This window comes from Hyla sarda, chromosome 5 (genome assembly GCF_029499605.1).
Source record: "Hyla sarda isolate aHylSar1 chromosome 5, aHylSar1.hap1, whole genome shotgun sequence".
Lineage (NCBI taxonomy): Eukaryota > Metazoa > Chordata > Amphibia > Anura > Hylidae > Hyla > Hyla sarda.
The window spans coordinates 331343266-331415354 of NC_079193.1; the positions used below are offsets into that span (position 1 = coordinate 331343266).

Consider the following 72089-nt stretch of genomic DNA (forward strand, 5'->3'; position numbering starts at 1 on the left):
AGTGCCACGCGCTATTAGCCAACGGTCCCGGCCGTTGTTAGAGGCCAGGCCCGACCCGCTATGACGTGGGGCCACGCCGTGGCCCCGCGTTATAGAAAGCGAGTGGACTCAGGGCGTACAGGTACGCCCTGAGTCCTTAAGAGGTTTAATCATTGATGTCATTACAAAGTACAATTGGTGACACAAAAAACAAGCCTCTATATGGGTCTGTAAGGGCAAAATTCAGCGTTATGATTTTTAGAATTGGAGGAGGAAAAAACAAAAGTGCAAAAAAAGGAAATTGGCCTGGTCCTTAAAGGGGAAAACATTTTCTTTTAAATCAACTGGTGCCAGAAAGTTAAACAGATTTGTAAATTACTTCTATTTAAAAATCTTAATCCTTCCAGTTCTTATCAGCTGCTGTATAATACAGAGTAAGTTCTTTTCCTTTTGGATTTCCTTTGTCTGACCACAGTGCTCTCTGCTGACACTTCTGTCTATTTTAGGTACTGTCCAGAGTAGGAACAAATCCCCATAGAAACTGTCCAGAGCAAGAGAGTTTTGCTAACATGGACATAGGTGTCAGCAGAGAGCACTGTGGTCAGGCAGAAAGAACATTTAAAAAGAAATGAAAAACCTCTGGAGAATTCAGCAGCTAAGTACTGGAAGGATAATTTTTTTTTTTTTAATAGAAGTAAATTACAAATCTGTTTAACTTTCTTACACCAGTTGATTTTAAAAATTTTTTTTTACAGTGGAATACCCCTTTAAGGTCAAAATAGGCTTTGTCCTTTACAACTCTACAGAACAGGCGGGGATGCACGAACACTGCATCCCCTCCTCTCCCATAGATCTACATGGAGGAGGCGTGGATAGGGGACTAGTTTATTTTACTGCAGATTTAGGCTAAGTTTCTACTTTGTTTTTTTGTCCTGCGTTTTTTGGGTTGGAAAAAACGCATGAAAAAACGCCAGTGCAATGTCCTGCGTCTGGCGTTTTTTCTGCCGTTTTTTCATTTGTGTGGAAATTGCATTGTTGGCACCTTATGGCATTTTTTTTTTGGTACCCAAAATTTGTTGGGTACCAAAAAAAAAAAAAAAAAAGGATGCAGTAGTGATGGAAAAAATTTAACGAAATATACTTTTTTTTTTTTATAACTAAATTTTAATTAATGTTTAATAAAGTGTTTCACTTTTTTTTAGGTACTACTACTACTACTCCTAGCATGGAACAGACTGTTCCATGATGGGAGTAGTGGTACATGTAGTAATAGACATATCGCCCCGGGTCTCAGTCCTGACACCCAATGCGATTGTCCATTATATAGCAGAGATGCGGCTCTATTCAGCGCTCACATCTCTGCTCTGTACTCTGGACAGTGATGTGAATAGAACATCATTGATATTTTCTGCCCAGAGCTGTGATTGGCCGGATGGTTGCAGCCAATCACAGCTCTGAGGGAAATATCAATAAGTGAGTTGCCGGAGTACAGAGCAGAGATGCAATTGATGTATACAGCCGCTCTGCATCTCTGCAATAGATAGAACGATCACAGCGGATGTCAGTAGTGATACCCACTGTGATCGGTTCTTACCTGCAAGTACTACTACTTGCAACATGGAGCACACTCTGCTTCATGCTGGGAGCTGTAGTACCTGCATTAATAGACAGATCGCAGCGAGTGTAATTTCTGACACCCACTGCGATCTGTCTATTAATGCAGGTACTACAGCTCCCAGCATGGAGCAGAGTGTGCTCCATGTTGGGAGTAGTAGTACCTGCAGTTAAGGAAAGATCACAGCGGATGTCACTACTGACACCCGCTGTGATCCTCCAGTATAATGTATAGATGCGGCTGCTCTCCTATGGTCCACTGCACGGCCATATATATACACATTTTCATATATCCCACATAGAACTGTGATTGGCTGCAATCATCTGGCCAATCACAGCTCTCTGCGGGAAATATGAATAGGTGTATATATACGGCAGTGCAGGGGACCATAGAAGAGCAGCCGCATCTATACATCATACTGGAGGATCGCAACGGCGATCTGTCACTTAGTACAGGTACTACTACTCCCATAATGGAACAGTGTGGTCCATGCTGGGAGTATTAGTACTACCTAAAAAAAGTAAAAAAAATAAAGAAAAAAAAGTGAAACACACACACTACATTTTTAATATTGCCGGCTACATTTTTGGGTCCCCGCCCGCCCACATAAATTGATCCCTGTTTAAAAAGTAATAAAAATTTAGTTATAAAAAAGCAAAATTTCGTTAGATACAATTTTTTCCTTCACTAATCTTTAAAAAAAAAAAATAAAAAAATGTTAATGGTACCCTACGAAATTTTATTAAAAAAAGGTATCTCCATCACTTTTTTGGATCGCTAAAGTCCAAAAAAGAATAAAAAGCATCTGCAAAAACGCCAACGTTAAAACCCACATATTGTTTTTCTTGAAGTTTTTTCACTCACATAGACTTTAATGTGAGAAAAACGCCACGATTTTGACAAAAAAAACGCCAGTGACTCAACATGCAGCGATTACCAATGATTTCAAAAACGCTAAAAAAGTGAAAAAACGCTAAAAGGATTAAAAGAAACGCCAAATGAAAAACGCCAAGTGGAATAAGAATTTTGCGATTGCTCATTGATTTACAGCTAACATCTGGCCGCAGCGTTTTTTGGCTGAAAAAACGCCATGCGGCAGAATTGGCGTTTTTCTTGGCGTTTTTGCCACAAAAAAAAACCCAAGTGGAATTCCAGCCTTAAGGGGTTAATGACTTCTATTTCACATGAGTTTGATCTATTCTGAACAAGGCCACATCCCCAGTTATAAGAGGGAGTTATAGTGTTTTTCTTTTTTCTTCTTTCCCCCTCAAAGATTTCAGTTTGTTTGGGCATGCTGGGATTTGTAGTTTTGCAACACCTGGAGGCACCCTGGTTGGGAAACACTGGCCTATTCTGGTCTATGATTTATCTTTGTCTTATTCTTCATCATCACAAGAACTTGTCCTTCATCAGGGAGTGTAGAGTTTTTATATCCACTGTTGGCTTGTAGATCTTTACTTTGATACAACGTGGACATCTAGTGTTCAGAATGCAAACTACAGCACACAATTTGCCCAATTTCTTGTTTCATTTAATTGTTTTGAACTGTGGTTTTGTGGTGTTTTTATAAAAAAAATTTGTGTGATGTGACCAATAATCAGCAATTTTGGAGTTTTGATTTTTTACGTTACGCCTTTACCCATGCAGGGTCAGGAATACAATAATTCAAAAGTTCAGACAATTACGCACCAACTACTTTTATTTTTTAGTGTTTTATTTTAACAATGGGGTGATGAAAATTTTTTTTTAGGTGGAATTTTTTTAAAAACCTTTATATTTTTCCCCCACAATTTTTTGGCTCCCTCTAGGGGCCTATTATAAGCCTTCAGTAGATGGCTAAATTAGATCAGTGTAATACTATTGCATTACATTGATCTATGTTATTTGTGGTCGATTGCTAAAGCCTGCCTAAGGCAGAGTTATGGTCCGGGGCTTCCACAGTGACTCATCGGCACCCCACTAGACTCCAGGGACATCGGCACCCCACTAGACTCCAGGGATTACCGCCATTTAATGTCCATCATTACCGGCAGATGTCTGCAACTGATAGCAGTGGGCGTCTGCTGGTTATGATGCAGACCCGGCTTGTGGGCCTGCGCCATACTCTCCTCACCCGAACCATGACGTACCGGTACATGAAGGGTCGGGAAGGGGTTATATATAGGGAATGTTTCATTTAAAAAAATAAAAATGACAGTTGTTTACATTGTTTTTATGTTAACTATAATTTTAGAGGACTTGTTGGTGATCTTTTTTTTTTTTCAATTTTACTATCTATATTTTTAAATAATCACAGAATCGTGCAGTTTCCATTCTGGCCACTAGCTGAGACTTAGCCGAGACTTCCTGTTCTGCTCAGATCATTTCCCAGTAATGCCTTTCTCCTGAGGAGCACAGTGAAAGGTGTCACCAGTATATAGATAACACTGGATCCACCATCATTCACAGCAGAGATCAGCATCCTTTGTCCCTGTAGAATGACCTGTGAAATGTCACAGAGAATACTCAATAACATCTTTAGTAGATATAAATGGGACAGCTTCTGTCTATTGTAGTCTGTCCATGGGTCCTGCCGTAAAGCATATCACAAAATACTGTTAAAAACCGCTCAGGCAAGATGGCTGCCCCCATAATATTGCACAAAAAAATGAAGTCCCTTTAAAAAGTGTAAGCATCACTTCATGCCTTATAGTGGTGTAGGTGTACCTGTGACTTGAAAAAAAAAGAAAAAGTTTGGCATGTCCTAGAGCAGTGTTTCCCAACCAGGGTGTCTCCAGCTGTTGCAAAACTACAACTCCAACACGGCTGATGTAGGGCGCTCCTGCGGTGAGCTCCCGCTCCCTCCCGGCCTGTACCAGTCTCTCACCTGCTCCACGCCGCCTCCCGGGAGTTCCGCAGTCCCCAGTGCCCTTGTACCGCTCTGGGCATGGATCAGTACGTCCAGCGCGGCGGCCTGCTCATCTCTGCGCCACCCGCACCTCCTTCACAGGCGCCATGCGGCGCATCCAATATGGCCGCAGGGCACAGTTCGCATCCACCGGCTGCTGCGGGCGCATGACCTCAGCCACTGCCACCACTGCTGTCTCTGTCCCAGCAGACCGACATGGAGGTCACACAGCCTGCAGACACGCCACCTCAGTCTGCCAGCTCCTCACAGGGCACAGATAAGCCAATGGCCACAGCTTCCCAGGACCTGCTGCTTCCTGGGGCCTCCATACATGTGGACTACCAGCTTCTAGCTGCTGAGGTGGCACTCCGCATTACACCTACTGTCCAGCACATCTTGGAGGAGGTACTTAAAGCCTGCAGTTAGAGATAAAGGAGCACTCTGGCCACATTACTGAGGTAGAACAGAGAGTGTCGCACCTGGAGGCAACAGAATCTGAACCTGCTAGAGTTAATGATAAACTTGAAGATTTGGAAAATAGGTCCTGGCGCAACAATCTGCGCATAGTTTGTGCCAAAGAAACTCTCGCCTCTCCTGATTTGCAGCTTCTGTGAAAGGGATCTGCCTAAAGCCCTTGGTCACTCTCACCCCTGCCGGATGGAGCGGGCCCACAGGATTGGCCCAGCACCTGCTTCTACACAAAAAGCTCCTACAGCTCTTGCACACCGACCTCGCCAGGTCATTTTAAGGGCTCCTGGACTTTAATGATAAAGTGGAAATACTGCAAGTCTACAGATGCAACCATTAGGCTAAGTTTGTACTTAGAAAGAAAAATGGCAATTCTGCTGCATGGCGTTTTTTTTCGCCCAAAAAACGCTGCGGCCAGATGTTAGCTGTAAATCAATGAGAAATCGCAAAATTTTTATTCCACTTGGCGTTTTTCACTTTGGCGTTTTTGTTTTTTTTATCCTTTTGGTGTTTTTTCACTCTTTTTTGGCGTTTTTCAGCTCCTTGGCGGTTTTCCAAAATCGCAGCATGTTGAGCCACTGTCGATTTTTTGGTCAAAATTGTGGCGTTTTTTTCACATAAAAGTCTATGGGAGTGAAAAAACGCCAAGAAAAACTATATGTGGGTTTTAACTTTGGTGTTTTTGCAGGCGGTCCCTACGCCCCCTTAATTGCTCCAGTTTGGCCTACATATCTCCTGATAGTGGACGCTGAAGCTGGACTGGGTATGTCATATTTTCCCCCCATGGTTTAGCTCTGTCACTGTCCCGGGTGGGCCTGGCCGGGGAGGGGTTTAGGTGGGCCAGCACCTCCCTCTTGATTTTGCTTTATTAGGTTTCCCTATGTCATCTGAAAAAAGTAAGTCCTATACCCCTGACTGGAATTTTTTTTTTTTGTTTCTGTTTTTATTGTTCTGTTTTTTAGTTTTTTCAATATTATTTCCATCCATGTTGTCAGTACTGTATTTTTTAGGTGTGTTGTTCTCTGCTGATGTAATACCTGTTTCCTTCACTGGGTCCTAAGTGGGTTGGATGCGTCTCTCATTGCCGCTGTGTCCTCTTCCCAAACATTTTATGCCCCTTACCATATTTACCTTTGAGTAGTTTCCTCAGTTCTGACAGCCAATGGCTAAGATCATTTCCCGGAATGTAAAGGGCCTACTTTCCCCACAAAAGAGATGGCTCTTTATACGTTATCTTAAACAATTCACCCCCGATATAGTCCTGCTTCAGGAAACCCACTTGCCTGAGAAGGACTTTTTTTTTGGATGCAGCAGCAATGGGTGGGGTATGTCTATGGCTCGCCAGCCAGGGACGGCAAGGCTGAAGTTCTTGCGCTCATTAATAAATCATTTGCCTCTACATTCATCTCACACACTGCTCACACACGGATTTCACATCTTCAGCTGGAACATAATGGAGAGGCCCTGAGTCTCTATAATATCTATGTACCTATCGGGGAAAATGGGTTGTTTTTTAGGGATCTAACGGCTAGAATACTGTGTGACCTACAGATGGGTAAGCTGTTAGGGGGTGATTTTAATACTGTACTAGACCATTAGTAGACAGGAAAAGTCCTCTTCACACAGTCACTCCTATTAGAGCATGTGATTGTATACTCCCCCCCTTCCTAGAACAATTGGGCCTACAGGACGCATGGCAGTCCTCTCACCCAGATGATCGGGATTTCTCCAATGCCCATGGATCATGGTCTAGAATTGACTATTTTTTTTGTTAGTTTGGAGATAAGTAATCAAGTGCGCTTCGTGGACATTGGAGATCTGGTCCTCTCAGATCATGCCCCTTTGACCCTTCAGTTTTACCCATTCTAACCCAGGGGCCAGGACATACTCTGGCGTTTTCATTCTTTCTTGGTGAAAGAAGACGGCTTTGTGGACTTTCTCAGGGCCTGGTGGTTGGAATTTGCTGCCCATAACGAGCCTCATCGATCTAATCCAACTCTATACTGGGAAGGTGGTCCTCAGGGGCCATCTGATGGTCCATGTTGCTGCCCTCAAACGTATATCTCTGACTCAATATACGGCTGCCAGTACCCCTTTATGTGATGCATATGCCCTTTTCCTTGCCTCCCCCTCAGAGACACTTAGGGAGGAGTGGAAAACAGCTAGGGCTCAGTTTGAGCTCTGGTCTGATCGCAGGGAGCGCTTGCGCCGCTCTCAGTTTGAGGTTGACATTTTCCCTCATAGGAACAAGGCTGGTCGTCTCATGGCACACTTGGCAAAAAGAAAATGCCCCCCATCCCACATAGCAGCGTTGAAAGATCCCTCTGGTGCAGTCCAGACTAATCCCCATCTCATAAACAAACTCTTAGCAAATATTTACACTAACCTATATGACGATTCTGACCTATCTACCGCTGAGGCCTTCCTTCGGGGACTAGATCTCCCTCCCTGATAGATGCTCAGAGGGATGAATTTAATGCCCCAGTGACGGAGGAGGAAATTCAAGACTTAATTAAAAATCTTCACAATGGCAAAGCTCCTGGCCCCGGTGGCTATTTGGGTGAATTCTATAAATCTCTCCTGCCACAACTGTCCCCAATGCTAGAAGATGTATTTTCGCGAGTTCATGGTATCTGGCTCGGACACGAAAGAGGCCTCTCTGGCCTATATTAAAGTATTACCTATACCGGGCAAGGACTCTAAAGATCCAGGTTCATACCATCCTATTTCTTTAATTAATCAGGATGTTAAGATACTGTCTAAAATCCTAACCGACTGTTTGTCCCCGCTTCCTGCCGGATCTTATCGGGACCCACCAAGTGGGATTTATTAGAAACCGATCAGCTACCATGAACTGGAGAACTGTTTTGGCAGTATTGGACCGGCTGCAGCACCATCCCCGACCAGGCTGGCGTTGTCATCTCTTGATGCTGAAAAGGCCTTTGACCATGTCCGGTGAGATTGGCTGGGGATGGTGCTGGACCGAGTGGGCCTGCATGGCGCTTTCCGTACCTACATGGTGGGAATCTATAGAGCACCCGTGGCTAGAGTTAACACACCGAGCATCCTTTCGGCACCCTTTCCTCTGTACAAGGGGACGCGGCAAGGTTGCCCTCTATCACCCCTTCTCTTTGACCTCGCCCTCGAGCCCCTGGCTAGATCACTCCTGTCATCGAACATTTTCTTGGGCATTAAGGTAGGAGAGAGAGAGGTGATGTTTGCAGATGACATTTTGCTCTTCCTCGATAACCCATGTGCGTCGTTACAGGGTATCCTAGACCATTTGCAATATTTTGGGAAATTTTTCTGGATATAGGATTAATGTTGCCACATCAGAACTGCTTCCTTTAGGGCCCTCCCCGCCCCGCTGGCTTCCTGAAGTTAGTGGCCTGGGTGTAAGAATTGCTTCCTCCTCTGTTACTTATCTGGGAATAAAAGTTAGTAAAACTCCTGACACTATTTACACCCTCAAATACCCCCCCCCCCCCCCTCTATTATCTAAAATCCATGCTGAATTAACAAGATGGGGAGGCCTCCCACTCACCTTTATGGGCAGATGTCATCTGATCAATATGGTTAGCTTTGCTAGATTTCTCTATCCCCTACAGACCTTGCCCCTTTTGAAGCATGCGGATGTACGTAGTTTTCACCAACTTTATCTGGGTGGGTAAACGGCCTTGAATAGCGCTTCATAAGCTTATGCTTGGTAAACAGAATGACAGCCGTCACGCCCCCTCTCATCGACTTTCATTCAGGGGGCGGGGCGTGACATCATGATGGGGCGGGGCTATAACGTCACGAGCTCCGGGCGCCGGCTCTAAGCGTTTGGAACAAAATGTGAGAGGTTACAACTTATCTTGCCTGTTTAGATTTGTGGTGGACTGGATCCACGGGTCCTCCTTCCATGTAGTCTTGGATTTAGAAAAAGCGTTAGCTACCCCACGGGACCTGACTGCTTTGCTCCAGACGTCATTCTCTAAATTACCTACTTTGGTAAAGCGCTACATTTTCTTGACAAACATATTGGTGACATAGAAGGAGATCCGGAAACTATACCAGCTTCCCTTTCTGGAAGCCAAACACCTCCCTTTAACTAATCACCCAAAACTCCCAACACATATCCCTTCCCAGATAACGGCTTCATGGGCGGCTAAGGGTCTGTCCACAGTTCATAACCTTATTGATAGGACTACCAAACTTTGGCTCTCACCGATGTCTTTGCAGACTGACTATGCGCTGCCATCTTCACAAGTGTTCCCTTTAACTCAGCTGTATTCATTCCTCACTACGCGCTTGAAGAATTTAGATAAGGAATTGCAGGATCACGCCTTAGATTATCTACTAGGTACTACTCCCCATAAGCTTACCATCTCCACAATCTATTCTGCCCTCCGGAGAGTCCTCCTAAAAACGGACCCATCCAACCTTTTCTCCCCATGGTCAACCTGGATACCATGACATTTCCGACTGTGTGTTACAGGGATGGATGTGATCCGTAGATGTATAACTAACTAACGAACGCTGGCGGGAAACTTATTTCAAACTGGCTCACAGGGCTCTTTATGGCTTTAATATTTTACCGTCTCCCGATTTCCCTGATAGAATTACAGCATGCCCTAAATGCTGCACACCTCTGACCAACTTATGGCATGGGGTGTGGACCTGTCCTCATATTATGTCCTACTGGCAACTCATCCTGGCCTATATTAAAGATATGTGGGGTCTGATTTTGCCGTGTAATCCTAAAGCTCTCCTCTTCCACCAATTCCGACCACCAGATTCGGATCTTTCGCCTACCCCCAAGATACCTCAACTGGTTGATATTGTACTTTTAGTGGCCCTATGTTATATCTTTGCCTCTTGGCTGTCCCCTTCTGTCCCTACTCTGTCCATGGTGATTGCACAACTCAAAAAACTGTGTAGGATAGATAAGATTGACTTGGAGCGACACAAAAACACTCACACTGAGAAGTTTTTCGACAAATTGAAGATTTTTATTCTCTCACAATACACAGCTACTGAAATAGCAAACATCGTTAGACCATTTAGCTCCACTGAATGGTACTGTCTAGGATCTATAGGAAGCACATTAGGTGCCTTACAGCTTCCACCATAGTCCATATTGGATGACCCAGATTTTTTCATTTTCTGCCTTTTTCAATATTGTGGTGGATATCTGTATATTTCCTTTTTGTTCCTTCTTATATGTATGCATTCACCTGTACTTTACTGAACTGTTTACAGTTGTTATGTTTTTTTTTTCCTTTTGCGAAAACAAAAAATTTTTCCAATAAAATGTTTAAAAAACAAAACAAAACTACAACTCCCAGCATGCCCACGTTTTCAGCCGGATCCGTCTGGGGGAGGGGAAAGCCGTGTGCTCCCGTACCCCAGCCGGATCGACACTGAAATCCGTTGACTTTAATGAGCCGACCGGTGTCACCATTTGACTCCGGACGGCTCATTTCTGCCCCGTATCCGGTTTTGTGACCGACCTAAAACCGCAGTATACTACGGTTTTAGGTCAGGCCAGAAAACCAGATAGGGGTAAAAAATGAGCCGACCAGAGTCAAACGGTGACACCGGTCGGCTCATTAAAGTCAACGGATTTCAGTGTCGGTCCTGCTGGGGTACGGGAGCACGCGGCTTTCCCCTCCCCCAGACGGATCTGGCTGCCGTAGGCTGAAAACGTGGTGTGAAAGCACCGTTAGACACCTCAAAAGTGAGTGTGCTCATTTACAGGGTTAATCTATTACTAGAAAGACATAGCTGCTTTCTTCCAAAAGCAGGGCCAAAGTTGTCCCTACGATCCATTTAGTTTAGTGGAGCTCGGCTGCCATACCACACACAAATGTTTGAAAAATTATCCTCTATACAACGAAGGGGGGGGATAAGCGATTGCGGGGGTCCACCCTCTGGGACGTTTCATGATCTCCACAACAAGGCCTGAATCCTCCAGCAGAAAGCCCCACAGCAGTGGCCGCCTCAGTGCTGATTGGCACAGCGGGCCCTCACTGCCGAAATAAGTACTTCTCGGAAGGTGGGGCTGGGGCTTTCTGCTGAGAAAGTAAGTGCCACTTTCTGGAAATTATGCGAGGTCCCAGAGTGTGGACCCAACGATCAGACACTTATCCCCTCTCCTGTGTATAGAAAAGTATTTGTTACTGTAGAACTCCTATAAGGGGGCCAGCAGCTAAAATGAGTTTCCAGCAATAGAAAGACTGAGCTAATTTCTTTCAAAAACAGCACAACACCTGTCCTCAGGTTGTGTGTGGTATTACAACTTGGCTCCATTCACTTCAATGGAACTGAGCTGCAATACCACACACAACCTGAGGACAGGGATGGTGCTGTTTTTGGAAGAAATCCACTATGCCTTTCTATTCCTGTAAATAAATGAAATGGTGTCTGTATGTCACTGTGTAAAACCATGCTTAGATATTCTACAATGTACTAAATATGGCTCCAAATGTCGATATAGCTACCCATACACGTTTTTCTCATTACCTTTCTGTGTACAATGGTCCCCGGACATACAATGGCCTCAACATATGATCGTTTCAACATGCGATGGCCTATGCTTGTTTGCGTTGGGGCCATCGCAAAAACGGCTATCTGGCAGCGCTGACTGCTTCAGCTGCCACCGGATAGCCGTTTAATGTGCCCCATGTACCCCACTCAATGATACTTATATGTCCCTGCCGCTCCGGCCCCTCATTTCGCCGCTTCTTCTGCCGCTACCCTGCACCGTCGCTCTCACACAGAGAGTGATGGCGCAGGGCAGCAGCAACGTAGTGGTATGGCAGCAGAGGAGCGGCAAACTGACGGACCGGTCCGGCGGGGACACATGATGGTTACGATGGTTTCAACAAATGATGGTTTGTCTGGAACCAATTACCATCATATGTTGAGGGACCACCGTAGTATGCTTAGTAGAACACTGAAGAAACTCCAGAATGTCGCTGATCAGGTGAGACAAACACATTTGGATATATTGCGGTATATTGGTGCGGCCTATAGTGACATTTTTCTATTATTCTGTAGCACTGATGTAACTGGCAGCTCAGATCCTTTATAGGGAGAAAAAGGGGCCATTTACATTATAGCAGGTATATCAAGCACTAGCTTTTGCCCACGGCTTCTCTCGCGTTAAATTTGGGGTAACATAGATCTACTTTTTACGATCCTATAGTAATGAGGCCGCTCTGGGTAAAGTCGACGGGCATCCAAACAACCCGAATTCTTTCAACTTTGATTGCCGCGTCTAAAGTGGTATTCCAGGAAAAAACTTAGATATATATATATATATATATATATATATATATATATATATATCAACTGGCTCCAGAAAGTTAAACAGATTTGTAAATTACTTCTATTAAAATTTTTTTATCCTTTCAATAATTATCAGCTGCTGAAGTTGAGTTGTTGTTTTCTGTCTGGCAACATTGCTCTCTGCTGACATCTCTGCTTGTCTCGGGAACTGCCCAGAGTAGAAGAGGTTTGCTATGGGGATTTGCTTCTAAACTGGGCAGTTCCCGAGACAGGTGTCATCAGAGAGCACTTAGACAGAAAAGGACAACTCAACTTCAGCAGCTCATAAGTACTGAAAGGATTACGATTTTTTAATAGAAGTAATTTACAAATCTGTTTAACTTTCTGGAGCCAGTTGATATATAAAAAAAAGTATTTTCCTGGATAACCCCTTTAATGCCGGACATCTGCCGGAACGGCGATGTCTGGCATTAGCCACGGGTCCTGGCTGCTGATAGAAGCCGGGACCATGCGGGTATGATGCAGTTCCTGAGCTCGCTTCATAACCCTTCTGTGCCCAGTATATCCGGCGTTCTGCGGCAAGGGGTTAATTCATACAAACTTTGAACCCCCGTTTCACCCCTTCAGGGGTGGAATTTTAGAAAACGTTAAAACACGTGTTTCCTTATCTCTAATTGTTAGCCTGAAAACAAAGTTTCATGCTTCTAGCTTCAAAAATGACGAACTTCCATACAAACTTTCAACCCCTTTTTCACCTTTTTAAGGGTTGAATTTCGAAAACTCCTTTCTTATTCCTCGTCTACGTCTTAAAAACAACACATGTGCAAAAATTCAGCTTTCTAGGTCCAAGGGTTTAGGCTGGGCGTTGATGAGTCAGTGGGTCAGGCCTTCTCTTTATATATATATTTATGTATATTAGTTAGGAGTAGCCGTATTAGTCCTATGTCCTTAATACCGATGATTTTGCTATTTATGTATATATATATATATATATATATATATATATATATATATATATATATATAAATGCATCGCCTATCTGCAGGATAGGGGATACATTTTAGATCGCAGGGGGTCCGACCCCTGGGATCCCCATGATCTCCCGCACGGGCCCCCTGCTCTCCCCGGTAACGGAGCATCACGACACCCGCACAAAGTGACACCCCCCCTCCATTTATCTCTATGGCAGAGCAGTTCGGGCGCTTTGTGCGGGGGTCGTGACGCTCTGGTCCCGGAGAGAGCAGGGGGCCCGTTCGGGATATCATGGGGATCCCATCAGTCGGGCCCCCAGCGATCTAAAATTTAGCCCCTATCCCAGCAGTCGGAACCCCGCATTCTAAAACTTTTCCCCTAGGGAACAAGTTTTAATGCATGATACTTCTCCTTTAAAATTCATTAAAAAAAAACAGCTTTATCAATTTTATTAAACAAACAACAGAAAAAAATATTAACAAAATAAAGATATATTTAAGTTATATATATATATATATATATATATATATATATATATATATATATATACACACACACATACATATACACATATTAAAGGAGATCTCTGACTTCATAGGAGATGTAACCCCTGAAATGTGGCAGCCATTTTTCCTGCTCAGACCAGTTGTAATGCCCTGGTCTCACATGGGCATCGGTTGGCTGGCTCATGCCGCCATGAGCTTCACCCTGCTGACAGTTATCACAGTTATCAGTTAGTAGCGGCGGAGATCGAGAGCCCGGTCTACAGACATAGATATAAGGTGGATAGATATATATATATATATATATATATACAATATGGATTCCCTAAAAATATGTGTCCCTCTTGTCCAGTGTTTCCCAACCAGGGTGCCCCTGGCTGTTGCCTTTGGCTGTCTGGGCATGCTTGGAGTTGTAGTTTCTAAACAGCTGGAGGCACACTGGTTGGGAAACACTGCTCTAGTCTGAAGGTGGTTGGACTGGAATATACGTTAAGACATTATCATCAAGCTCTATGAAATGCAGTGGTCTCCAAACTGTGGAACTCCAGATGTTGCAAAACTACAACGCCCAGCATGCCCGGACAGCCGTTGGCTGTCCGGGCATGCTGGGCGTTGTAGTTTTGCAAAATTTTGAGGTCCACAATAAGGAACCAGTCTTAATGGGAGCCCCTACAAGTAGATATATCTGTAAATATTTGATCACAAGCCTCCCCCCCAATCTTCAAAGGGTCCCCCTATTTGCACTGACTTTAGTTGCAAACAGGAATGCTTTATTTTTTTTTATTTTTAGTTTTTATCGTCTATATGGGCTGAGGAGTAGTACTGCAGCTTTGTCCCTTTCAACTAAATAGGGCTGCGCTGTAATACCCCAAGCTGCCACCGGTCAGGATTGGCACTGTTTCCAGAAAAAAAAGCAGCTGTGTTTTTTTTTCTAATCTCATTTTTTACTTGCCACATTATGTCTGTTTTACAGCACTTTTGTGGAGATTTGGAAAAATTTCAGTGGGACTTCAATGGGTCGGCAGAAAATCCCCAATAGTGGCAGATTTGCCAAGGACCCATTAAAGTAGCAAAAATCCGCTGCAGATTTTTTTGGCTCAAATATATGGTGGAAAATCCGCAGAAAAACCACCTGTGTCAACAGGGTGTAAAAGGGGTTTTATGGGCAAAAATAATTGATGGCCTCCTCTTAGGATATTAATGGCTTCATAGGCATGATGCCAACACTTGGTACTCCTGCCGGTATGCCGATCTGCGGTGCTGCCACAGCTGGGGCCAGGAGCAGTTGGATCCATTCACTGCATAGTGGTCATGTCTGGTTACTGCAGCTCAGCTACCAATCAAGTGAACAGAAGCTGAGCTGCAGTAACCAGGCCCAGCCACTACAGTGGTCCCTCAAGTTACAATATTAATTGGTTCCAGGACGACCATTGTATGTTGAAACCATTGTATGTTGAGACCAGAACTCTATGGAAACCTGGTAATTGGTTCTGAAGCCCCAAAATATCATCCAAAAATAGGAAAAGGTGAGGATTAAAGAAAAATAAGTAGATAACTAATATAGATAAAGCAAATCCTTACATATAAAAGTAAGAAAGATCTGCTGGGAGCTGTAATCACTGTCTATGTCAGTGTTTTCCAACCAGGGTGCCTCCAGCTGTTGCAAAACTACAACTCCCAGCATGCCCGGACAGCCGTTGATAGTTTTGCAACAGCTGGAAGCTCCCAGGTTGGGAAACAATGGTTTATGTAGAGGACAGGAGCTTATAGGGTCCTATATGGTACACACAGTGTCCAAAATGGAGCCGCCCTTACTTGGTGTCCAAAGGAGCAGCTAACCCTGGCACAGGTAAGGAGTAGTACAGAACATATAGTTCCTCCTTGTACTGTAGGAGGTGCTACCAGACAGCCGGTCAGTGCATGCACTTCAGTAATACAGGGGTTTTACCAGTAAAATTCCCATTCTGATTGGTCAGTTCCTCCAGTTGTGACAGGTATCACAGATCTGGACTGTCTGTACATTGTATGTTGAGTCTGGTTTCAAGTTACAATGGTCCAGAAAAAGAAATTGTATGTTGAAACTATTGTATGTTGAGGCCATTGTAAGTTGAGGGATCACTGTATACAGTGAACAATTGCTGCTCCCAGCTCCAGCCATGGCAGCTCCGCAGAACAGCTAATGGGCAGGATCAAATAAGACCTGTTTGAAAAGTTAGAAAAATACATTTTCCTTTTAAGCTCAAGTCTCATAGAAGCTGTGATGAACTGCAGCATGCACACCTCCTGCCTCCCCCAATACTCCCTGCTCGGCTTCCAGCACTTAAAGGGGTACTCCGGTGCAAAACATCTTATCCCCTATCAAAAGGATAGGGGATAATATGTTAGATAGCGGGGTTCCCGCTGCTGGGGACTCCCACGATTTCCGGCCCGGCAGGAACAGCGTCTAGAACACAGGAGCGTGGAGCTCCCATGTTCGTGATGTCACGCCACGCCCCCTCCATTCATGTCTATGGGAGGGGGCGTGACGGCTTGTACATAGCTGTCACGCCTCCTCCCATAGACCTGAATAGAGGGGGCGCGGCGGCTGTAGTCACCAGTCTTCTGGCACGGAGTGGAGTTAGCTCCGTGCACGGATGACCGGGGTGCCACGCCGGCGATCACGGGGGTCCCCAGCGGTGTAATACCCGCGATTCAACATCTTATCCCCTATCCTTTTGATAGGGAATAAGATGTTTTGCGCCGCAGTACCCCTTTAAACCTGTATGTCAATAAATTAAGGCTGGGAGGGGTGGGGGAGGGAGGAGGCATGCATGCTGCAGCTTATCACAGCCTCTTTAAGACAGGAGCTCTGAGCATGATATAGAGCTGACATGTTTCCTTTAAACACTCTGGGGAGTGTTTAAAGGGGTACTCCAGCAAAAAAAATAAAAAAAAATTTCTATAGAAATGCCCAGGTTGTCTGCCTAAACGGCAATAAAATGAAACTATACTTACATCCCACACTCCCTAGCTGCCTCCCAGTCTCCGCCACGCTCCACTTCTTGGTGCGGCGGGACACTGCTGTAGCCTGTGATTGACCATGTGGCAATGTGATGTATTAACATACAGCGCCATTTAGTGGAGTGTGGCGGAGACTGGGAGCATCGATATTGTAGGCAGTTAGGGAACACGGGAGATAAGTATAGGTTTTATTTTTTTTATTTAAAGGGATACTCCAGAGGGAAAATTGAAATCACCTGGTCCCAGAAAGTTATACAGATTTGTAAATCTGAGGATAGGCCATTAGTCCTTTAGCCATGTAGTGTATCTGCCTTCAGTGGAATGTTCAGAGCATATAGTTGTGTAGTATACTTGTTGTAGTATTAATGTGTTTTCTATACTATATTCTTTATTTTAGAGAACCTTCCGGCAACATAAATAATGTCTGCTAGTGCTTTCAGCTGCAATGGAGCGTCTCTATATGTTGGGGACCTCCTGCCCGAGGTCACAGAGGCTATGCTGTATGAAAAGTTCAGTCCTATCGGTAGCATTCTGTCAATCAGGGTATGCAGGGACAAGATGACCCGCCAGTCTCTCGGCTATGCTTATGTCAACTTCCAGCAGATGGCGGATGGTAAGAACACTTCTATATTGCTGAAACAAGGCAACATGGGAATGTAAGCCCACCCACCAAGTGCCCAATAAAACTATAATAAATAAAACACAGACACCAAAATTGGAATAAAATGGCCACGGTCTTTATTAAAGGGGTACTCCGGCCCTAAGACATCTTATCCCCTATCCAAAGGATTAGACATCTTATCCCCTATCCAAAGGATTAGACATCTTATCCCCTATCCAAAGGATTAGACATCTTATCCACTATCTAAAGGATTAGACATCTTATCCCCTATCCAAAGGATTAGACATCTTATCCACTATCCAAAGGATTAGACATCTTATCCACTATCCAAAGGATTAGACATCTTATCCACTATCCAAAGGATTAGACATCTTATCCACTATCCAAAGGATTAGACATTTTATCCACTATCCAAAGGATTAGACATTTTATCCACTATCCAAAGGATTAGACATCTTATCCCCTATCCAAAGGATTAGACATCTTATCCCCTATCCAAAGGAGTAGACATCTTATCCCCTATCCAAAGGATTAGACATCTTATCCCCTATCCAAAGGATTAGACATCTTATCCACTATCTAAAGGATTAGACATCTTATCCCCTATCCAAAGGATTAGACATCTTATCCCCTATCCAAAGGATTAGACATCTTATCCACTATCCAAAGGATTAGACATCTTATCCCCTATCCAAAGGATTAGACATTTTATCCCCTATCCAAAGGATTAGACATTTTATCCACTATCCAAAGGATTAGACATCTTATCCACTATCCAAAAGATTAGACATCTTATTCACTATCCAAAGGATTAGACATCTTATCCACTATCCAAAGGATTAGACATCTTATCCCCAATCCAAAGGATCTTTTCAATGTAGTACCCCTTTAAGAAGGGATTGTCCTTGGATCCCTCCTTAGATAAGGACATTGGAGGGGATATATCAAAACCTGTGTAGAGAAAAAGGGGTGCAGTTGCCCATAGCAACCAATCAATCTGAAATATGAAAGAAGCAATCTAATTGGTTGCTATGGGCAACTATACCCCTCTTTCTCTACACAGGTTTTGATAAATCTCCCCCCTTCCCCCCATATCCATAAGATTCATATCTATATGGATATAAGAAGCTTCCGATCCATGGAAGCCATATATGCCCATTTACTTGAATGATTGTTCTTCTGTGCATTATTTATTTGCAGTAGTGCATGTAGGTGCATGTGTCTTGCTAAGTGTCTTTCCATATTACATTTCCCCTTCATGTTTGAGCGGGGGCGTACATAGGTTAACGAGGCCCCCACAGCAAAGATCAAAATGGGCCTCTTACTATAACAACTGCTTTGCTTCCCGAACAGTAAGGCTAGGTTCACACTAGGGAATTTCCGCTCAGACATTTCGGTTGGAAATTCTGGCGCAGCAGAATCCCAGTGCTGGCAATTGGATTTCACTGCACAGTGCACACTACGGATTTTCTGCAGCGGACATTCTGCTGCTAAAATTCCACCACTGAAAGAATGAACATGTTAATTCTTCTAACAAAATCCTCTCTGCAGACATTGCCAGCAATGTCCACGCGGTCCTAGCGCCGACTGATGTAATAGACACACTCAGAATTTTTCCGGCCGGAGATTCTCAGTGTTAACCCACCTAAGGCCTAGTGTTTATTTCCCATTGCTTGCCATGATTCTTAGATCAGTACCCCATCCCTTTATCCTCTGACATGGGTATTCAACTGTAGGACTTGATGGGGAAGAGAGCCGGTTACCATTGCTCCTTAGTGTAGACAGCTGCCTGTAGCAATAGCAGTAATCATTTTGTAACTAATAAATCTAGTATGATAATTAAAAATATTAAAAAGAAAAAGGCCAGCAATCTCCGCTGCGGCACCCTTGTCATTTGGTGCACGGAGCGAACTCCGCTACGTGCCCGATGACTGGCGAACACAACCGCCATGTCACCTCCATTTAGGTTTATGGGTGGAGGCGTGACAGCTATGTCCCTCCCCCCTAGACATGAATGGAGGGGGCGTGGCTTGACATCACAAACGAGGAAGCTCCGAGCTTTCGTGTTCCGGACACCGCCGCTGCAGGCCTGGACATCTTATCCCCTATCCTTTTGAGTACCCCTTTAAATCATTACTATCTGCCACACATCCCCCCCAGTGCGACGTTGCAGTGACGTCAGCTGAATAACATGTCTATAGATCGAGTACCCCTTTAAACGAATAGGAGCTGAGCTGCCGTAACTTAGCCTCTGATCAGCAGAGGTGCCATGTGTCGGACCTCCACCAATCCGATATTGAGGATAGGTTATCAATGAAAAAGTCACAGAAAACCTCTTTATGAAATCTATCAGTTCAGAATGTTACATTTGCTCAACGTACAATGTATCCTATCCAGGCATATTCCAAGGAGTTGACCCCTCCCACTATATCTAACTATCTCATATCTATTTATCAATCTATCTATTAATATATATATATATATATATATATATATATATATATATATATATATACACACAGTACAGACCAAAAGTTTGATAACACCTTCTCATTCTTTATTTTCATGACTATGAAAATTGTAGATTCACACGGAAGGCATCAAAACTATGAATTAACACATGTGGAATTATAGACATAACAAAAAAGTGTGAAACAACTGAAAATATGTCATATTCTAGTTTCTTCAAAGTAGCCACCTTTTGCTTTGATTACTGCTTTGCACACTCTTGGCATTCTCTTAATGAGCTTCAAGAGGTAGTCACCTGAAATGGTCTTCCAACAGTCTTGAAGGAGTTTCCAATGATGCTTAGCACTTGTTGGCCCTTTTGCCTTCATTGGGTTCAGGTCCGGTGACTGTGGGGGCCAGGTCATCTGAGGCAGCACCCCATCACTCTCCTTCTTGGTCAAATAGCCCTTACATAGCCTGGAGGTGTGTTTGGGGTCATTGTCCTGTTGAAAAATAAATGATGGTCCAACTAAACGCAAACCGGATGGAATAGCAGCCGCTGCAAGATGCTGTGGTAGTCATGCGGGTTCAGTATACCTTCAATTTTGAATAAATCCCCAACAGTGTCACCAGCAAAGCCCCCCCCCCCACACCATCAAGCCTCCTCCTCCATGGGAACCAGACATGTAGAGTCCATCCATTCACCTTTTCTGCGTCACACAAAGACACGGTGGTTGGAACCAAAGATCTCACATTTGGACTCATCAGACCAAAGCACAGATTTCCACTGGTCTAATGTCCATTCCCTGTGTTCTTCAGCCCAAACAAGTCTCTTCTGCTTGTTGCCTGTCCTTAGCAGTGGTTTCCTAGCAGATATTCTACCATGAAGGCCTCACACAGTCTCCTCTTAACAGTTGTTCCGGAGATGTGTCTGCTGCTAGAACTCTGTGCGGTATTGACCTGGTCTCTAATCTGAGCTGCTGTTAACCTGCGATTTCTGAGATTGCTGGTGACTCGGATCAATTTATCCTCCGCAGCAGAGGTGACTCTTGGTCTTCCTTTCCTGGGGCGGTCCGCATGTGAGCCAGTTTCTTTGTAGCTCTTGATGGTTTTTGTGACTGCACTTGGGGACACTTTCCACTTAGAATATGACAGATTTTCAGTTGTTTCACACTTTTTTGTTATATATATATATATATATATAATTCCACATGTGTTAATTCATAGTTTTGATGCCTTCAGTGTGAATCTACAATATTCATAGTAATGAAAATAAAGAAAACTCTGAATGAGAAGGTGTGTCCAAACTTTTGGTCTGTACTGTATGTATATATATATATATATATATAGGAGAGAGAGAGAGAGAGAGAGAGAGAGAGAGAGAGAGAGAGAGAGAGAGAGAGAGAGAGAGAGAGAGAGGGAGAGAGAGAGGGAGAGAGAGAGGGAGAGGGAGAGGGAGGGGGAGGGGGAGAGATGGAGAGATGGAGAGAGAGAGATGGAGAGATGGAGAGAGATGTATGTTTCTTTATAAATCACACATTTTTTCCCCACCAGCGGAACGTGCCCTGGATACAATGAACTTCGCAGACATGAACGGCAGACAAATGCGCATTATGTGGTGTCAGCGCAACCCGTCCCTAAGAAAGAGTGGGGTTGGCAACGTTTTTGTTAAAAACCTGGACAAAGCTATTGATAGTAAATTACTGTACGATACATTTTCAGCCTTTGGCAATATCCTTTCGTGTAAGGTGAGTCAACCCCAATATCCAGATCTCTGCAGTCTGCATGGCAGGGGTTTTCCAAACTGTGGACCTCCAGCTGTTGCAAAACTACAACTCCCAGCATGCCCGGACAGCCAGCGGCTGTCCGGGCATGCTGGGAGTTGTGGTTTTGCAACAGCTGGAGGTCCACAGTTTGGATACCAACGCTGTCTGGCAATGATGTCATTCACAAATATAAGGTCTTACAGGTGGCATGTGACGAAAATGGATCCAAGGGCTACGGGTTTGTACATTTCGAGACCCAGGAATCGGCCCAGAAGGCCATAGATTCATTGAACGGAATGATCTTCAATGACCAGAAAGTGTAAGAATATTTTTATTGATACACAGATTTTTCAAATGCCCATAGCCTTATATGTTAACAATATTTCTATAACGGTGTTTCCCAACTGGGTGCCTCCAGCTGTTGCAAAACCAAAGGCATGCTGGGAGTTGTAGTTTTGCAACAGCTGGAGACACCCTGGTTGGGAAACACTGACCTATACAGATAACGGGACACAGGATATGTCATCTATGGCCTCACCTATTGGAACAGTAGGGGTCCCTGAGCTCTGCCTGGCACCTCTGGGACCCTTATCTATCAGTCGTTCCTTTAATATGCTTTTTCTAATTTAAATAAAGTTTTTTTTATTGAGACATGTTCTCCTGCTTCCAAGCTGGCAGCTGATTTTTTTTTTAAGCAATTTTTCAGATTCTACTCTGCATTTTTGCTGAATTCGTGCAAAAATTTTTTTTAAAAAGTGAAAAGGTTTAAAAATGTTTTAAATACATTGTAGACCATCTGTGAGTGTGTAGTATCCCACTTCAGCATCCATGATCCGCAAGATCTGCAGAATACCCCTTTAGGGTGTATTCACACGTTCAGTATCCTGCAAATATTTGATGCGCAGGATTTAAAGCTACAAATTTGAAGCTGTGTTCAATCATTTAGTTTACATAGAAATCTGCAGCTTCAAATCTGGCGCATACAGGTTTGAAGCTGTATTCAGTCATTTAGTTTACATAGAAATCTGCAGCTTCAACTCCTGCGCATACAGATTTGATGCTGTATTCAGTCATTTAGTTTACATAGAAATCTGCAGCTTCACAAATCCTACGCATCAAATATGCGCAGCACACTTTACATGTACAGTGAATAGAGCCTTAAAGGGGTACTCCGCCGGAAAACAATTTTTTTTAATCAAGTGGTGCCAGAAAGTTAAACAGATTTGTACATCAAAAAATCTTAACCCTTCCAGTACTTATCAGCTGCTGTATACTACAGAGGAAGTTCTTTTCTTTTTGAATTTCTTTTCTGTCTCACCAGAGTGCTCTCTGCTGACACCTCTGTCCATGTCAGGGACTCAGGAACTGTCCAGAGCAGGAACAAATCCCCATAGCAAACCTATCTTGCTCTGGACAGTACCTGACATGGACAGAGGTGTCAGCAGAGAGCAATGTGGTCAGACTGGAAAGAACTACACCACTTCCTCTGGAGCATACAGCAGCTGAGAAGTACTGGAAGGATTAAGATATTTAAATAGAAGTCATTTACAAATCTGTTTAACTTTCTGGAATCAGTTGATTTAAAAAAAATTGTTTTCCTTTGGATAGGGGATAAGATGTCTAAGACTGGAGTACCCCTTTAAGTCAAAACTCTGGATAGACTTTCTTATATTTCCTGTGAAGGTTCATCGGACATTTCAAGTCCCGTAAAGAGCGGGAGCCCATACTCGCTGCCCGAGCTATGTTCACCAATGTTTACATCAACAACTTTGGGGAAAATATGGATGACGAACGGCTCAAGGAATTGTTCTGCAAATACGGTAAAGATTTCATGTGTACCCCTGACCTTTATTCGTCTGACACGTTGGTGTGTTCCCAACTTACCTGCTCTAAACGTGTGCAATAATCCCCCTTTAGGGCCCACAGTGAGCGTGAAAGTTATGACTGATCAAAATGGGACGTCCAAGGGATTTGGCTTTGTCTGCTTCGAGAAGCATGAGGATGCACTCAGAGTAAGAAGACTTACAAAATCATTCAAATCCGAATTGTTATGTTTTTCTATTGCTGTCTGACTTAGGCCCCCATTCACATCAGGTTTTGGGACTATGCCACTGGTTTATGTTGAGATACCTGCAAAAGGGTATTGTGACGTATATCAAGGCGTAGCGGCAGCGTACCTGTTGACTTGCACTACACTTTTGAGTTCTGCAAATAAAACATGTACGTTCTAGATACAGAACAAATGTAGTCAGTAGTAGACTATGAATGATCTATGAAAGTCTATGGCAGTGTTTCCCAACCAGGGTGCCTCCAGCTGTTGCAAAACTACAACTCCCAGCATGCCTGGACAGCCTTCGGCTGTCCGGGCATGCTGGGTGTTGTAGTTTTGTAACAGCTGGAAGCACCCTGGTTGAGAAACACTGGTCTATGGGTATGCTGTGGTACAGTGGGGATCAAAAGTTTCGGCACCCCAGGTAAAAATATGTATTAATGTGCATAAAGAAGCCAAGGAAAGATGGAAAAATCTCCAAAAGGAATCAAATTACTGATTAGACATTCTTATAATATGCCAACAAAAGTTAGATTTTATTTCCATCATTTACACTTTCAAAATAACAGAAAACAAAAAAATGGCATCTGCAAAAGTTTGTGCACCCTGCAGAGTTAATATCTTGTACTGCCCCCTTTGGCAAGTATCACAGCTTGTAAACGCTTTTTGTAGCCAGCCAAGAGTCTTTCAATTCTTGTTTGAGGTATCTTTGCCCATTCTTCCTTACAAAAGTCTTCCAGTTCTTTGAGATTTCTGAGCTGTCTGTCACGCACTGCTCTTTTAAGGTCTATCCATAGATTTTCAATTATGTTGTGAAGGCCATGGCAAAACCTTCAGTTTATGCCTCTTGATGTAATCCCCCGTGGATTTCAAGGTGTGTTACATTATCCATTTGTAGAAGCCATCCTCTCTTTATTTTCAGCTTTTTCACAGATGGAATCAAGTTAGCATCCAAAATTTGCTGAAATTTTATTGAATCCATTTTTCCTTCTACTCGTGAGATGTTCCCTGTGCCACTGGCTGCAATACAACCCTAAAGCATGATTGATCCACCCCCATGCTTAACAGTTGAACAGAGGTTCTTTTCATTAAATTGTGTTCCCCTTCTTCTCCAAATGTACCTTTGCTCATTCTGGCCAAAAAGTTCAATTTTAACCTCATCGATCCACAGAACTTGTTTCCAAAATGCATCAGGCTTGTCTATATGTTCATTTGCAAAGTTCAAACGCTGATTTTTGTGGTGAGGATGTAGAAGAGGTTTTCTTCTGATGACTCTTCCATGAAGACCATATTTGTACAAGTATCTTTTTATAGTGGAATAGTGTACCACAACTCCAGTGTCTGCCAGATCTTTCTGGAGGGATTGTGCAGTCAAATGTGGGTTTTGAATTGTTTTTCTCACAATCCTGCGAGCTGTTCTGTCTGATATTTTTCTTGCTCTTCCAGATCTTGCTTTAACTTCCACTGTTGCTGATGACTGCCATTTCTTAATTACATTCAGAACAGAGGATATTGACATCTGAAAACGTTTTGCTATCTTCTTATAGCCTTCTCCAGCTTTGTGAGCGTCAACTATTTTCAGTTTCAGATTTCTAGACAACTGCTTAGAAGAACCCATGGTGCTGATTGTTGGGGCAAGGTCAGATGAGTCTGGGCATTTAAAACCTTTGAGATTGACATCACCTGGTCTTCCCAGAATATGATTGAGAATAATCCATGACACTGGCAGGTCTCAGCTTTTCAAAGGGGGCAGTGTATGCTAGAAATTCTGCAGGGTGCCCATACTTTTGCAGACGCCATTTTTTTGCTTTCTGTTATTTTGAAAGTGTAAATGATGGAAATAAAATCTAACTTTAGTTGACATTTCATAAGAATGTCTAATCTGTAATTTGATGCCTTTTGGAGATTTTTCCGTCTTTCCTTGGCGTCTTTATGCACATTAATACAAATTTTTACCTGGGGTGCCCAAACTTTTGATCCCCACTGTATGTCCCCTGTTTCAATGGAATGGCAGTCAAGCAGAAGTGTTGCTACTCCATTCAAAAACTATGGGACTAAGAGAGACAGCTGAGTATTGCCCATGTGATCAAATGAATGGCCAGTTACATAATACAAGGATGAGATTTACCAGTGCAGGGACTACGGTCAAAAGGCAGTCATTATGGCACAGAACCCCAGTGAATGTAGTGAGCAAGGAAGCATACAGCGTATTCCTTGCCACTCAGTGTACAAGAGTAGGGACTTAAAGGGGTACTCCGGTGGAAAACATTTGTTTAAATCAACTGGTGCCAGAAAGTTAAACAGATTTGTAAATTACTTCAATTAAAAAAATCTTAATCCTCCCAGTACTTTTTAGTAGCTGTATTCTAAAGAGGAAATTATTTTCTTTTTTAATTTCTTTTTTTGTTTTGTCCACAGTGCTCTCTGCTGACACCTGATGCCTGTATCATGAACTGTCCAGAGCAGGAGAAAATCCCCATAGCAAACCTATGCTGCTCTGGACAGTTCCTGGCACGGACAGGTGTCAGCAGAGAGCACTGTGGACAAGACAAAAAATACATTCAAAAAGAAAAGAATTTTCTCTGTAGTATACAGCAGCTGATAAGTACTGAAAGGATTAAGATTTTTTTTATAGAAGTAATTTACAAATCTGTTTAACTTTCTGGCATCAGTTCATTTAAAAAAAAAAGTTTTCCACCGGAGTACCCCTTTAAAGGGGTTGTCAGGAAGAAAAAAATGTCCAAGGCTGGGAGTATTGTAAAAATGATACACAAGCTATACTTACCCTTTCCGCTCTTCCGCCTCTACAGTCCTGCCAGCTCCTGGTTCTCCTTCTTCCTGGTTCTTGTCCTGTGGAGGGGGGCGGCTGCATGATGGGGGTTTTCCCCAGGGGACAAGTCCTGGGGGAAAAAAAATGTGGAACTCACCCAATGATTCCACCCACGGGCTGGTCCTGCAGGACTCCTGCTATTAGGAAAAAATGTTTCTGCTGTTGAAAAAGTGCAGGAACTTTGTTTTCATGCGTTCCAGCAGGACTCGAGCCCTGGTGTTCCCAAGCTCCCTGTGCATCTTCCTATTAACAATGTAGCAGAGAAGTGAATGGGCCGGCACTGCTGCAGCTTGCTGGCAACAAGACAATCACTGAATGCTGACCTCTATGAACCACACCTGGTCTTGGAGCATGGGGTGTGAGTGTAAAAACCACAAGGCAAATGGAAATATCAAAGAGAAAATGAGACAACTGCACTCACCATCCAGTGATCAAGGTGCTTTACTGTAGTCCGTTAGGCATACATAGTTCAAAGGAGACAGGGGTGATTATGGGACAGAACTGTTTCGCACGATTGTAGTGCTTCCACTAGCCGACACCGGTGTCGGCTAGTGGAAGCACGTCTATGGTGCGAAACAGTTCTGTCCCATAATCACCCCTGTCTCCTTTGAACTATGTATGCCTAACGGACTACAGTAAAGCACCTTGATCACTGGATGGTGAGTGCAGTTGTCTCATTTTCTCTTTGATATTCCCTCCTATTCTGCACAATGAAGCTCCCCTCTGCAGAGGCTCAGCATAGGGGAGGAGGGGTTACTAATAAGATACATGACTGACCTCACCATACACGGAGAGCTTGGGAACGCCCCCTGTGCACCAAACAGGTCATTTGCACGATCCAAAGAACTGGGATTGCGGCAGAACAGAGACACGAAAGGGGACTGGTAAGTATCATTGTCATTAGTGTAACCTGCACTACAACAGGTTAGAGCGGGGGATGTGTCCCCGTCATTTACCAAATCTTTTAACATGGGTTCGGATGTTCAGGTCCCTGCCGACCATTTGAACGCACTCTTTTGCGCTTTACTCCCCAGCTCACCGTCATCTATGTACTGTTGCTCTAGATGGCTCCATTATAAGACTTGACAGGGCAATGAGGTGCTTAAAGGGGTACTCTGCTGGAAAACATATATTTTTTTTAAATCATAGAAACATAGAATGAGGTCTGACCATTCTTCTAGTTTTCCTAAATCCTTTTACATTTGGCGGATCCCTCTAGGAACATCAACCCTGTTACATATCTTTGTGTCATCAGCAAAAAGACCATTGAGACCTTTTGTAATATCACTAATAAAGATATTAAACAAAATTGGTCCCAGTACAGATCCCTGAGGTCCCCACTGGTAACAAGACCTTGCTCTGAATATTCTCCATTGACTACAACCCTCTGTTGCCTGTCACTCAGTCACTGCCTAATCCACTCAACAATATGGGAGTCCAAGCTCAATGACTGTAGTTAGTGCTAGAAAGTTAAAGGAGATATCCAGTCCTGAAAAAGTTATCCCCTATTCTAAGGATAGGGGATAAGTTTCAGATCATGGGGGGGTCCGACCACTGGGGCCCCTGCAATCTCCTGTATGGGGCCCCAGCAGCCCGCGGGAAGGGGGGTGTTGACCACCGCACGAAGCGGCAGCCGACACCCCCCCCCTCAATACAGCATCACGGCAGAGCCGAAGATTCCGAAGGCAGCGCTGCGGCTCTGAAATAGAGTTGTATTGAGGGGGCGTGTCGGCCGCCGCTTCATGTGGTGGTCAACACACCCCCTTCGCGTGGGCTGCCGGGGCCCCATACAGGAGATCGCTTCCAGTACTTCTCAGCTGCTGTATGCTCCACAGGAAGTTCTTTTTTTTTTTTTTACTTTTCTGTCTGACCACAGTGCTCTCTGCTGACACGTCTGTCCAAGTCAGGAACTGTCCAGAGCAGGAGCAAATCCCCATTGAATACCTCCCCTGCTCTGGACAGTTCCTGACATGGACAGAGGTGTCAGCAGAGAGCACTGTGGTCAGACAGAAAAGAAATTCAAAAAGAAAATAACTTCCTATGGAGCATACAGCAGCTGATAAGTACTGGAAGAATAAAGATTTTTAAATAGAAGTCATTTACAAATCTGTTTAACTTTCTGGCACCAGTTGATTTAAAACAAAATTGTTTTCCCACCGTGTGCGCATCCCCACTCATTCTTAAAATCGGTGGGGGCCTGAACACCCTGAACCCAGACCAATGAAAACTTTGGACACATCTCTAGGACTTGTCAAACGTTTTGGTAAATGACGGGGACGCTTTAATAGACAGTCAGTAGTTCAAATCTGTAAGACATATGTCGATACTTATGGAAGATCAATAGTAGTTCTAAGCTTTAAAGGGGTACTCCGCTGCTCAGCGTTTGGAACAAACTGTTTCGAACGCTGGAGCTCGTGACATCATAGCCCCGCCCCCTCATCACGTCACGCCCCGCAACCTCAATGCAAGTCTATGGGAGGGGGAGTGATGGCTCCCATAAACATGCATTGAGAGGGGTGGGGCGTGATGTCATGAGGGGGCGGGGCTATGTCACGAGCTCCCGGCGCTGGCTCTAGCGTTCGGAACAGTTTGTTCCAAACGCTGAACAGTGGAGCACTCCTTTAATCTTTTACATGCATTTCATTCATTTCATGCAATTTCTCATGTACAGTGACCCCCCGACCTACGATGGCCCCATCGCATAAACGGCTATCTGGCAGTACAGACTGCTTCAGCTGCCACCGGATAGCCGTTTACGGTGCCCCATGTGGTCCGGTGATGGTCTCCTACATGTCCTCGGGACTCCGGAGCGTCCTCTTTACGATCCCCTCCATCGCCAGAGCTCTCCTTCGTCGTCATCACGTAGCGCGCACTCATCCCGTCATCCAATAGGAGCGACGTGCGTGCGTAGTGACGTGAAGACGGCGACAGAGTGAGGATCCCGGGGAAGCAGAGACGTCCGGAGCGTCGGGGACAGGTGAGTACAACTTCCTATACTTTACATTGCACGGATCCCTCAACATACGATGGTTTCAACAAACGATGGTTCATTTGGAACGGATTTCCATCGTATGTTGAGGGACCACTGTACATATCCCCTATTTCTGCATAAACCAGATGCTTAGTGCCAAAGATGGGATTGGATCCCGTCCTGGGAGATCAGAGAAGACAGGGTCTAGGACAGGGCTTTCCAAACAGTGTGTGTCCAGCTGTTGCAAAACTACAACTCCCAGCATGCCCGGACAGAAGTTGTAGTTTTGCAACAGCTGGAGACACACTGTTTGGAAAGCACTGGTCTAGGAAATGCTGTCCCGATCCCCCTAGGTGAGAAATCCTGTTCTGGGGACCGAATACAGGCAGTAAAGAAACTATTTCCTATATTCCATAAGGCGGTGGAGGAAATGAACGGTACGGATGTGAACGGTAAGGCCATTTATGTGGGAAGAGCCCAGAAGAAGTCCGAGAGACAAGCCGAACTCAGGAGGAGGTACGAACAAATAAAGCAGGAACGATTCGCCAGAACTCAGGTGAGCGCCTTCACATCATCCGTCTGGGATTGGTATCAGAATATGAGAAACATTTCCAAGTTTGTAATAAATAATTCATTCTTTTAGGGAGTCAATCTCTACATCAAAAATCTTGCAAACTGCATTGACGACCGACGGCTGTACCAGGCGTTTTCACCCTTTGGTACCATCACCAGTGCTAGGGTGAGTATCTTAAAGGGGTATTCCTGGATTTATTTTTATTATTTGACTGTGCTACGGGGCTGTAAAGTTAGTGTAGTTCATAATATAGTGTCTGTACCTGTGTGTGATGGTGGTCTCGCAATTCTTATGTGATTTTTGCCCCAAAGTTTATTTTTAAAGGGGTACTGCGCTGGAAATTATTATTATTATTATTTTTTTTAATCAACTGATGCCAGAAAGTTAAACAGATTTGTAAATTACTTCTATTAAAAAAATCTTAATCCTTCCAGTACTTATCAGCTACTATATGCTCCACATGAAGTTATTTTCTTTTTGAATTTCCTTTGTCTGACCACAGTGCTCTCTGCTGACATCTCTGTCCATATTAGGACCTGTCCAGAACAGGAGAGGTTTGCTATGGGGATTTTCTCCTACTCTGGACAGTTCCTAAAATGGACAGAGGTGTCAGCAGAGAACAGTGTGGTCAGATAGAAAGGAAATTCAAAAAGAAAAGAACTTCTTGTGGAGCATACAGCAGCTGATAAGTACTGGAAGGATTGAGATTTTTAAATAGAAGTAATTTACAAATCTGTTTAACTTTCTGGCACCAGTTGATTTAAAAAATAATGTTTTCCAGCAGAGTACCCCTTTAAAATGACTGTCATCTCAGGTTTTCCCAGATTGCAGTGCGGCCTGAGACATTACATCTCTAGTCAGGTGATGTCAGGGTAGGAGGGAGATCATTCTGCAATTAATTGTATTTTTTGCAACAGCTGGAGGCACCCTGGTTAGAAAACACTGGTCTTTTGCATGAAATGCAGCTCATTTGGGTTTCAATGGGTGGGGTGGCTGATGTGTGGGAGGGAAAAAAGTGACCTCACACTTACAAATAAGAAATTATGGGATTTGTAGTTGAAGAATGAAACTCCAACAGGAAGTAGCCAGTTTACAAAAATATATACACAGTATTATGGTAAACTCACAACATAGCCATTTAGCCCCAAGACAAGTGCAGATCCTTCCTAAGCATGTCCATTACTGTCTGCCAGGTACGTACTAAAATCACCTTATGGTGGAGAACCCCTTTAAACTCTACCTGCTAAACTTCTTTCTACATTACCCCAATATGAGCGCCCATAGGTGAGGGTCATTGTATGAATGGCAGAATTGTTTACTGTGAGCCAATATTTCAGGTCATGATGGAAGGTGGACGCAGCAAAGGGTTTGGCTTCGTCTGCTTCTCGTCTCCCAGGGAAGCAACCAAAGCGGTCACAGAGATGAATGGTAGGATTATAGCCTCCAAGCCATTGTATGTTGCCTTGGCGCAGAGAAAGCAGGACCGTCATGCTAATCTGGCCAATCAGTTTATGCTGAAGGAAAACATCCGAATGGTACCGACCCCGGTCCACAATACTTACCGGCAGTCACCAACACCCAGCTATTTACTGGCACCTGCTCCACCGGTATGTCTTCAGATCATACATTTATGGAAACTGTTTGGAAAAGAAAAAAATGTGTCAGCTTTTTTACAGAAACAGCGCCACACCTGTTCACAGACTGTGCCTAGTATTGCAGCACAGATCCACTAAAAAAAATAGCTCTCAGTTGCAATACCACACATAACCTGTGGGCAGGCATGGCGCTGTTTGTGGAAGAAAGCAGTCATGTAATCCCTCCTCTTTTAAATCCGTCTTTTTATCCTTAGACCCAGACCCACACTGCATACTTTCCAGTTGAACAGATACCTCAGACTATGCCTAGTCCGGGTTGGCTGACACAAGGTATGTTCAATGCATCATGGGAATTATAGGTGTTGTCTGAAAATGAAGCCTATTTTTAACTTTCTAATAAATTAATATATAAAGGTAAATAAAGTTAATTCACTACCTTTCTGTGGTATTTCGCTCATTTCTTCTGCGTTTGATGCAAACTGTCTCCTCTGTTGTCTTTATTAGCCCAACTTCCTGTTTTGTCAGAACACTAAAAGGGGTATTCCAGGATTTTTTTTATTTGACTATGCTACAGGGGCTGTAAAGTTAGTGTAGTTCATAATATAGTGTCTGTACCTGTGTATGACGGTTTTCTCACAATTCTTCTGTGGTTTTCATCCCAATATTTATTTTTACCAGCATACAAAATGACTGTTGTCTCAGATTTTTCCCAGGTTGCAATGCGGCCGAGACCTGACATCACTAGTCAGCTGATGACAGGGAGCCTGTCTGCTCCAATGGGTGGAGCGATCACTTGGTGGGAGAGATCAATCTGCAACTAATGCAACAGTTGTAGGCACCCTGATTGAAAAACACAGGTCTTTTGAATAGATGCAGCTCATTTATGTTTCAATGGGTGGGGTGGCTGATGTGTGGGAGGGAGGAAGAGGGAATTATGGGATTTGTAGGCAAAAGAAGAAAACTCAAACAGGATATACCAGTTAACAAAAAGCTAGCCACAGTATGATGGTAATCTCACAACATAGCCATTTAGCCCCAAGACAAGTCCAGATCCTTCCTAAGCATGTCCATTACTGTCTGCCAGGTACGTACTAAATCCCCTTATGGTGGATAACCCCTTTAAGTCAGGAGTTCAGCCAAATCTATTTCCTTCTCACATATAGTCAAAAAGGAGTAGTGAATGGGAGATAGAGTTGGCTGAATTCCCTGCTAGAGTGTCCTGACAAAACAGTTAGTTGGGCTAATAAAGACAACGGAGGAGACAGTTTGCATCAGACACAGAAGAAAAGCACTACAGACCACAGAAAGGTAGTATATTGACTTTATTTACCAATATATGTTCATCTATTAGACAGCTGAAAATAAGTTTCACCATCAGACAACCCCTTTGAATATTGTGTTTAGTTTGCACTTATTTACTACTTACTGTTTTGTGTTCACATTTTAGCTTCCATAGTTACCATGCATAGACTCTACGGTCTGCTATTTAAAAGGTCATTGTCAATTTAAAAAACTTTTGACAGGTCATACAGACCCCCATGGTAGTATGAGCAGGGAGAAGCTCCCAGCTAAGCATTTCTCTCTCCTCTCCAGGCCAAAACCTTTTTTTATATATCAACTGGCTCCGGAAAGTTAAAGAGATTTGTAAATTACTTCTATTAAAAAATCTTAATCCTTCCAATAGTTATTAGCTTCTGAAGTTGAGTTGTTGTTTTCTGTCTAACTGCTCTCTGATGACTCACGTCCCGGGAGCTGTGCAGTTCCTATGGGGATATTCTCCCATCATGCAAGGATATTCTCCCATCATGACATCATCATTGAGCAGTTAGACAGAAAACTTCAGAAGCTAATAACTATTGGAAGGATTAAGATTTTTTTATAGAAGTAATTTACAAACCTGTTTAACTTTCTGGAACCAGTTGATATATATAAAAAAAGGTTTTGCCTGGAATACCCCTTTAACCCCTTAACGACGCAGGACGTATATTTACGTCCTGCGCCGGCTCCCGCGATATGAAGCGGGATCGCGCCGCGATCCCGCATCATATCGCGTGGGTCCCGGCGCTAATCAACGGCCGGGACCCGCGGCTAATACCACACATCGCCGATCGCGGCGATGTGTGATATTAACCCTTTAGAAGCGGCGGTCAAAGCTGACCGCCGCTTCTAAAGTGAAACTGAAAGTATCCCGGCTGCTCAGTCGGGCTGTTCGGGACCGCAGCGGTGAAATCACGGCGTCCCGAACAGCTGATCGGACACCGGGAGGGCTCTTACCTGCCTCCTCCGTGTCCGATCAACGAATGACTGCTCCGTGCCTGAGATCCAGTCAGGAGCAGTCAAGCGCCGATAATGCTGATCACAGGCGTGTTAATACACGCCTGTGATCAGGATGAGAGATCAGTGTGTGCAGTGTTATAGGTCCCTATGGGAGCATAAGAGATCAGTGTGTGCAGTGTTATAGGTCCCTATGGGACCTATAACACTGCAAAAAAAAAAGTTAAAAAAAAAGTGTTAATAAAGGTCATTTAACCCCTTCCCTAATAAAAGTTTGAATCACCCCCCTTTTCCCATAAGAAAAATAAAACAGTGTAAAAAAAAATAAAAATAAACATATGTGGTATCGCCGCGTGCGTAAATGTCCGAACTATAAAAATATATCATTAATTAAGCCATACGGTCAATGGCGTACGCGCAAAAAAATTCCAAAGTCCAAAAAAGCGTATTTTGGTAACTTTTTATAACATTAAAAAATGAATAAAAAGTGATCAAAAAGTCAGATCAAAACAAAAATCATACCAATTAAAACTTCAGATCACGGCGCAAAAAATGAGTCCTCATACCGCCCCGTACGTGGAAAAATAAAAAAGTTATAGGGGTCAGAAGATGACATTTTTAAACGTATAAATTTTCCTGCATGTAGTTATGATTTTTTCCAGAAGTGCGACAAAATCAAACCTATATAAGTAGGGTATCATTTTAACCGTATGGACCTACAGAATTTTGATAAGGTATAATTTTTACCGAAATATGCACTGCGTAGAAACGGAAGCCCCCAAAAGTTACAAAATGGCGTTTTTTTTTCGATTTTGTCGCACAATTATTTTTTTTCCCGTTTTGCCGTGCATTTTTGGGTAAAATGACTAATGTCACTGCAAAGTAGAATTGGCGACGCAAAAAATAAGCCATAATATGGATTTTTAGGTGGAAAATTGAAAGGGTTATGATTTTTAAAAGGTAAGGAGGAAAAAACGAAAGTGCAAAAACGGAAAAACCCTGAGTCCTTAACCCCTTAAGGACTCAGCCCATTTTGGCCTTAAGGACTCAGACAATTTAATTTTTATGTTTTCATTTTTTCCTCCTCGCCTTCTAAAAATCATAACTCTTTTATATTTTCATCCACAGACTAGTATGAGGGCTTGTTTTTTGCGCGACCAGTTGTCCTTTGTAATGACATCACTCATTATATCATAAAATGTATGGCGCAACCAAAAAACACTATTTTTGTGGGGAAATTAAAACGAAAAACGCAATTTTGCTAATTTTGGAAGGTTTTGTTTTCACGCCGTACAATTTCTGGTAAAAATGACATGTGTTCTTTATTCTGAGGGTCAATACGATTAAAATGATACCCATTATTATATACTTTTATGTTATTGTTGCGCTTAAAAAAAATCACAAACTTTTTAACCAAATTAGTACGTTTATAATCCCTTTATTTTGATGACCTATAACTTTTTTATTTTTCCGTATAAGCGGCGGTATGGGGGCTCATTTTTTGCGCCATGATCTGTACTTTTTTTTGATACCACATTTGTATATAAAAAACTTTTAATACATTTTTTATAATTTTTTTTTTAATAAAATGTATTAAAAAAGTAGGAATTTTGGACTTTTTAAATTTTTTTTCGTTCACGCCGTTCACCGTACGGGATCATTAACATTTTATTTTAATAGGTCGGACATTTACACACGCGGCGATACCAAATATATCTATAAAAAATGTTTTTTACGCTTTTTGGGGGTAAAATAGGAAAAAACGGACGTTTTACTTTTTTATTGGGGGAGGGGATTTTTCACTTTTTTTTTACTTTTACTTTTACATTTTTTTACATTTTTTTTTACACTTGAATAGTCCCCATAGGGGACTATTCATAGCAATACCATGATTGCTAATACTGATCTGTTCTATGTATAGGACATAGAACAGATCAGTGTTATCGGTTATCTTCTGCTCTGGTCTGCTCGATCACAGACCAGAGCAGGAGACGCCGGGAGCCGCACGGAGGAAGGTGAGGGGACCTCCGTGCGGCGTTATGAATGATCGGATCCCCGCAGCAGCGCTGCGGGCGATCCGATCGTTCATTTTAATCGCGAACTGCCGCAGATGCCGGGATCTGTATTGATCCCGGCACCTGAGGGGTTAATGGCGGACGCCCGCGATCTCGCGGGCGTCGGCCATTGCCGGCGGGTCCCTGGCTGCGATCAGCAGCCGGGATCAGCCGCGCATGACACGGGCATCGCTCCGATGCCCGCGGTTATGCTTAGGACGTAAATGTACGTCCTGGTGCGTTAAGTACCACCTCACCAGGACGTACATTTACGTCCTGCGTCCTTAAGGGGTTAAAGGGGTACTTCGGTGAAAACCTTTTTTCTTTTAAACCAACTGGCTCCGGAAAGTTAAACAGATTTGCAAATTACTTCTATTAAAAAATCTTAATCCTTCCTGTACTTATTAGCTGCTGAATACTACAGAGGAAATTATTTTCTTTTTGGAATGCTCTCTGATGACATCACGAGCACAGTGCTCTCTGCTGACGTTATTATAATAATAATAAGTCTTTATTTATTTATTGTTGTCCTTAGTGGGATTTGAACCCAAGTTCCCAGCACTGCAAGGCAGCAGTGCTAACCACTGAGCCACCATGCTGCCCTTAGCATACATCTGCTATGCACGGTTGCTAAAATGGACAGAGATGTCAGCAGACAGCACTGTGCTCGTGATGTCATCGGTGTTCCAAAAAGAAAGGAATTTCATTCAGCAGCTAATAAGTACTGGAAGGATTAAGATTTTTTTTAAAAGAAGTAATTTACAAATATGTTTAACTTTCTATCACCAGTTGATTTAAAAGAAAAAAAGTTTTCACCAGAGTACCCCTTTAAGCCTGTCTCCTGCAGTGAGGAGAGAGACGGGAAGAGTCTGCATTGGCTACTGGAACTTCTATTGGTTCACTGACTGGTACACTGACACTGACCTGGTAAACTGAGTACGGTATATGCACACTAGAGGAGAAAACACTCTATACAGTGCGGTAGTGTTGGTTGTGGCAATGCAATTATGGCGCCCCCATCTTGGCCCAAAGAATGTGAAGTGAGTGCTTCACTACAGTAAGTGTACATTCACAGCTCACTACTGTATTCAATACGCTTTACTGCTCCCTACTGTACACTGTACGTTCCCACCTGGTCCGGAAAATGTACAGTGAGTGGCGATGCATATAGTGTATACATCACCACAATGAGTCTTCCTTCACCTATTAGCATTAGCGCCATGGAGTATATGTCCCGCAGCAGTGATGTCTGTCTATATCTACTGCTCCCATACAGTTCTGAGTGAAGATGTGTGCACTGTATGCACCGCCGCTCACTTAACATTCACTAGACTGGGTTAGGAGGTGCAATAGTGGGCAAATTTAGTATCAGACCCCCCCCCCACCACCACCACCACCACCACACACACAATATTCTGCCGACTAAAAATATTAGCTCAATTTCAGCAGACATGTGGATACTTCTTGATTTTATAACTCAAGTGCTGGCAGGAACAACAAAAAGGGAAGGCAAACAAGCTGGTAAGCGGGGGGGGTTCTCAGTCATACGGGGCGACGGTCCGTATCGCGTGCTTGTGCTTCGTCAGGCCCTTGGCCTGACGAAGCGCAAGCACGCGATACGGACTGTCGCCCCGTGTGACTAAGAACCCCCCCCCGCTTACCAGCTTGTTTGCCTTCCCTTTTTGTTGTTCCTGCCAGCACTTGAGTTATAAAATAAAGAAGTATTCACATGTCTACTGAAATGTGGGTGAGTGCTCCATTATTCCTTCTCATTTAGATTATACGGCTGTTTGCCGTTATCTACGTGTAGCACCATCATGACAAGTGGAGCACTAGAAGTGCGAACAGGACTAAAATTATTAGCTGTCTCCTTTTTTGTTTTAATTTAGGAGGCAAAGGTTCTTAGATGATTTCGGGAACCCTGATAATTATAAGGTGACATAACGATGGAATGGATTTCTTTTAGATGCAGTAACAAAAGGAGGCTTATGTTTAGGAAGTTGAATTATCTTTTTCTTTTCGGCAGCTTTGCAGAATATTCCAAGAACTGTCAGAATGGCTGCTCCCCGACCATCCACCTACAGCTCAGTGAGGGCGGCAACTTCACAATCCCGGGTCGTATCCATTCAGTGTTTACGTAAGTGATTGGCAAAGCAGATCCTCACACTTCTGCACCTTACTGACACAATGATAAATGTTATACCTCCGCCTACTTCTTCTTAGACCAGTGGATGATCCACTTGGATCCATCCCAATTTCATCTTGGCATTTCTTTTAGACATATCTAAATATGATATTTAGCTGCATTCATGGAATTTATACCCTTTATTGACAACAATATATACATTATTACTGTGCTGTGCTTTCACACTTGACATTATTTATATGCTGTGACATCACTGTATACATTATGACTGTATTGTGACATCACTGTATACATTATGACTGTACTGTGACATCACTGAATACATTATGACTGTACTGTGACATCACTGAATACATTATGACTATACTGTGACATCACTGAATACATTATGACTATACTGTGACATCACTGTATACATTATGACTGTAGTGACATCACTGTATACATTATGACTGTACTGTGACATCACTGAATACATTATGACTGTACTGTGACATCACTGTATACATTATGACTGTACTGTGACATCACTGTATACATTATGACTGTACTGTGACATCACTGTAAACATTATGACTGTACTGTGACATCACTGTAAACATTATGACTGTATTGTGACATCACTGTAAACATTATGACTGTACTGTGACATCACTGTAAACATTATGACTGTACTGTGACATCACTGTAAACATTATGACTGTATTGTGACATCACTATATATATTATGACTGTACTGTGACATCACTGTATACATTATGACTGTAGTGACATCACTGTAAACATTATGACTGTACTGTGACATCACTGTAAACATTATGACTGTACTGTGACATCACTGTATACATTATGACTGTACTGTGACATCACTGTATACATTATGACTGTATTGTGACATCACTGTATACATTATGACTGTACTGTGACATCACTGTATACATTATGACTGTACTGTGACATCACTGTAAACATTATGACTGTACTGTGACATCAATGTGTATATTATGACTGGACTGTGACATCACTGTATACATTATGACTGTAGTGACATCACTGTAAACATTATGACTGTACTGTGACATCACTGTAAACATTATGACTGTACTGTGATATCACTGAATACATTATGATTGTTTAATGATATCACTGTAGGCATTATGACTGTATTGTGACATCACTGTATACATTATGACTGTACTGTGACATCACTGTATACATTATGACTGTACTGTGACATCACTGTACACATTATGACTGTAGTGACATCACTGTATACATTATGACTGTAGTGACATCACTGTATACATTATGAATTTATTATGATATCACTGTGTGCATTATAGATAGCCGATGCACTCACCCAATAGACTTGCTTGAAGAAATATTTATTCACAGACAACATACAAAGATACAGCGGGTAGAATCAGGTGATCAGCCTCACATCGACAGACTGTTTCCTGCGCCCAAAGCGCACTTCCTCGAGCTGCCGATCGGCAGCCCGAAGAAGTGCGCTTTGGGCACAGAAAACAGTCTGTCGATGTGAGGCTGATCGCCTGATTCTACCCGCTGTACGTTCGTATGCTGTCTGTGAATAAATATTTCTTCATGCAAGTCTATTGGGTGAGTTCATCCTTTCACTACTTCGGCCATCTGTTATCTGATTCTACATCATAGGGAGTGCACCCCCATTTGGTATCCACTGGAAGCAGCTGGTGTCTACCTGACGAGTAGTCGTTTGGTACTGGCAGCAGTGCCGGACTCTTTTGTTTCTATATGTGACTTGGACTGTATGCATTATGACTGTACTGTGACATCACTGAATATATTATGACTGTACTGTGACATCACTGAATACATTATGACTGTACTGTGACATCACTGTATACATTATGACTGTACTGTGACATCACTGTATACATTATAACTGTACTGTGACATCACTGAATATATTATGACTGTACTGTGACATCACTGTATGCATTATGACTGTACTGTGACATCACTGAATATATTATGACTGTACTGTGACATCACTGAATACATTATGACTGTACTGTGACATCACTGTATACATTATGACTGTACTGTGACATCACTGTATACATTATAACTGTACTGTGACATCACTGAATATATTATGACTGTACTGTGACATCACTGTATGCATTATGACTGTACTGTGACATCACTGAATATATTATGACTGTACTGTGACATCACTGAATACATTATGACTGTACTGTGACATCACTGTATACATTATGACTGTACTGTGACATCACTGTATGCATTATGACTGTACTGTGACATCACTGAATATATTATGACTGTACTGTGACATCACTGAATACATTATGACTGTACTGTGACATCACTGAATACATTATGACTGTACTGTGACATCACTGTATACATTATGACTGTACTGTGTCATCACTGAATACATTATGACTGTACTGTGTCATAACTGAATATATTATGACTGTACTGTGACATTACTGAATACATTATGACTACTGTGACATCACTGAATATATTATGACTGTACTGTGACATCACTGTATACATTATGACATCACTGAACACATAATGACTGTACTTTGACATCACTGAATACATTATGACTGTACTGTGACATCACTGTATACATTATGACATCACTGAATACATTATGACTGTACTGTGACATCACTGTATACATTATGACATCACTGAATACATTATGACTGTACTGTGACATCACTGTATACATTATGACATCACTGAACACATTATGACTGTACTGTGACATCACTGAATACATTATGACTGTACTGTGACATCACTGTATACATTATGACATCACTGAATACATTATGACTGTACTGTGACATCACTGTATACATTATGACATCACTGAATACATTATGACTGTACTGTGACATCACTGAATACATTATGACTGTACTGTGACATCACTGTATACATTATGACTGCATTGTGACATCACTGTATGCATTATCCCATTACTGTGACATCACTTTGTGCATTATTCCTGTGCTCTCACTGTGTGCATGATTTCATACTTTTGATGCATTGTAACTTTTCCATGCAGCAAATATTTCACCACAAACGATTCAATCCCAGCCTACCCATGTCAGTGCTGCAGCCTCCAATTCTTCCTATGTGTGCTCTCTTCCTCAATATCAATACCTTAATAATCAGCAACAGTTCATCATTCAGCCACAGATAGCTGTACAGCAGGTAGGCAGTCTGAGGGGAATTCATCAAGCTGTTTAGATGTTTTCTTTTTTATCTAAAATTGTCGCACAAAAAGTCGCTTCCCTTGCGTCTTTTATGCGACTTTTGCTATAGAGCATATTTGAAAGTGAACTATGGTTTGCAGTGGTTTAGACTACTTTTATGCAGTGGTGATGGATTCATGATCTACGACTTTTTTCTGAAAGTCGCAGCGCCGTGATTTACACGGAAACTCACGCCATGTAACATCAGCCCTGGAAAGCAGTCTAAACGGATAGCATGGGCGTAGGAGCCGGTAAATTCATCAAGTAGCGTGCGACATTTGATGAATTGGGCGCGAAAATACAAGGTGACTTTTCATGACTAAAATAGAATAAAAAGGAGAGAAGACTTGATGGATGCCCCTCTTTGTCTATAAATTACCGTATATAATACCGCTCCGGCATATAAGACGCACCCAATTCTAAATGAGTAAAATCTAGAATACAATGTAAAGTATAGGTCACAGTGATCTTCAACCAGCGGATCTCCAGATGTTGCAAAACTACAACTCCCAGCATGCCTGGACAGCCGTTGGCTGTCCGGGCATGCCAGGAGTTGTAGTTTTGCAACATCTGGAGGTACGCAGGTTGAAGACCACTGGTATAGGAGGTAATACTCACGTGTCCCCGCCGCTCCGGACCCGTCACCGCTGCCCTGGATGTCGCCCTCCATCGCTGTCGCCACGTCCCCGGGGTGTCCCCGTCGCTCCGGAACATCTCTGCTGCCTGGTATCCTCGCTCTCCGTCGCCACCATCACGTCACTACGCACGCCCCCGTGCAGCCGGGTTAGTGTCACTTTCGCTTCAGACGCGGCGGTCAGCTTTGATCGCCGCGTCTGAAGGGTTGATACTGGGCATTACCGTGATCGGTGATGTCCTGTATTAGCCGCAGGTCCCGGCCGTTGATGGCTGCAGGGACCGCCGCGATAGGTGTGATTTCGCCGTATAAGACGCACCAACTTTTCCCCACACAGTTTTGGGGAAGAAAAAGTGCGTCTTATACAGCGAAAAATCCGGTATATACATTGGTGTATTATTGGTGTACTAATGCTTTTTCTATGTTGTTTTCCTAGCAGCCCACTGTCTTTCAAGAAGAACAACCAATCGCCCCCATTCAGGCCCCTCCATGCAATGAGAAGCAAATTCTGGGTATGTAAAGCCATACAGTACTGCCATATGCTCTGCACTGCGATAGAACATATGATGTGACATAAGGGTCTTTGATTTAAGGTGAGCGCCTCTTCCTTCTTATACAAGCCCTGGTCCCTTCAGTAGCTGCGAAAATCACAGGGATGCTGCTGGAGCTGGATAATTCTATACTCCACCAAATGATCGAGTCACCAGAATTTCTTCGCTACAAGGTATGAATATACAGTGATCCCTCAACATACGATGGTAATTCGTTCCAAACGAGCCATCGTTTGTCGAATCCATCGTATGTTGAGGGATTCGTGCAATGTAAAGTATAGGAAGCTGTACTCACCTGTCCCCGCCGCTCCCGATGGTGATCCCGGGCCTCAGCTGGGCTCTCCTGGTCTTCTCCGGTCCTCTGCTGTCTTCTCCTTTCCTCTTCTGTCTTCTCCGATCCTCTTCTGTCTTCTGCAAGGCCTTACTGGGCCTGCGTAGCGACGTCATTACGCCGCTGCGTACGCCATTCCTATTGGATGGCGTGCGCAGCAACGTATTGACGTCATCGGAGAGGGCCGAGAAGACACCGGAAGACCAGCGCTGGACCCGGAGGGCACCCCGGAGCATCGCGGAGGGGTAATACTTACCGCACCACACGGGGAACATTAAGCTGCTATCCGGCAGCAGCTTAAGCATTTGGCGCTGCCGGATAGCACTTAATGCGATGGCCCCGACATAAAAAAGCATCGTATGTCGATGCTGACATCGACATGCGATGGCCTCTGAGAGGCCATCGTATGTCGATTTAATCATGTGTCGGGGCCATCGTAGGTCGGGGGGTCACTGTAGTCTCACGTGCAGTGAAATGTATACGTTATCATAGTGACCATCACAACCCTTTGTGTTCACATGTGGTCTCTTATATCAGGTTGATGAAGCGGTGACTGTGCTCCAAGGCCATCAGCAACAAACAATGGGACCTCAGCCCACCACCATTGCTGCCGCCGCCACTTCTTCCGTCTTCTGCTCCACTCCTCAATATCAGTACCAAGATGCCGTTCCAAATTCTCAGCAAAACATTAATATACAGCCGCAGGTTGCTGTGCTGCAGGTAGTATTTATACACTATGGGGGAGATTTATCAAAACCCGTGCAGAGGAAATGTTGCCCAGTTGCCCATAGCAACCAATCAGATTGCTTCTTTCATTTTGCAGAGGCCTAATTAAAAATGAAAGAGGCGAGCTGATTGGTTGCTATGGGAAACTGGGCAACTTTTCCTCTGGACAGGTTTTGATAAATCTCCCCCTATGACAATTATAGTGATTCTCCAGGTTTAGAAATGTCCATGGACATGTAGTCTACAGATTTCCAGGATCGGACAATAGGGGAGATTTATCAAAACCTGTGTAGAGGATAAGTTGCTGAGTTGCCCATAGCAACCAATCAGATAACTTCTTTCATTTTGCAGAAGCCTTGTTAAAAATGAAAGAAACGATCTGATTGGTTGCTATGGGCAACTCAGCAACTTTCCCTCTGGACAGGTTTTGATAAATCTCCCCCAATGTTCCTCTGAGTATCAGGGCCTCCCGAATGCACCCTGAAGAAAGCAGGTGTCAAGGGAAAGGAGGATAAAGCATGTGGTATTCTTAGGCTGGGTTCACACCACGTTTTTGCAATACAGTTCCCGTATACGTCTACAATTTGAAAAGCGTACGGAACCGTATAGAAACCCGTATGCATTGACTCTCCATTGAAAACCATATGCCGAACGATGCATCAGGTTGTGTCCGTTTTGCGTCTTATACGGTTTTGTCCATTTTTTTCCTGTACCCAAAACCGTAGCCTACCACGGTTTTTGGTCCGGGTGAAAAACCATATTGAAACGTATGCCTTTTTTTTTTTTTTTTTAACATGGGAGTCAATGAGAACCGTATGTGTGTACGGTTCCATCCGGTTTGCACCATACAGTTTTTGACTTTGCATATGCGCAGTGCACGCCGAAAGTTGTTGTGAAACTTTACTTATAATGGAGTGAAAAGTTAAAAACATATACTTTTTTTTCTTAAAAAACGGATGCAACCGGACATCATTTTTCAAACCGTATATGGGTTAAAATTTGTATACACATTTTGATACAGCTAAAGGGGTTATCCAGGAAAAATTTTTTTCTATATATCAACTGGCTCCAGAAAGTTAAACAGATTTGTAAATTACTTCTATTAAAAAATCTTAATCCTTCCAATAATTATCAGCTGCTGAAATTGAGTTGTTCTTTTCTGTCTGGCAACAGTGCTCTCTGCTGACATCTCTGCAGAGAGCACTGTTGCCAGACAGAAAAGAACAACTCAACTTCAGCAGCTGATAATGCACAGAGTAGAAGAGGTTTGCTATGGGGATTTGTTTCTACTCTGGACAGTTCCTGAGACAGGTGTCATCAGAGAGCACTTAGACAGAAAAGAACAACTCCACTTCAGCAGCTCATAAGTACTGAAAGGATTAAGATTTTTTTTATAGAAGTAATTTACAAATCTGTTTAACTTTCTGGAGCCAGTTGATATATTAAAAAAAGTTTTCTCCTGGAATACCCCTTTAAGTACGGTTTTGAGGAATCCATTTTTCAACAAAAACCTGAAACAGGAACTGTAGTGCAAAAACGTGGTGTGAATGCAGCCTTACTTGCCTGACCCTTTGTTTCCTGAGGGGTCCGACAGCCTCTTATTTGTCCCGTTCAGACAAGCGGATTTACAGCACATATTTCGCTGTGGATCTGCCTCTGTATGCTGCCTTTACATGTGCCTGCTCGGAGTGGCAATACGCCGCTACGAGCAGACACACTGCGATGTGCTAGTCGCCGAGCATGTGCAGTATACTCGCACATCGCGGCAGCTCTCGGCCTAGCTCACAGAGCAGGGGGCGCAGCCGCGATGTGTGCAAGTACACCGCACATGCGCGGCGACTCGCGCATTGCTTCAGTGTGTCTGCACGTAGCAGCATATTGCCCCTCGGAGGAGGCACATGTAAAGGCAGCATACACCGGCCCTTCAGCGGCGGATCCGCAGCGAAATACGTGCGGTAAATCCGCTCGTGTGAACGTACCCTATTGCAGTGTTTCCCAACCAGGGTGCCTCCAGCTGTTGCGAAACTACAACTCCCAGGATGCCCGGACAGCCTTTGGCTGTCCGGGCATGCTGGGAGTTGTAGTTTTGCAACAGCTGGAGGCACCCTGGTTGGGAAACACTGCCCTTTTGAAATAAAAAGGCCAAGCATGCATGTTTATGGCGGACTCTGCTGAACAAGTAAGATGGGCGCTGGCAACTATTGCATATGAATATTCTAAACTACAAGAACACAATGGTACACCTGGGAAGTTTAGCTGGCATGTAAAGGTTTTGGACAATGAGAACCTTGGTTAGATTGCTGTCTAAGGGTACGTTCACACGCGCAGATTTTTTAGCGGGTTTTCCGCTGCGTATTTGAAACTGGGCGGGCTCTTCTCGGCTTTCCGCAGCAGATTTTCCACGGCGGAATGTACACTGCGGAAAATCCGCCGCAAGCCCCATTGAAGTCAGTAGGGACTGTGGCAGAAAAATTCCGCCGCGGAAAATCTGCTGCGGACGGCCGACAAGAGCCCGCCCACTTTCAAATACGCAGCGGAAAACCCGCAAAAAAATCGCAGTGTGTGAACGTATCCTAAGGGTACGTTCCCACCTGGCGTATTTTGTTGCGAATTTGCTGCTGCGTATTTTCCTATCCATTGACTTCAATGGGAAATAAAATACGCAGCAGAAAATAAGCAGAAAATACGCAGCAAAATACGCCAGGTGGGAACGGACCCTAAGGGTCATTTGTTCTTCCTTTGCAGCCCGCTGTCATTCAGGAGGAACCGCAGACTACGTCTACACCAGCTCCTCCTCCTCATCCTCCAGTTGACAAGAAGCAAATGCTGGGTATATAACATTCTGCAGTCCTACCCTATCATCTGCCTGGTGAAAAATCCTAAGATGTGACATGAGGGTCTTTGTTTTTTAGGCGAGCGCCTCTTTTCTGTAATTCAGTCCATGCTCCCTTCCGTAGCTGCAAAGATCACAGGCATGCTGCTGGAGCTTGACAGTTCCGAAGTTCAGCGTATTCTCGAGTCGCCGGAACTTCTCCGATTCAAGGTAGAGCCTGGTATTCCCGCGTGCAGTGTAATCTATAGAATCCGTATACGACCTCTCACAATCCTGTGCTCTCTCATTTTAGGTGGATGAAGCAGTCGCTGCACTCCAGGACCATGAGGCTAAGAATCTGGTGCACCAAGTTGTCAACAATGCTGCTGTAGTGGTGGCCGTGTAACATGGGTCTGAGACAGTGTTTCCCAACCAGAGTGCCTCCAGCTGTTGCAAAACTACAACTCCCAGCATGCCCGGACAGCCGAAGGCTGTCCGGGCATGCTGGGAGTTGTAGTTTTGCAACAGCTGGAGGCACTCTTGGTTTGGGAAACACTGATCTGAGATGTGGCACCAGGCTAAAGCTACTTGCGGTCACATAAGATCGCAACGTTGCCTTGCTAAAAGCACAATAAATGAAAGCGATTGTGTTTGCGCAGAAATCCAGCAGGCCTTGATCTCTGCCAGATGTCGCCTCACGGTAACAAGAGACGGCTGTCACTATGATCAGCTGCAATCTGACATCGTACGGCCACAAGTCGCACTGTAGCCCTAACCTAATACCTCGCAGTCATTATAAAGTTTACTTATACATTATAAGTTTACTTTACTTTATTGTTTTTTTTAGATATACCGTAGTTGCAACTCTCAAAGTTTTTAGTTTATTCAGGACCATGTCCATTTAGTACTAAAATAGAAAGCTCCGACCGGCTGCACTAGAGTTTTGGTTGGCCTTAAATTAATGTCAAAAATAGATATTTTTCTAAGTGTGTAATTTTTCTTTTCAATGCTTATGTGTAAATTTGCGAACTTTACATTTGTATAATTATAATTTTCCTGCTTTAATAAAAATCAATCTATTCCATAGTAATGTGGTGTAAAGGTAAAAAAGTCTCTGTCATTATAAACTGTAGTGGTAGCTAGTCTGGTTTAGGGTATGTTCACACTACGGAATTCCCCGCGGAATTCCGCGGTGTGAACTTAACATTAGAGTGAACGGGTCTCTGCGAGACCCGTTCACACTGCGGAATTTCAGCGATGGACAATTCTGCCCCTGAAATTGTTCCGCGCAAAGAAAGAACTTGTTTATTCTTTGCACGGAAGTCCGCGAGCACTGAATAGCCGTCAATGGTGACGGAGCAGTGCCGCGCGGTCCTACCGCTGCCGTAGGCTGCCAGGCTGAATCTCCGCTCGCGGAATTCTGCGAGCGGAGATTCCGTTCACACTCCGTAGTGTGAACATACCCTTAGGCTAGGATTCCACTTGGTTTTTGGAATACTGCCACAGCAGTTTTTGAGCCAAAGCCAGAAATGTATTCAAAAGGAATAGAATATATAAAGGAAGGATCCTTGTAGAAAATTAACACTTTTCTGGCGCTTGCTGAGTCAGGAGACGGAATGGAAAGATGCAAAGACTTCAGATAGTGATGAACAGCGTTCTTTTATTGCAGGATACAAGTGGTGGACAACGCGTTTCGAGGGGGTCTGCACCCCTCTTCCTCAGGTCAGAGAGCTCCCTGATCTGAAGAAGAGGGGTGCAGACCTCCTCGAAACGCGTTGTCCACCACTTGTATACTGCAATAAAAGAACACTGTTCATCACTATCTGGAGTCTTTGCATCTTTCCATTCCATCTCCTGACCCAGCAAGCGCCAGAAAAGTGTCATTTTTCTACAAGGATCCCTACATTGCAAGACCACCCCAGGACGCTGGGCACGGACAGACATGGGCTGCTTCTTCCCTACTTAAGGCTGAAAATGGTGTTGCTCCAGGAGCACAACACATCAAGGTGAGCAGTTATACTATACACATTTTTTCTTTACTGCCATCACTAGGTAAAGGCACAAGGTGCACCGGTGTATGTCCCATTTATATTTCCACATATACAGGAAGGACTTACACTTCTCCTCCCTTATGGATCCACTTCTGACTTTGGCTCAAAAACTGCAGTGGCATATCTCCAAAAACTGCCAGAAAAAAAACCAAGTGGAAACTTAGCCTTAGGCCACGACCATAAGCATTTTTGGGCTTGTATTACAGCCCGGTGTCCTGGTGATGTAAAGTTTACTGTGAGTCGTAGTAAACTGTGAGTGCAGGTGCAGTTTAATACGGACTTCGCAGTTAGCGTAGGGCTAGTGTAGTCAGAGTAGTTTTCTAGTGTAGTCAGCATCATGAGCATAGATTTATACTGACAGCAGAGCAGGGGTATAAAAGTATGCTTATGACGCTGACTACCCTAGCCCTACGCTAACTGCGTAGTTCATATGTATACTGTGCATGCGCTCGCAGTTTACTATGACTCGCAGTAAACTTTACATCACCGGCCTCACAAAGAGCCTAATAGCTCAAACACTGGATTGGGCCAGGACACTTGGCCATAATGCAAAATTGCACCAGTTATATATTTATGTGAAACTACCTAAAAGTGAAAACAATCTTCATTTGAACCTCCCCTGTATCATTACAATAGCAGCAAAAAGTATAAGAAGAAATTGTTAAATCATAATATAACAAAAAATATAACTGTATCTAAAATCTTGAATCCATTGATGTCAAATAATCGGAATTTCCGTGCTAAAAACATCTGGCATAGAAATTCCACCGTGTGCACAGCGCAGTAGAATCCGATTGAATTCAATGGGACACTGTTGTTGCGGAATCTCCATGCGGAATTCCGCACAGAAATTCTGATGTCTGAATATAGCCTTATAATAGAGTCTTTTGGGTTCCAGTTTGTATGGGAAAAAATAGCAGAGCTGCCAATGTAGATGTGAACACAGCCATATCTGCAGTAGAATGCTTGAGACAGGATTTGTCTTGATCAACAAGAAGTTTATGGGTTAAACTTGGCCTTTAAGAAGGAAATATTCCTCTTCTGCTTGTACTTTCCTTTTATTCCAGTTTTGGTTAGGATTCTGAATTACAGTCTCAATAGGTACAGTAACATGAGCCGCAGCACACAGGGGTTGTCTTTAGAATTAGATGCTGAGATCTTGGGAGACTCTCAGGTCCAGACAGTAAAAACCTAGTTGTGGCGGTTAAATAACTAGAAGCAGCAGCCACTGCCGGTCACTGTTCTTAAGTGACCATGGCCTGTGCTGCCTGATGTTGAACTACAGCCAGCACAGCGGCCACTTTAAATCAGTGAGCATCGGTGGATGCTGGGACTTCTGGCACGTGACACCCCTGATGTCGTGTGGAGGAGCGGAGCAGGAAGATGTCACTCATCAAACCCACCAAGATGTAGAGCCTGCACCTGACCCTGCCGGAGCGCACTACAGGACACAGGCCAGGTGTCAAATGGCAGAATGGGGGATCAAGGAAGGTAAGGGGGTGTTGAAGTTACATAGGGGGGGGAGCAACACGGGGGGAATGAAGTGACACAGGAGGGTCAAGGGAGGGAATTAAGTGGCACAGGGGGAAACAAGGGGGAGGAATGAAATGGCACAGGGAGGAGGATCAAGGAGGGGAATAAAGTGGCATGGTGGGGGGATAAGGTACGAGGCTGAAGTTGGTTTCTTATGGCCAGCTTCTTATTCAACATTTATGTATAAAAAACAGGTTTACTGTAGAGAAATAAGAGGAGAAAAGGTTTATTAGTCATCTATAAGAAAATGCTTGAATAAGAAACCAACTTCAGTGAATAAGAAGCTGGATGAATAAGAAACCAACTTCAGCCTCGTGGATAAGGTTGCACTGTGGGTGATCAAGGGGGGAATGAAGTGGCACGGAGGGATGAAAGGGGGGAATGAAGTGGCACGTAGGGATAAAAGGGGGGAATGAAGTGGCACGGAGGGATGAAAGGGGGGAATGAAGTGGCACGGAGGGATGAAAGGGGGGAATGAAGTGGCACGGAGGGATGAAAGGGGGGAATGAAGTGGCACGGAGGGATGAAAGGGGGGAATGAAGTGGCACGGAGGGATGAAAGGGGAGAATGAAGTGGCACAGAGGGATAAAAGGGGGAATGAAGTGGCACGGAGGGATGAAAGGGGGGAATGAAGTGGCACGGAGGGATGAAAGGGGGAATGAAGTGGCACGGAGGGATGAAAGGGGGGAATGAAGTGGCACGGAGGGATGAAAGGGGGGAATGAAGTGGCACGGAGGGATGAAAGGGGGAATGAAGTGGCACGGAGGGATGAAAGGGGGGAATGAAGTGGCACGGAGGGATGATGAAGTGGCACTGGGAGGATCAACAATGGGAATGAAGTGGTACAGTGGGATCAAGGGGTGGTTGTGAAGTGGCACAGGGGGATGATGGAGGTGGTGGGGTGATAAAATGCGGAGATGAAATGGCAAAGGCTGATGAAGGCGGAGATGAAATGGTACAGGGGGGGGGGGGTAGCAGCCACATTCCCATAGGACGGGCAAAGTGATACGCCCAACTGGCACTACAGCGAGGAATGTGCCACCAAATGTGCATGTCTAAAAAGGGGCTCACCAACATAAAAAATATGGAAAACTCTGACCTACACCAACAATGATAAATCCCACCAGTGTATTTACAAAGTTACTCAACTGTTTATGTCCTAATCTCCTATAACTGGACACAATATCCCAGTAGTAACAAGCTGATATACATCCTTTCCCCTGTACCATCCCACCACCACCACTCACACGCGCACTCGTCCTTTCTGTCCTCTCTTCCGTCCCGTAGCGCTGCGTTCCATCTCCTCCTGCGTCTGCTCAAGCCCCGCCCCCTCTTGCCCTGTTACACAGGCGGTCCCCTCATCAAAAGCGTTGCATTGTGGGAGCTCCTTCCTTTCTCGGTCCCCGGCCATCTTGGAGCTAGACCTCTGGTGAGTGGGGCTCCGGGTAGTCGGGGGTTTTTCTCTCATTTTGGGGCTCCCCGGAGGTCGGTGTCAGCCCGGGGTTGTAGAGAAGGGTTTCCGCCGCCTCACTGTGTGTTTTCCTCTCCCGTTACAGGTCCGGGATCCCTACGCAGCAATCATGGTGGCCGCCAAGAAGACGGTGAGTGCGGCCTCATGTCTCACGTGGAGCCCCAGCCGGCTCCGGGTTACCTGGGGCGGGGATGGGTAGTAAGTAGAGCCCGGATCGGGGTAGTAGTAGAACCCGGCACGGGTGATTGATGTCACATGGCAGAACACGTGATGGGCGGAACTACAACTCCCAGCATGACTGACGGCCAGCGGGAGAAACTACAACTCCCAGCATGACTGACGGCCAACCGGAGAAACTACAACTCCCAGCATGACTGACGGCCAACCGGAGAAACTACAACTCCCAGCATGACTGACGGCCAACGGGAGAAACTACAACTCCCAGCATGACTGACGGCCAGCGGGAGAAACTACAACTCCCAGCATGACTGACGGCCAGCGGGAGAAACTACAACTCCCAGCATGACTGACGGCCAGCGGGAGAAACTACAACTCCCAGCATGACTGACGGCCAGCGGGAGAAACTACAACTCCCAGCATGACTGACGGCCAGCGGGAGAAACTGCAACTCCCAGCATGACTGACGGCCAACGGGAGAAACTGCAACTCCCAGCATGACTGACGGCCAACGGGAGAAACTGCAACTCCCAGCATGACTGACGGCCAACGGGAGAAACTGCAACTCCCAGCATGACTGACGGCCAGCGGGGGAAACTACAACTCCCAGCATGACTGACGGCCAGCGGGAGAAACTGCAACTCCCAGCATGACTGACGACGGCCAGCGGGGGAAACTGCAACTCCCAGCATGACTGACGGCCAGCGGGAGAAACTACAACTCCCAGCATGACTGACGGCCAGCGGGGGAAACTGCAACTCCCAGCATGACTGACGACGGCCAACGGGAGAAACTGCAACTCCCAGCATGACTGACGACGGCCAACGGGGGAAACTACAACTCCCAGCATGACTGACGACGGCCAGCGGCAGATGTAGTTTTGTAGTAGCTGGAGACGCTCAGATTGGGGTTCACTGGACATGCTGGGAGTTGTAGTGTCTCTATGTTGTAGATCATAATTCAAATGAAGTCTGAGCATGAGAAATGCTTTTATTCCTTAAAAAAAACAATGACTGTAATGCTGTGGGTTTTTCCAGCAAACTGGGGTGCCTCCAGCTGTTGCAAAACTACAACTCCCAGCATGCCCGGACAGCCAAAGGCTGTCCGGGCATGCTGGGAGTTGTAGTTTTGCAACAGCTGGAGGCACCCTGTTTGGGGAAACACAGCCCTAGATATATGTTCACACAAAGCAGATAGCTGCGCCTTGTTGGGATATGTTCACACCTGTGTAGTTTGTTGCAGATTTTCTGCAGCTGATTTTTCTACCTATTGACTTCACCCTTACAGGGCCGGCATTGTGAATCTGCCGGAGTCCATTAACCATTCCTTTGCTTTTTGTAACAATGTACCTGTCATAGTAAAATCTTTTGACATGTCCTAGAGAATTGTCAAATTCTTTATCAGGCGCAGCTTTGCGGTGCGTTCACTCTGGGTAGTTCAGGAGGAATTTACTCGCTTAATTTCTCTTGAATTCTCCGCTTAGAAATAATTCCCAGCTGCTTTGCCATTGACTTCGATGTATTTTACGCTGCACTGTTCGCACTGCGTAAATTCTGCGGCATTCCTTCCACTAGAAGAAAGAACATGTTCATTCTTCTTGGGGCCTACGTGAGCACAAGTCCAATGAAGTCAGTGGTAAAAAAAAAATTCCGCTTGAGATTTTTTCCCCATGAGATTTCCGTGGAAATCCCGCATGAAAAAATAAATACATAAAAAGTGAAATTCCAATTGGTGATTGTAGTCCAGACAAAAAAAAGTTTCATACTAAAATTTGCACAGAATTCAGTGTTAATTCTGTGGGATTTTTGTGCAAATTTTGCGCCAAAAAAACGTAAATTCTTTGACTGAATTTTTACGCAACGATTCCTCAGTGTGAATGAAAATCGCATGGAGGAGGAAATGGGGATCGACTAATATCGTTTTTTTAGGGCCGATAGCGATAATCGGTGGAGGTTAGGGCAGATAGCCGATAACTTATACCGGAATATCGGTATAAGTTATCGGCTATTTATCCCCCCGCGACACCGCTGCAAAGTGGGCGCTTTAAATCAATGCACTGCAGTGGCTTTTGCAGTGCCATAGGCCACCGCCACCACCACCCGCTTCTCTCCCCCTGCCTGTCCGGGGTCCTGAGTCCTATCACCGAGACACCCCGCCGCACTGCTCCGCGTGCCTCACTGCGTCGCACCCCCCGCCGCACTGCTCCGCGTGCCTCACCGCGTCGCACCCCCCCCACCGCATCGGCCCCATTGCCTCCCCCATCCCTGGTTTTATAATTACCTGGGCCCGGGGTCCACTCTACATCTGGCTCCGGTGGCGTCCTCCTGAGCTGTCACTGTGCGCACTGACGGTGACGTCACATCGCGCACGTCACGTCACTCATCATTGCGCACAGCGTAACGCAGGACGTAGCAGGAGCCAGAAGTAGCGTGGACCCCGGGAACAGGTAATTATAAAACCGGGGATGGGGGAGGCAATGGGGCGGGGGCATTATCGGCTTATCGGCAAGGTAGTTGCCGATACCGATAATGCACAAAATCGGGATTATTGGTTTATAATATTGGCCAAACCGATAATCGGTCGATCCCTAGGAGGAAACTTTTTTCTGGACTACAACCACAAGTTGGAATTTCCCTTTATTTTTTCGGGCGCAGAGTTAGAATTTTTTTTTTTTTACCATTTACTTCAATGGACTTGTGCTCGTGTATTCCGCAAGAAGAATGAACATGTTCATTCTTCTAGTGGAATGGAATTCCGCAGAATTTACACAGTGTGAACAGTGCAGAGTAAAATACATTGAAGCCAATGGCAAAACAGCTGGGAATTGTTTCTAAGCGGAGAATTCAAGAGGGGGGGTGATAAAGTTTACCCGACAAATATCCCCTGTGCCGGTGACTGTCTGTAGCCTCTTATGAATGATGTTGTCACTGCGGGGGATAAGGCTGGGTTCACACTATAGAATTTGAGAGTAATCTGGAATCACATAACTTTCCATGGTATTCCGCTGCACATTGCGGAATTTCCGCTGCAGGCTTGATCAAGATAACTTTTTTTTTTTTTTTTTTTTGGGCGGAATCCACCTGAAATATGTTGCCGTCTATGGGGGTGGCAATCGACACGTGGTCCTAGTGCAGTCAGTCGTCGCTGGCTGCACTCTGAATCTGCTAGCCTGACGTTTCCAGTACTTGGACAATTTTCCAAAAACCCCAGCAAGCCCGTTTAGGGCGCATTTTAGGACAATAGATGATAGCAATTGGCAAAGTTTTAGTTGATAGCTACTTTTTAAATTCTGTTCCCCCAGAATAGTCATGTATACAGCAGAGGTTCACAGAACTTCTTGGTTTACACTATTTTCTATGCACACTGAGTTTTTATTTTACGATTTTATTTCTCTTATAGAAAAAGTCCCTGGAGTCTATAAACTCAAGGCTTCAGCTTGTGATGAAAAGTGGCAAGTACGTCCTTGGGTACAAGCAGACCTTAAAGAGGATCCGTGAGGGCAAAGCCAAACTTGTCATTCTTGCCAACAACTGCCCAGCTCTGAGGTGAGTTGACCAGAATCTGAGGTTGGATTTGTCTGTATGGCAGCGAGTACTATGCTGACTGTGCGGCTGACCACTGCCAGTTATGGTTCTGATCCATTGTCATGAGGCTTGTGGCTCTAATGGGCCCTTTTAGCTTATAGGGGTGTATATACTGTAATGTGGATGCTTTGAAGAACTTGCACCTATTGCAGTAAGTATAAAGACCACATTTTTAACTCTAACGCCGCAGGACGTATATTTACGTCCTCCACCAGCTCCTGTGATATGCTGCGGGGTCACGCGGTGTCCCCGCGTCATATCGGGTCGGTCCCGGCGGCTATCAACGGCCGGGACCCGCGGCTAATACAGGACATCACCAATCGCGGTGATGCCCCGTATTAACCCTTCAGACGCGACAATCAAAGCTGACCGCCGCGTCTGAAGTGAAAGTGACACTAACCCGGCTGTTCAGTCGGGATGTTCGGGACCACCGTGGTGAAATCGCGGCGTCCCGAACAGCTGACAGGACACCGGGAGGGCCCTTACCTGCCTCCTCGGTGTCCGCTCGACGAATGACTGCTTCGTGCCTGAGATCCAGGCAGGAGCAGTCAAGCACCGATAACGCTGATCTCAGGCGTGTTAATACACGCCAGTGATCAGCATAGGAGATGAGTGTGTGCAGTGTTATAGGTCCCTATAGGAGCTATAACACTGTAAAAAAAAGTGTTAATAAAGATCATTTAACCCCTTCCCTAATAAAAGTTTGAATCACCCCCTTTTCCCATAAAAAAAGTGTAAATCAAAAAAAAAATAAACATCTGTGGTATCGCTGCGTGCGTAAATGTCTTAACTATAAAAATATATCATTAATTAAACCGCACGTTCAATGGCGTACGTGCAAAAAAATTCCAAACTCCAAAAAAGTGTATTTTTGGTCACTTTTTATACCATTAAAAAATGAATAAAAAGTGATCAAAAAGTCCGATCAAAACAAAAATCATACCGAGAGAAACTTCAGAGCACGGCGCAAAAAATGAGCCGTCATACCGCCCTGTACGTGGAAAGATAGTTATAGGGGTCAGAAGATGACATTTTTAAACGTATACATTTTCCTGCATGTAGTTATGATTTTTTCCAGAAGTGCGACAAAATCAAACCTATATAAGTAGGGTATCATTACCTACAGAATAAAGATAAGGTGTCATTTTTACCGACATATGCACTGCGTAGAAACGGAAGCCCCCAAAAGTTACAAAATGGCGTTTTTCTTTGATTTGTCGCACAATGATTTTTTTCCGTTTCGCCGTGCATTTTTGGGTAAAATGACTAATGTCACTGGAAAGTAGAATTGGTGACACAAAAAATAAGCCATAATATGGATTTTTAGGTGCAAAATTGCAAGGGTTATGATTTTTAAAAGGTGATGGGGAAAAAACGAAAGTGCAAAAACTGAAAAACCCTGCGTCCTTAAGGGGTTAAGCTTCTACCCCTATTTAAAGCTTAAAGGGCCACTGTCATTTGTAAAAACTTTTGACACATCAAGTTCTTTTGATTGGCTGCACTGATCAGTGTTATGGATGCTCCATTACTACATGTTGCTTAGGCTGCCTGCAGTGAGGGAGCGGAGATTGGACGGAGCCAACCTCTTATCTGATCAGGACACTCATTTCGTTGCGGTTGTCCCCATCAGCTCCACTAAGCTACCGGCAATGATTTTTGGCAGGGACACCTATAGTAACTTTGTATGGCATAACTTCTACTGGTTTCTAGTAAGTTTGCTATGGCCTAGAGCTGCAGTAAACATTATCTTGTGCATTCTTTGCTATTGTAATCTCCATTCTGTGAAGTGTAATGTGTGCACAAACAATGTCTAGAAATTGGAATCAGAAAAAAACACTGTTCTAAGAGTTAAAGGGGTATTCCAGTGAAAAACAATTAACCCTCCCCCCCCCCCCCCCCCCCAAAAAAAAAAAAACTGGCTCCAGAAGGTTACATTTGTAAATTACTTCTATTAAAAAATCTTAATCCTCCAGTACTCATCAGTTGCTGAAGTTGAGTTGTTCTTTTCTGTCTGACCACAGTGCTCTCTGCTGACATCTCTGTCCATTTTAGGAACTGTCCAGAGCAGGAGAGGTTTGCTATGGGGATTTGCTCCTACTCTGGACAGTTACTGAGACAGAGTACTGGTAGGATTAAGATTTTTTTTTTTTTTTTTTAATAAAAGTTTTTACACATCTAATTTTCTGGTAGCCAGTTCATATGAAAAAAAAATAAATTTCACTGGATAACCCCTCAATTGGTAAACTTTTTATCAGACATGTCCCTCCGACTGTCAGACCATGTTCACACTTATCTTGTGCTGTTTTTAAAATTGAGGTTTTGTGGTGTGATTTTTCAGCCCTGTGCTTTTTTTTTTTTTTATTATTTTTTTTATTTAAACATAAAATACTTTCAGTGCAGACCAGGTCCAAATACTGGCATCCACTAATCTTATAATGGGTGTCATGAGGGTGCATGGATATAATGTGACACATTCTGGTGTCTGTTTAACCTGTTTTATATTGAAAACATGAAAGCTAAATATTTTAATTTTGTAATGTTTGTTCCACAGAAAATCAGAGATTGAATACTATGCAATGTTGGCCAAGACTGGAGTCCACCACTACAGCGGCAACAACATTGAGCTTGGTACAGCCTGCGGCAAATACTACAGAGTGTGCACACTGGCCATTATTGATCCAGGTAAACACATTATTGTCTACACTTCTGTGTGCGAATATATATTCTCGCCGGATTGATCGGTCAGTGATCGCTTCCGGGCTAGAAGTTCGCTAGATCAACACTTGTCTGCGTCATTGGTACTGGCCTACAATGCCGTACTGATTCTGAAAGGCTTGTTACATTATGGCTGAGATCCTCTCTATAAAGCTTTGACTAAAAACTTCTTTGGCCCCTTACTTTTTAAGTTTTTAGGAGCCTTACTTTAACCTTTTTTTTTTTTTTTTGTAGATAACCATACGCCTGTTTTTATAATCCTGTTCCCAAACACATTAGAAACTATGTCCCATTTATAGGTGTGACCCCCTATACAGCCCCTTCCCCTCCCAGGCTCCTGGTCTTTCTCCTGCTGCGGGTCCTATGCTTATTGGTAGTGACGTAATGCCAGATCACTGGGTTGGCAGAAAACTGGATGCTTAGTTGTCTAACTTGTATTTGGATGTTTTAAAGCTCACAATGTTTGGTCGACTGGTTTTAAACATAAATTGAAAAATAAAATAAAAACTTTTTAGAATTTGAAATGTAAATCTGTACATTCTCCAGCTATGAACTGCTGGATGGGAGTTGCGCCTCATATAATCGTCACTTTCTGATACATTCCTTTTTAAACCAACCTATCAAGGACTCATTGATCTGCAGGTTTCTTACGAACTGGTCTGGGATGCAAACATCATTTATCTGATTGATCAGTTCCTAATTCTGGTTTACATATTCTGATCCTAAATAAGCAAATGTCAGTGAGGGAGATTCATCAAAACCTGTGCAGAGAAAAAGTTAAGCCCACATTAACCATCAGGTTGCCTCTTTAAAAATAAAAAATCAATCTGACTGCTAGAGGCAGCTACACCACTTCTTGTTTGCACAGGTTTTGATAAATCTCCCCCAATATGTTCACATGTTAAGGTTTTTTTTTTTTTTAATGCAGTTTCTAAAGCCAAAGTTGGCAAAGGACTGAATGGAGGAAATGTGTAAAGTAGGGCTGCACGATTATTCGCCAAAGCAATCAAATTGCAGTATTACCAATGTGCGATTATGTACGGCCTCAAAATGCTGCCATTATCATATCTTAATTTAAGCTGCCCGGCCCCTGACCAGACTCCGTGTATCAGGTGGTCTGCTTCCTTCCAACAAACCCCTATGTGTGTTATATGGTGCAGGGGAGACATGAAGAAAAGCTGATGCTTACCTACCTCTGTTTGGTCTGCCGGGGAGTCCTGGCGTCTTCTCTGTGCTTCCTTCTGAGACAGGCAGCCGGTAGCAGTGGTGTTCTATCTCAGCCGGTGATTTGGCAGGAACATCCTGCTGCTTCTCAGAAAAAGGAAGCACAGGACATCGGGATCCCTATAGAATGGGATCTGTAGCAGACCAAAGGGGTTTACAATTTATATTTCCATCGCAATGTAATTTCCCCCAAATCGTGCAGCCCGAGTAAAAAGGTAAAACTTGGAAATCTTTATTTTATTTTTTTATTATTTTTATTTATTTATTCAGCTTTAAAAACTAACCCACCATACCATGTGAAAACCCACACTGCAAGTGGCTTAAAGGAGCTTAAATGTAGTGTCTGCAACCCCTCCAAAATTAAACAAAAAATACCTTAACACAAATGTGGTGTGAACGTAGCCGAAGACTTTCCTATTGGATTACTTGTCCTAAATGCTTGTCGCGCTTTATAACCTCTATTGTTCTTTGTCTTGCAGGTGACTCTGATATCATTAGAAGCATGCCAGAACAGCAGCCCAGCGAGAAGTAAATGTCTAAAACAAACTGTTAATAAATTACTGGTTTTCCAGGAAAATCTTGTATTTTGTAATTTTTTATAATTATTACAGTTTATAATGCGGAAAGATATTCAGATGTCTGATTTATGGGGGTCTCCGCCTCTGGGACCTCCAGTGACCAAGGGATCGGGGTCCTGTGTCCCATTTGTGTTTGAGTCAAGCAGACTGCTACATTAAATGGATGGTGGAGTCTGTAAAACTCCTTTCAAACTTCTAATTAAAGTTCCTGCCCAAGTAGGCCATGGTTACACCGCCAAATGTGGCGAATGTTCCAGTGGGCGCTAGGAATGCTCAGAAATGCGCACACATAGACTGCAATGCATTTCCTAGCAGAAAGAATGGACACCGGTGAACAGTGCAGCAGAATCCCATTTAAGTGTATGTTCACACGGGCAGATTACCTGCAGAATTTCCAGAGCATATTTGCTGCAAAAAATCCAAAGTGTATTTTGCTACTATTAATTTCAGTGGGTCTGAAGGAAAATCTGCTTCTATTGCAGAATTTCTTCTGACCCATTGAAGTCAATGGTTGCAAAATCTGCTTCAGGTAATCCGACCGTGTGAACGCACCCCTAATCAGTGGAATCTGAAATGTTGCTGCATGAACATGGCCTTAGTCATTCACAAACTAAATTTCTTCTGATCATGATTTGATTGCAGACAAATATATTTCTAGAGAATTATGTGCTAAACAGGGTATTGCATGTGATCATCTACTAAATACATGTGGATTGTGTTGCTTGCAGACTATCTTGATCTGAAGGTGGAGTTGCTGGAAGTCCCGTACAATGCTATGGGACTTCTGACATTAGAGGCGGCCCCAGTATTTTTGCCGCTGGGAGCACTATAAAAGGTGCCCTTTAACCCCTTAAGGACCAGGCCATTTTACACCTTAAGGACCAGAGCGTTTTTTGCAATTCTGACCACTGTCACTTTAAACATTAATAACTCTGGAATGCTTTTAGTTATCATTCTGATTCCGAGATTGTTTTTTCGTGACATATTCTACTTTAACTTAGTGGTAAAATTTTATGGTAACTTGCATCCTTTCTTGGTGAAAAATCCCAAAATTTGATGAAAAAAATGAAAATTTTGCATTTTTCTAACTTTGAAGCTCTCTGATTGTAAGGAAAATGGATATTCAAAATAAAACATTTTTGGGTTCACATATACAATATGTCTACTTTATGTTTGCATCATAAAATTTATGAGTTTTTACTTTTGGAAGACACCAGAGGGCTTCAAAGTTCAGCAGCAATTTGGAAATTTTTCACAAAATTTTCAAACTCCCTATTTTTCATGGACCAGTTCAGGTTTGAAGTGGATTTGAAGGGTCTTCATATTAGAAATACCCCATAAATTACCCCATTATAAAAACTACACCCCCAAAGTATTCAAAATGACATTCAATAAGTGTATTAACCCTTTAGGTGTTTCACAGGAATAGCAGAAAAGTGAAGGAGAAAATTCACAATCTTCATTTTTTACACTCGCATGTTCTTGTAAACCCAATTTTTGAATTTTTGCAAGGGGTAAAAAGGAGAAAATTTTTACTTGTATTTGTAGCCCAATTTCTCTCGAGTAAGCACATACCTCATATGTCTATGTTAATTGTTCAGCGGGCGCAGTAGAGGGCTCAGAAGGGAAGGAGCGACAAATGGTTTTTGGGGGGCATGTCACCTTTAGGAAGCCCCTATGGTGCCAGGACAGCAAAAAAAAAACACATGGCATACCATTTTGGAAACTAGACCCCTCGGGGAACATAACAAGGGGTAAAGTGAACCTTAATACCCCACAGGTGATTCACGACTTTTGCATATGTAAAAAATAAAAAAAAATGTTTTACCTAAAATGCTTGGTTTCCCAAAAATGTTACATTTTTAAAAAGGATAATAGCAGAAAATAGCCCCCAAAATTTGAAGCCCAATTTCTCCCGATTCAGAAAACACCCCATATGGGGGTGAAAAGTGCTCTGCTGGCGCACTACAGGTCTCAGAAGAGAAGGAGTCACATTTGGCTTTTTGAAAGCAAATTTTGCTCTGGGGGCATGCCGCATTTAGGAAGCCCCTATGGTGCCAGGACAGCAAAAAAAAAACACATGGCATACCATTTTGGAAACTAGACCCCTCGGGGAACGTAACAAGGGGTAATGTGAACCTTAATACCCCACAGGTGATTCACAACTTTTGCATATGTAAAAAAAAAAAAAAAAAATTTTACCTAAAATGTTGGTTTCCCAAAAATTTTAGATTTTTAAAAAGGGTAATAGCAGAAAATACCCCCCATAATTTGTAACACAATTTCTCCCGAGTACGGCGATACCCCATATGTGACCCTAAACTGTTGCCTTGAAATACGACAGGGCTCCAAAGTGAGAGCGCCATGCGCATTTGAGGCCTAAATTAGGGATTGCATAGGGGTGGACATAGGGGTATTCTACGCCAGTGATTCCCAAATAGGGTGCCTCCAGCTGTTGTAAAAGTCCCAGCATGCCTGGACAGTCAGTGGCTATCTGGCAATACTGGGAGTAGTTGTTTTGCAACAGCTGGAGGCTCCGTTTTGGAAACAGTGGCGTACCAGACGTTTTTCATTTTTATTGGGGAGGGGAGGGGGGCTGTGTAGGGGTATGTGTATATGTAGTGTTTTTTACTTTTTATTTTATTTTTTGTGGTAGTGTAGTGTTTTTAGGGTACAGTCGCACGGGCGGGGGGTTCACAGTAGTTTCTCGCTGGCAGTTTGAGCAGCGGCAGAAAATTTGCCTCAGCTCAAACTTGCAGCCGGATACTTACTGTAATCCTCCGCCCATGTGAGTGTACCCTGTACATTCACATTGGGGGGGGGGGGAACATCCAGCTGTTGCAAAACTACAACTCCCAGCATGTACGGTCTATCAGTGCATGTTGGGAGTTGTAGTTTTGCAACAGCTGGAGGCTCCGTTTTGGAAACGGTGGCGTACCAGACGTTTTTCATTTTTATTGTAGGGGTATGTGTATATGTAGTGTTTTTTTACTTTTTATTTTATTGTGTGTTAGTGTAGTGTTTTTAGGGTACAGTCACACCGGCGGGGGGTTCACAGTAGTTTCTCGCTGGCAGCTTGAGCTGCAGCAGAAAATTTGCTGCAGCTCAAACTTGCAGCCGGATACTTACTGTAATCCTCCGCCCATGTGAGTGTACCCTGTACATTCACATTGGGGGGGGGGGGAACATCCAGCTGTTGCAAAACTACAACTCCCAGCATGTACGGTCTATCAGTGCATGCTGGGAGTTGTAGTTTTGCAACAGCTGGAGACACACAGGTTGTGAAACACCGAGTTTGGCAACAAACTCAGTCTTTTGCAACCAGTGTGCCTTCAGCTGTTGCAAAAGCTACAACCCCCAGCATGTACGGACAGCGGAAGGGCATGCTGGGTGTTGTAGTTATGCAACAGCGGGAGGCATACTACTTTGGCTGGGGATGCTGGGGATTGTAGTTATGCAACAGCTGGAGACACACTGGTTTGCTACTTAACTCAGTGTGCCTTCAGCTGTTGCAAAACTACAACTCTCAGCAGTCACCGACAGCCAACGGGCATGCTGGGAGTTGTAGTTATGCAACCACCAGATGCACCACTACAACTCCCAGCATGCACTTAAGCTGTTTGTGCAAGCTGGGAGTTGTAGTTACACAACAGCTGAAGGTACATTTTTCCATAGAAAGAATGTGCCTCCAGCTGTTGCAAAACCATAAGTCCCAGCATGCCCATAAGTGCATGCTGGGAGTTGTGGTGGTCTGCCTCCTCCTGTTGCATAACTACAGCTCCCAGCATGCCCTTTTTGCATGCTGGGAGCTGTTGCTAAGCAACAGCAGGAGGCTGTCACTCACCTCCTGCTGCTGCTTGATCGCCGCACAGGTCAGTCCCGCTGCCGCCGCCGTCGTCGCTCCTGGGGCCCCGATCCCAACATTAACGCCGGGGATCGGGGTCCCCAGCACCAGGGGTGCACGTCCCGCACCCGCTCACGTTCTCCAGAAGAGGGGCGGAGCGGGTGCGGGAGTGACACCCGCAGCAGGCGCCCTGATTCGTCGGCCGGTAATCCGGCCGACGAATCAGGGCGATCGTGAGGTGGCACCAGTGCCACCTCACCCCTGCAGGCTCTGGCTGTTCGGGGCCGTCTCTGACGGCCCCGATCAGCCAGTAATTCCGGGTCACCGGGTCACTGGAGACCCGATTGACCCGGAATCGCCGCAGATCGCTGGACTGAATTGTCCAGCGATCTGCGGCCATCGCCGACATGGGGGGGCATAATGACCCCCCTGGGCGATATGCCGCGATGCCTGCTGAACGATTTCAGCAGGCATCGGGCACCGGCTCCCCTCCGGCTAGCGGCAGGGGGCCGGGAAAGGACAGGACGTACTCCTACGTCCTCGGTCCTTAAGGACTCGGAAACGGGGGCGTAGGAGTACGTCCATTGTCCTTAAGGGGTTAAGGAGTACTCTTATATTTTATTTTTTTTAAACAAAAAAAGAGCAAACTATTGGTCCAAACTATATTTTCTAAACTAACTCAGATTAAATTCCCTAACTCCTAACACCCCTCCTGCTCTTAAAATTTTTTCCCTATTGCCCACAACTGCACCCTTGGAGAGACCGCCTCCTCATCCACAGGACAGGAAACAGGAACTGAATTTGCATATAAGGATGGAGCCGGCCCCTTCTTCCCAGACTTTTTCTATTCCATCCTGCCCGAGCTGCAAAACAAGCTTTCACTTACCTTCCTACGTTCCCCCAGAGCTCCACAACAACTGATCGGTCGTCCGGGCTGTTTACTTCCTACTTCCCTTAGCCCGGTACGTCACAGGGCGCTTCAGCCTATCACCGGCCGAGGCGGGACATCACTGTGGCCCGTGATAGGATGAAGCGCCTTGTGATGTACTGGGCTAAGAGAAGTAGATAGACAGGCCGACCGATCAGCTGTTGTGGAGCTCCAGGGGAACGTAGGAGGGTAAGTGAAAGCTTGTTTTGTGTTTTATTTTTTATAGGATGGAATAGGAAAAGTCTGCACCGGACATCTCCTTTAAGGAACTTCCTAAGAAAGTTAAAGGGAAGAGTTGAGTATTATGCAGAAGAAAGTTGAACGGGACAAGTGGGATCTCATTGTGATTCTTGCATTAAAGGGGTACTCCAGTGGTTGTTTTTTTTTTTTTTTTTTTACTATATGGCATCTTCTTTGTAAGTTTAGTTTTTTTTTTGCAATATACATGTGTTATGTTTTGGCAGCATGTATGTGTTTTTCTTACCTGTTTGTTGGGCAGGAAGTTCTGTAGTTCAGAGGGTTTTCTTTTACTGTTGTCCACAGTTCTCAGTCTGTTGTGGACAAGATGTCACAGCTTTTTTTTTTTCTGTCTGCATGAGAGAAATAAGCCACACCCCCTCATCTCATCCCGCTGAGTACACAGCTCCTCCCCTCTGTATTCTAAGGACACCAGTCTGCACAGGAGAAGGAACACAGAGAAGATAAGTGTTATCTGAAGGGGAGGATGATAAGGTGCACAGGCTGGGAATGTATGGACTGCAGGGGAATACATCTCATACTGGGAATGATCTCTATATGTGAAGGGGGGACTCCTGAATGACATGCTGGGAGTTGTAGTCCCTGTTGTGTGTTGGTGTATGCTAGTGTTTACAAACCAGTGTTCCTCTAGCTGTTGCAAAACTACAACTCCTAGCATGCCCAAAGGCTGTCAGGGAATGCTGGGAGTTGTAGTTTTGCAACACCTGGAGGCACCCTGGTTGGGAAACACTGGTGTATGCCCTACAGAGGTGTGGTGAACTACAACCCCCAGGAGACTAGAGGCAGCATGCTGGTGTTATACCACAGACTGAAGACTCCTGAATGACACATGCTGGGAGTTGTAGTCCCTTTTGTGTGTGTATGACAGTGTATCCCAACCAAGGTTGATTATATTAGTGTGCTGTGTATAAGGGGCTGACCCGGAAAATAGTTGGGGGGGTAAAGGGTGGAGCAAATAAAAAAAAAGCTGCCCCAAACCAGCAAGGCATGTGGCATGCTGGGATTTGTAGTTTTCAGCACAGCAAGAAACAGGAAATAGAAGCAAAGATAGGAAAACAAAGTGGGGGATAAAAAGACAACAAAGAACGGAAATAGAGTAGCTTAAACAAGAAAAGTGAAACAAAACAGAGTAAGTTACAAACGGAAAAGCACGTTGACCACCGGAGTACCCCTTTAAGAAAATTGTTGATGTGTCACCTGCTTTCACTAGAAGTATGCAAGAAGTGATTAGAGAGGAAATTTGTGCATGCATGTAGTCTTAAATGGTTTAACTATATCTCCCTTTGCACCTCTCCAGGGATTAACCATTAAAATCCTAACTCTTTAACTTACCTTCTTACTAGTCATAACATCAGCTAGGCGAGTGGGGGAGATTACAGGGTTTTCTATTAATGAGCCTTATGACTATTCATGATGAGGTGTGTTGTCTCCTGACCCTAACTTCCTTCCCAAAGTGGTATCGGATTTCCATAGGTCCCAGGTGGTTACCTTACCCTCTTTTTGTGACAGCCCTAAAAATGATTAAGGGTGCATTCCCACAGGGCGTATACGCAGCGCAAATTTTATGGCAGCAGCGGGAAATACGCTGCCTATTCCTCGCTCTCTATACACACTGGGCTTTCCGGCGGCAGCCCTATGTGTGCAGTGAGTTTTGGAGGCGGAGCCACGCGTCACAGACATGCCGGCACACGGCCCTGCCTCCAAAACTCACTACACACACAGGGCTGCCACCGGAAAGCCCTGTGTGTATAGAGAGCGAGGAATACGCAGCGTATTTCCCGCTGCTGCCATAAATTTTGCACAGCGTCAACGCCCTGTGGGAATGCACCCTTAGAGAGGAGTTTTATTTGCCTAGATGTCAGAAGATGCTTATTCTCTTACCTTGATATTTCCAAGAGTTGGAGGAAGTCTCCACAGCTTCTCCTCCAGTTTGAAGGTGTAAACAAGGGGAAGGCGGCTTCTCCTGGGACAGTGTCCAGATGGATCAAGCAGGCTATTCAGAAGCAGGGGTTTCTTCCCCAGTAGGATTCACAGCGCACTCTACTAGGGCAGTATCCACTTCTTGGGCAGAGAGGGCTTCCGCCTCCCTTGAACAGATCTCTAAGGCAGCTACCTGGAGTTCTTCGCACACCTTTAGACTTAATCTTTTGAGGGATGAGGATTTTTCTTTTGGTAGAAAGGTTCTTCAAACTGTTGTTCCCCCCCCCCCCCCCTTAAATAGTCTAGTGTAGCCTACTTTCCAAGGGTGCCGGTGTGGGCGATAGGGAAAACATAAATTATTCTTACCGGTAATTGTTTTCGTTGAACCCACGACAGCACCCACAAATACCCAACCTGTATATAGTATAATATATATATATAATTATATATATAGCGCTTTTTTTTTATTGTTTTTCGTTGAGCCCACAATGGCACCCTTGGAGTGACCGCTTCCTCATCCGCAGGACAGGAAACAGGAACTGAATTTGCATATAAGGATGGAGCCGGCCCCGTCATCCAAGTTCTTCAGCAAGTACAAAGGAGCCAAACGAACGATTATTCTAATCACATAATACCTCTTATATGAAAAGACTATACTAAGGAATCAAGGAAACTATCATGTATCAAAAAATACAGCTATTTATGAAAAAATCTTTTATTTTTATATCATTTTATGAAATATTTCATACCTTTCCCCTTGCTTACATTGTGTGAGCTCCCGGAAGGAGAAAGTGGGCGTTCCCCAGCAGGCACGACATCACTGAAGCCTGTGAGAGCTGTGCCCCGCCATGCCCTGCATGCACTTCCTGAGTTTGGTCTCCTGCCAGGCCGGGAGGAGACCAAACTAACTGTTTGACTTGTGGCAGGGAACAGAACAGAGCCACCAAGTGGCCGTTTTTTCAAACACATTAAAAACATAAAGGTTGAGAATTTTAACAGCAAGTAAATAGCAAAGAGTCTTATATTTACATATGGAACAATATATTAAGTTTGGTGACGTACTCTTTAAAGGGGTACTCCGGTGAAAACCTTTTTTCTTTTAAATCAACTGGTGGCAGAAAGTTAAGCATATTTGTAAATGACTTCTATTAAAAATCTTAATCCTTCCTGTACTTATTAGCTGCTAAATACTACAGAGGAAATTCTTTTCTTTTTGGAATGCTCTCTGATGACATCACGAGCACAGTTCTCTCTGCTGACGTTATTATAATAATAATAATGCTTTTTTTTATTGTTGTCCTTAGTGGGATTTGAACCCAAGTCTCCAACACTGCAAGGCAGCAGTGCTACCCACTGAGCCACCATGCTGCCCTTAGCATACATCTGATATGCACGGTTGCTAAAATGGACAGAGATGTCAGCAGAGAGCACTGTGCTCGTGATGTCATCAGTGCTACAAAAAGAAAGGAATTTCCTCTGTAGCATTCAGCAGCTAATAAGTACTGGAAGGATTAAGATTTTTTAATAGAAGTAATTTACAAATATATTTAACTTTCTGCCACCAGTTGATTTAAAAGAAAAAAGGTTTTCACCGGAGTACCCCTTTAAGTACATTCTGGTGATAGCTTAATGTCGGAGGAAGTTAGCGCGGGTCAGCAGAATTCTGGGAATTACAGGATGATATCTATTAGAGCTCGTTCAAGAGGAAATTCTAAGCGGATTCCACTTGCAGCAGCCTCCCATTCATTTTAATTGGATTCCGCTGCACAATTCACACAGCAGAATTTCTGCCGTGGATATTCCGGAATGTTAGTTCTTTCAGCAGAATCCGACTGGAACTGTACTAAATGTCCCCATGATTCCAAAGGCACCTGCTGAAAGCAAAATCCATACTGAATTTCCCCTTGGATGTTTTGGCTAATGGACAAGAGTACAACAATAAAGTTGTGTACACAATTGAATCTCGTGCGTGCATCTCATTTTGGTCTTTTGTATGCCGCAGTCCCAACGCGGCCTATTGAGTAAGCCAATTCTTCCCAAGCAGAGTGCCTCCAGCAGTGGCAAAACTACAACTCCCAGCATGCCCGGACAGCCGAAGGCTGTCCGGGCATGCTGGGAGTTGTAGTTTTGCCCCAGCTGTAGGCACCCTGCTTGGAATACACTGTGGAGTGAGTGGTGGGGCGAGGAGCCAGATACTCAATGCTTCACCATCTGCTTTCACTTGCCTGCGCGTCCTATTGAAACGCTTGCCCTGTATAAAAAGCTAAATTGGTGGATCTGATAATAAATGCCGATAGATACACAGCCACGCTTATTACAAATACTTTACCATTTATTATTTATATTGTGTAAAACAATTTGACTTTGAGCTTAAAATCTTGAAAGTACAAAACTAGACTTGGTCCTCCGCTCTTTTATTTTTAATTTTTTTTTTTTAATTTTTCTTGTTTTGTTTCCAAAAGAATTTTTACACTTAAAGTCCTCAGATAACTGACACAAATGCTCTGTCTATGTATATATATACTCTGTATTCATACATGCGGTTGTCAAACAATATAAATAAGGCATTTCTGTTCTTTATACATATTGCTGATGTCCAGCCGGTCGATCGCTCGGTTTGCTTCTTACTAAAGAAGAACTGATGGTTATATCCTCTGCGCAGTCCGTGTCCGATCTGCTATCTTTGCCCCACGCGATTCTCCAGTTCCTGCATCCGTCGTGTGATCTGCTCTAGTGGCTTTGTGTCAAGGAAGCTATAGTTTTAGGCGAAATTATTTGTAAAAGGAAGGAATATCTCATTCGGGATGATATCTTTGCTGTAAGGCCCTATAAGCAAAACTTGGAATAAAGCTTCAGTGGTGCCAGAGCAGAAGCAAATCCCCATAGCAATGTCCTGACACGACATAGATGTCAGCAGAGAGCACTGGGGTCAGACAGAAAGAGCTACACAACTTCCTCTGGAGCATACAGCAGCTAAAAAGTACTGAAAGGGTTAAGATTTTTTATATAGAAGTAATTGACATATCTAGTAAACACAAAGAACAATAGCATGCACTCACCGCGCCTATGGTGTCTATACTTCCGGGAGAACATCGGGCTGGAAGCGAGGCGCTCAGAGGCTACGCCGGTCGTTTCACGCGTCTATGCGCGCTTCTTCTGGCCTCTCAGAGAGAAACGACCCGCGTAGCTTCTGAGCGTTTCGCTTCCAGCCCGATGATCTGCGGGCGTATAGACACCATAGGCGCGGTGAGTGCATGATATTGTTCTTTGTGTTTACTACATTGTTACTACAGCTTTTTTGCATGCACCCGGCAGGTGTCAAGTATCTGACAGGATTCCTAGACCCCTCCACTTATGTATCCTTCCAGCGTTAGTAGCATATGACGTTGTGCTCTCCTCATCATTTCCCTTCTTCGTTGTGCATAATTTACATATCTGTTTACCTTTCTGGCACCAGTTGATCCGAAAACATTTTTTTTTCCTCTGGAGTACCCCTTTTAAAATGGCTGCTTTCTTTCAGACATAATGCCATTCTTATACTCAGTTTGGAGGGGTTGGTATTGCAGCTCAGTTACTATAAAGTGAATGAAGCCAAGTTCTAACACCACACACAATCTGAGAACACGTATAGTGCAAAAAAAAAAAAAAAACAACAGCTGTTTCTTTTAAAGGGGTTAATCCAGCATTTAGCAACTTCCACTTGATAGGGGATAATTGTCTGATTTTATGTCCGACAGGAGGCTCATAATATAGTACATATCTTTCTCTTTACTGAACTCCCAGCAGCGAACTGGTATTACCGTATTTTTCGCCCTATAGGACGCACTGGCGTATAAGACGCACCCAATTTATAGGTGCAAAATCTAAAAAAATAAAGATTTTAAACCCAATAGTGGTCTTCAACCTGCGGACCTCCAGATGTTGCAAAACTACAACTCCCAACATGCCCGGACAGCCGTTGGCTGTCCGGGCATGCTGGGAGTTGTAGTTTTGCAACATCTGGAGGTCCGCAGATTGAAGACCACTGCATAGGAGGTAATACTCACGTGTCCCCGCCGCTCCGGACCTGTCACCGCTGCCCTGGATGTCGCTCCATCGCTGTCGCCGTGTCCCCGTCGCTCCGGAACGTCTCTGCTGCCGGCCGGGTATCCTCGTCTCCGTAGCCGCCATCACGTCGTTATGCACGCCGACGCACGTGATGACGAGGAAGGAGAGCGCCGGCCATACAGGGGATCCCTGAACGGAGAAGACACCGAGGAGGCAGGTAAGGTCCCTCCCGGTGTCCTGTAAGCACTAACCCGGCTATTCAGTCGGGCTGTTCGGGACCGCCGCGGTGAAATTGCGGCGGTCCCGAACAGCCTGACTGAACAGTCGGGTTAGTGTCACTTTCCCTTCAGACGCGGCAGTCAGCTTTGATCGCCGCGTCTGAAGGGTTAATACAGGGCATCACCCCGATCGGTGATGTCCTGTATTAGCCGCGGGTCCCGGCCGTTGATGGCCGCAGGGACCGCCGCGATAGGGGTGTATTCGCCGTATAAGACGCACCGACTTTTTCCCCCCAGTTTTGGGGAAGAAAAAGTGCGTCTTATACGGTGAAAAATACGGTATTTAAGAGAAAAAACTTTAGGTACAACCAAACATGTATGGATGTGAGGCACCAATCAAGACAGAGCATAGTTCATAAAAGGTCTGAGAGGGATGAATACTTCCTTCGTTCTCGCTGCTCCCCGCAGGGGACTGTTACATTATTGTATTTACAGTATTCATTCATTGAGCTTATATTTCACTTGTTATTTATTACATATTATCCCCCTTGTGTTACTGCATATATATTCTCCCTTTTGCTCTCCGTCGCTATCTCTCTGCCTATCGCGTCGGTCCCGAAGGCCATCAATGGCCGGGATCCGCGGCTAATACCGGACATCACCGATCGCGGTGATGCCCGGTATTAACCCTTCAGATGCGGCGGTCAAAGTTGATCGCTGCGTCTAAAGTGAAAGTAAAAGTTGCCGGTTAACTCAGTGGAGCTGTTCGGGACCGCCGTGATTAAATCGCGGTGTCCCGAACAGCTTGCTGGACAGCTGCAGGGTCCCTACCTGACTCCTGCGTGTCCGATTGCCGAATAACTGCTCTGTGCCTGAAATCCAGGCAGGAGCAGTCGAGCGGCGATAACACTGATCAATGCCCGGCTATTGCTCGGCAGTGATCTGTGTAGAAGATCAGTGTGTGCAGTGTTATAGCCCCCTATGGGACTTTATGAAAATAAAGTGTTAATAAAGATCATTTAACCCCTTCCATAATAAAAGTCAATATCACCCCCCTTTTCCCAATAAAAAAACAAACAGTGTAAATAAAAATAAACATGGTATCGCCGCGTGCGTAAATGTCCAAACTATAAAAATATAATGTTAATTAAACTGAACGGTCTATGGCGTACAT

At 44.2% G+C, this 72089-nt stretch overlaps 3 protein-coding genes across 8 annotated transcripts in view; 2 read left to right on the top strand and 1 right to left on the bottom strand.

Moving 5' to 3' along the window:
- Window positions 1–13850: 13850 nt before the first annotated feature.
- LOC130274282 (polyadenylate-binding protein 1-like) lies at window positions 13851–46815 on the top strand. Of its 3 annotated transcripts, none has more exons than XM_056522414.1 (18): window positions 13851–13978; window positions 17097–17312; window positions 21324–21517; window positions 21730–21854; window positions 23219–23355; window positions 23453–23547; window positions 29805–29942; window positions 30030–30125; window positions 31298–31567; window positions 31810–31885; window positions 37910–38020; window positions 41124–41272; window positions 42384–42459; window positions 42541–42671; window positions 43367–43549; window positions 46301–46385; window positions 46468–46598; window positions 46681–46815. In XM_056522414.1, the coding sequence occupies exons 2-18, from the start codon at window positions 17120–17122 to the stop codon at window positions 46771–46773; spliced, it is 2283 nt and encodes a 760-aa protein (XP_056378389.1). In that variant the 5' UTR covers window positions 13851–13978; window positions 17097–17119; the 3' UTR covers window positions 46774–46815. The 3 variants fall into 3 exon arrangements, with proteins under 3 accessions (XP_056378389.1, XP_056378390.1, XP_056378391.1); XM_056522415.1 differs by having other exon boundaries at window positions 42387–42459; XM_056522416.1 differs by having other exon boundaries at window positions 21739–21854.
- Window positions 46816–51269: 4454 nt separating this feature from the next.
- On the top strand, window positions 51270–59699 carry RPL30 (ribosomal protein L30). The gene is made up of 5 exons (XM_056522417.1): window positions 51270–51380; window positions 51508–51552; window positions 54999–55144; window positions 57735–57865; window positions 59602–59699. The coding sequence occupies exons 2-5, from the start codon at window positions 51532–51534 to the stop codon at window positions 59652–59654; spliced, it is 351 nt and encodes a 116-aa protein (XP_056378392.1). The 5' UTR covers window positions 51270–51380; window positions 51508–51531; the 3' UTR covers window positions 59655–59699.
- Window positions 59700–68955: 9256 nt separating this feature from the next.
- The window catches only part of MATN2 (matrilin 2), a 223629-nt gene continuing 220495 nt past the window's right edge, over window positions 68956–72089 (bottom strand). For 3 of the 4 annotated variants that reach the window (XM_056522421.1, XM_056522419.1, XM_056522420.1), the window contains one exon: window positions 68956–69383. In XM_056522421.1, coding sequence (XP_056378396.1) covers window positions 69328–69383 — 56 coding nt within the window. In that variant the 3' untranslated portion in view covers window positions 68956–69327. The remainder of the gene's footprint in view (window positions 69384–72089) is intronic. The other variant, XM_056522418.1, reaches the window with a different exon arrangement.

Excerpts from the sequence above, each read along its gene's own strand:
- LOC130274282 (XM_056522414.1), top strand. The coding sequence starts at position 17,120 with ATGTCTGCTAGTGCTTTCAGCTGCAATGGAGCGTCTCTATATGTTGGG. Across the intron at positions 17,313-21,323 it reads CTTCCAGCAGATGGCGGATG|CGGAACGTGCCCTGGATACA; the intron begins GTAAGAACACTT and ends TTTCCCCACCAG. Across the intron at positions 21,855-23,218 it reads ATCTTCAATGACCAGAAAGT|GTTCATCGGACATTTCAAGT; the intron begins GTAAGAATATTT and ends TTTCCTGTGAAG.
- RPL30 (XM_056522417.1), top strand. The coding sequence starts at position 51,532 with ATGGTGGCCGCCAAGAAGACG. Across the intron at positions 51,553-54,998 it reads TGGTGGCCGCCAAGAAGACG|AAAAAGTCCCTGGAGTCTAT; the intron begins GTGAGTGCGGCC and ends TTTCTCTTATAG. Across the intron at positions 57,866-59,601 it reads ACTGGCCATTATTGATCCAG|GTGACTCTGATATCATTAGA; the intron begins GTAAACACATTA and ends TTTGTCTTGCAG.